Here is a 72,089-nt window from a genome sequence, read left to right as displayed (position 1 = left end):
TTTTACATGTTTTAAGCCATTTCTTCCTCGTATGGATTGAAATGGATGGTTTTTCGAGTAAATTAATTTTATATTTAATTGTCTTTTATTTTTCAACTTATTAATTTTTTACGTACAATTTAATAATATGTCTTAATTGTTTTTTACTTATTTCTTCCATACTGAATAATTAAATATCAAATATTATTTCTTTCGTATGGATTGAAATGGATGGTTTTTCGAGTAAATTAATTTTATATTTAATTATCTTTTATTTTTTAACTTATTACCTTTTTACGTACAATTTAATAATATGTCTTAATTGTTTTTTACTTATTTCTCTCATACTAAATAATTAAATATCAAATATTATTTCGTAATTTTTAATTTTTACAGTGCAAATAAAAATAATAAATTAAATTAAGAAAATGATTGCTTAATTAGTTTTTAAGAGCAACTCGGTGTTGATTTCTCATTTCTACTTATTCATATTACAACGATAGAAAATGAAACGAATATCGAAAAGAAAAAAAATCAGAACGACAACACCGAAATTAAAGAGTATTTGGGGTTTGCTTTTCAGTGCTTTACGCTTCCTCACGCGTCATAACATATTCTTCTTACGACAATGTTACCGACGTTATTAAAGTAACTCCGACCAAAATCTTAAAAGAGAGAAAAAGGGATTATATTAAAGCTTCTAAAATTTTTATTTCCGATTTCTATTTGCAAACCCTAAAACTCTTGATTCTTGATTTTGTCTCACTATTAAGGTATACATACTCCGACTTGATTATTGATTTTTCCCTTCTCTTTTCGACGATTAATGGAGTATTTTCTGTTTTCGAGAATGACGTATACATTTTACATTGAATTCTTTATATTCTTGAAATGTTCAAAATCCGTTGCTAATCAGTGAGTTGGATGATCCCTGACAGAGCTAATTCAATTCGTTGAAATAATCTATGATTAGTGAGCTGAAAAGGGAGGTTGAAGTTTGAGTGAAAAATGTATGGTGATTTTGCAAGTCTCTTTTTTGAGTAAGTGATTTTAACTTGCTCTTCTTTTTTTTTGTCAAAAATCATGGTGCAACATTCAACTAGATTGTGTAATCTTATTACTGGTGATTGATTTCTTTGAGCTAGAAAGGTGGCTTCAAGAGAGTGATGGGTGGAACCTTTGATTGGTTTGTGAAGTCTCAACGCTGAGCTATCTTGGTGAGGAAGGATGAATATCGTAAAAGGTGTGCTATCTTGGTGAGCTATTTTATTAGAAGAACTTCTGCTGGGCATTCTGGCGAGTCTTCAGGTTTCCAAGGTTAAAAGTGCTCTCCTCCTAGGCCCAAGATTCACTTTAGGTAATAATACATTTTTCGAAGGATTTTATCTTGGAATTAAATAATAAAGCTCTATATTTGTAATGATTGTTTTTTGAGTTATGTTGATGTGCGAAGTATGTTATTCCACCAGTATGTGGAAGAAACACAATTTATCATCAAGTGTCCTCAGAGTGTTTAGCAAGTAGTCAAGGTTGCTCCTGCTATCCTTTTTCTATAATTTATAATTCAGTAGAGTTTCATAATAGGAGTTTCATCATATATGTAATCTTTCATTTAGTGTTTTGATGCACAAAGAATAAAGTATGTTAGACAAACTCTTAGGGGCTATTAATATCATATTTTACTAATACAGATTGCCATAAGTAGCGGTGGGCTTGCAGGTGTCATCCCTCTTGAGATTGGGTGTGTTGGTTTGTGAAATTACGTGATTATTTAATGGGACATTTGTCCTCTAGTAAAAAACGAGGACAGACACATTGCTTTATTAAGATTATTTTTATAGACTAAATGATAAATATAAGTTGTACCGAAAAAGGAATCCCATGTAGTGAGTGACTATTATCTTTTGGAATAATACTACTTTGATTATCTCATGCATTTTAGATATTTTTGAAACTGTTATTGTATGGCATATGATATGTTTGAGAAGGCACCTTGGAGTGCGGTTAGGGCTAAGAGGATCCGATAAACTAGTTCATTAGGTGGAAGAACCTCAAGGCTTAAGTACTACATCAAGCTTTTATTCTATTAAATGTGGCACTTAACAATGTCACCCCTTTAAGAGACGATTTTCATTCTATTGACATTGATCTGAAGTACCTTTTTAATCACCCATCTATCAATATTTGGCTTTCAGCTTACTTCAACTTGTAGGTTTTCCTTTTTGCAGCCTAACTCATGGCAAAATTATCAGTTGTTAGGATTTATGCACATGAGGAGAGTAGGATTTAATAGACTAGTCCATTATAAGAGAGAGTTTCAGGACTTAAGTACCACATTAAGTAGTTTGTTTTAGTGCATGTTAGAGCTTTAAAAGTTACATGGTACTTTTATATATATATATATATATATATATATATATATATATATATATATATATATATATATATATATATATATATATATATAAGCCTTCAACATTTTTTATATGTATGGTGACCTTCATCGGTGTAATGTCGATGTTGTCGATGTTGCTGGAGATCATAGAAGATGTTGTTAGATTCTGTAAGCTGGTATGGCACATGAGTTACTTTTTACGTAAATATGTATTTCTTAAGTGCAAGGCATGGTGACATTTATTTTATTTTTTGTTTATTTCATGCATACATGACTATGTAGACTTCCCAAACATTGTCTGATGTTTAATAAGATATTTTTTATGGGTAGTGGTGGTCTATATAAAGATGGATAATGATAGAATGCCCCCTTTTTTTGACCCCAAAGTTACCCGTCTACGTGGCAGCTATTATTTTAATAATTTTTAAGGAAACGGGAGCAGAAACGCGTGAGAAAAGGTGGAGTGAATGGTGAGGTTGTGATACACGCGCTTGAGAGGAAAAAGGAAAAGTTAGAAAAACAGAACTTTCACTTGCAGTTTAAACTAAAGGCGAGAGTGCGGATTGCTGCCATAGCTTCGTGCGTCGAATTGGAAGCCCTAATTTGAAGTGTTCTTGTTCTGCAAATCAATTGGTGCTCTGGTATGTTTTACTATCCGATTACAAACCCCTATTTTTATGATGTTCTTCCCCAAATGAAACCACTATTTTTGTGATGTTTTTCCGGAAATGAAAGCCATTATCGTATTTTCTTGGTCGATGATTGAAATGATATTTTGATGAGTTGTTCCCCAAATTGATGCTCTGTAAATCGTAAATGTTGTCGTGGATAGTTAATTGAAAATGTGAACTATTTTGTGAAACCAAAAATGCGAAGTGTTTCGGCAGTTAGGGTCGGGTGGCTACAAAATGCGAAGTGCAGTTGTGTTGTTGGATGTTCGAAACTGAGTTTGTCGGTTTCGACATTTAAGATTGGGTGGGTAGAAAAAGCAAACTGGATTTGTGTTTTTGAATATGAGTGATAGTTAATGCGTTTTATAATTGCAGGTCAGTTGACATGAGTGGCATTAGTGAAGGTTGTGAAGGTAGTGAAGGTTTCAAGGTTGGAGATTGTAGTGATATAAGTCAGGTATTTTATTTTTTGATGGTTTGTAACTTAATTTATATTTGAGTACAATAAGTTTAACCTATGGTTTTTAATATGTCTATTTGCAGATTAGTTTCAGACATTCTTGTAGAACACAATATATTGGTTTGTTGAACAAGAAGTTAAGTGTGGAGCAAAAAGAATGTATTCAACAAACACCATTTTGGTGGTTTGTTTTGTTGCATGAAAGAGTTAAGATTAGTCAAAACCTTCTTTGTGAGTTAAGTAATGTGTGGGTGGAGAGTAGAGGAGGTTTCATGATTAACTCCGAATTTGTATCATTTAAGTTATTAGATGTATGTGTAGGCCTGGGGTTGAGGGTTTATGGAGATAAAATTGATTTAGAGGAGGTTGGCGTTGATAGTGTTTGTAGGAAGAAATTTTTTGAAAAAAAGGTAACAATTAGTATGGTCTATAATTATCTATTGAGTGAGTGTGAACGTCTTGATGTAGAAGATTACTGTCGGTTGTACATTCTTTTAGGCATCTCTGAGTTTCTTTTGCCTAATAGAAATGGAGCAGTCTTTGTTTCACTTTTTGGAATTGTAGATGATTTGAGTAGTCTTGTTAAATATAACTGGGGTGGTGTGGTTTATTCGTATTTGGTTGGTAGTTTGAGTTCTGCCTCAGTTGTTTTAAAGAAGCAATCAGATCAAAAACACTTCCATGTTGTCGGATGCGTATATTTATTGCAGGTAAGTTCGTTTGCTTTTCTCCAATATCGTGTTTTGTAGCATTTTGGTTTATTTTTATGAATGAGTAACTTTGTTTGAAATGAATTGTAATATTGTATGATGTAGCTATGGGCTTTTGATCACTTCCTGTTTGTGAAGAGAAAGAGAGCAGTTATTGAATCCAAATTTCCAAGGTTGTTGCGTTGGATTGATTACAAAGTTGGAGATGTGTCAATAAGAAGTAGTTTGAAAAATAATGTGGTACTTTTCTATTAATTTTTCCTGCATTGTTTGTGGTTTAAGTTGTTTTTGCAATTTATTGATGTTGTTTGTTTTAAATTAAATTTCATATTGTGCATGATCTTTGTCTTTCTAAGGAAGAAATAAGTGAGTTAGTTGTGAAAGAAGCTTTATCAAAAGGTGATGGCGAGCGTGACAAAAGTAAGAGGAAAGAGAGTGTCTCTGGTGGAACGAAAAAGAAGGAGCAGCTTATGGGTGTAATTGAGCAGCAAGAACATGATATTCGTGAACTTGGTGGAGCGATTGCTAAATTGAAATCAACTTTGGCTGAGAGGGAAAATAAAAGTAAAGATGAATTTGTTTCTCCTATGAATTTGAATGAAGTGGATGTTCCAAGTGAAGCTGCAGAAGACAGAAATGCAACGAACAGCGATATGTACGTGCGTATGAAGAATGATCCACGGTTACGATTGAAAAGCCGTTTAATCCAAACTCCGTTCGCAGTTTATAGTCGGAAGAAGAAAACGATATCGAAATAGTTGTTGGAGTATGAGCAATATGTATGTATTTTGTTTTGTTTGATGGAAATGAAATATCATTTTCATTTGTTTAATTATAAGAACATAGACATGTAACTGAAACCTATGAAACATTAAGTTGTGTACAATTCTATTTGTTGTGATTCTGTTCTGTTGTGGTGCAATTAATAAATAATGACTTTTCTAAAGTGTTTGTGGTGTTATGTAGTGCATGTACAAAAAGTTCATCTTAAAAAGGCAGTTATGGAAACACAAAAGGATACTTGATTAACGAAGCAGAAAAGTTCGTTTTTAATTGAACCTTGAATTCCAATTACTTATATAGGTTGTTTGGTGATGATTCATGGTGATGGAATTATTTGGATGGCCATTCGATTGTGTTGAAACCCTGTTTGAAGTAATAATACAGTGTAAAATCAGTTGCAGTACTGCATGTACACAAAGTTCATCATAAAAAGGCAGTTATGGAAACACAACATGACACTTGATTAACGAAGCAGAAAAGTTCATTTATAATTGAATCTTGAATTCCAATTACTTATTTAGGTTGTTTGGTGATGATTCATGGTGATAGAATTATTTGGATGACCATTCGATTGTGTCGAAACCCTGTTTAAAGTAATAATACAGTGTAAAATCAGTTGCAGTACTGCATGTACAAAAAGTTCATCATAAAAAGGCAGTATGGAAACACAACAGGACACTTGATTAACGAAGCAGAAAAGTTCATTTATAATTGAATCTTGAATTCCAATTACTTATTTAGGTTGTTTGGTGATGATTCATGGTGATGGAATTATTTGGATGACCATTCGATTGTGTCGAAATCCTGTTTGAAGTAATAATACAGTGTAAAATCAGTTGCAGTACTGCATGTACAAAAAGTTCATCGTCAAAAGGCAGTTATGGAAACACAAAAGGACACTTGATTAACGAAGCAGAAAAGTTCATTTTTAATTGAATCTTGAATTTCAATTACTTACTTAGGTTGTTTGGTGATGATTCATGGTGATGGAATTATTTGGATGGCCATTCGATTGAGTCGGAACCCTGTTTGAAGTAATAATACAGTGTAAAATCAATTGCAGTACTGCATGTACAAAAAGTTCATCGTAAAAAGGCAGTTATGGAAACACAACAGGACACTTGATTAACGAAGCAGAAAAGTTCATTTTTAATTGAATCTTGAATTCCAATTACTTATATAGATTGTTTGGTGATGATTCATGGTGATGGAATTATTTGGATGGCCATTCGATTGTGTTGAAACCCTGTTTGAAGTAATAATACAGTGTAAAATCAGTTGCAGTACTGCATGTACAAAAAGTTCATCGTAAAAAGGCAGTTATGGAAACACAACATGACACTTGATTAACGAAGCAGAAAAGTTCATTTATAATTGAATCTTGAATTCCAATTACTTATTTAGGTTGTTTGGTGATGATTCATGGTGATGGAATTATTTGGATGGCCATTCGATTGTGTCGAAACCCTGTTTAAAGTAATAATACAGTGTAAAATCAGTTGCAGTACTGCATGTACAAAAAGTTCATCGTAAAAAGGCAGTTATGGAAACACAACATGACACTTGATTAACGAAGCAGAAAAGTTCATTTATAATTGAATCTTGAATTCCAATTACTTATTTAGGTTGTTTGGTGATGATTCATGGTGATAGAATTATTTGGATGACCATTCGATTGTGTCGAAACCCTGTTTAAAGTAATAATACAGTGTAAAATCAGTTGCAGTACTGCATGTACAAAAAGTTCATCATAAAAAGGCAGTATGGAAACACAACAGGACACTTGATTAACGAAGCAGAAAAGTTCATTTTTAATTGAATCTTGAATTCCAATTACTTATTTAGGTTGTTTGGTGATGATTCATGGTGATGGAATTATTTGGATGGCCATTCGATTGAGTCAGAACCCTGTTTGAAGTAATAATACAGTGTAAAATCAATTGCAGTACTGCATGTACAAAAATTTCATCGTAAAAAGGCAGTTATGGAAACACAACAGGACACTTCATTCAAATACCAGAAAACACAAATATCAGATTTTTATGAAAAGCTTAATTTTCATTACATCACATGAAATTGTTTGAAGATCATAATTAGTCGTCACACAAACATTTGTTGACAAAGACTGTAATGAATTCATCAGCATCAGCGTGATCCACTTGAAAGAGCACATGATCCCCTTCTTTGAATTGATGTTGATTGCAAAATTCCTTCCAACCCTTCCCTATCTTCGTCGAGCGGGGTGAATCTGAAATTAGAAGTTTGCAAACAAGAGAGCGCCCAACCAATGAATCGAACGGTACCCACCACTTTCCGCGGAACCCGCCACCTCCAACAACCCAAACCACTCTCCACAACTCCGTTATCCACTTCCACTGCGACCCACAACACCAACCTTTATGGAACGATAGCCTTTTTGGGAAGACAAAGCCTTGCGATTCAAATGCCTTTCTGGTTGCTTGTGCGTCTCTGCTCGAAGAAGAAAGTTCAGGGGAAGAAAAGAGGGAAAACGCGAAGACAATATGTTTTTTTAAAAAGTTTATCCAATTCAAAGCGCGTGCACATCACACTAACTTTTCCTTGCCGTTGCCTTCATTTCCCGTTTCCTTAAAAATTATTAAAATAATAGCTGCCACGTAGGCGGGTAACTTGGGGTCAAAAAAAGGGGGCATTCTATCATTATCTTATAAAGATATTTTGTTAAGGTTTGAAAGTACAATTGGGTTAGGTGAAAATAAGGTGGTTAAGAGCTAGAAGATTTTAAAACAAAGAAAAACAAACCAAGACAACAAAGGAACTAAAAATGATGCTGCCCAACCGTTTTCATGTCACCAGGTCCCTTCAGAAAACATTTTCAGAACAATAGAGAAGCAACACTACACGCCTTTCCAAAGCAAGATTTTGGAAAAAATGGCACTCTTAAATATGCAAACATTTGGACCAAATAATTGCAAATTAATAGAGGGATAAAGCGAGAAATTAAAAGTGGGTTGGGGGTGGTTTACAAGTGAACAAGACAGAGAAGAGGGAATCATTTGTGTTAACAGTGTTTGAATCCTTTTTTCCTTTCCTTGAGTTTGTTTAATTTTTTACATTTTCCAGTGATTCTGGTGATGAGGCAATTGTAAATACACTATGGGAGCCATATGAGAAAGCCGGATAAGGTATGGTTGGAGTTATACTTATTAAATACTTAATTTTCTGAAGCTTGGCGAACTTCATATTAACTTTTAAGAAATTCATATATGTATTTAAGTCAGGTAGATATGTTTTCTGTAGGTGTTGTTTACCGACCTATTATTAAAAATAAATTAACACGCATTCTGTGTGTTTTTGCATTGATCAAGAATAATGCTAAAAGCATTGCTTTATATGTATTTCCCTCACAAGATTAGTTGTCTATTTAGTAAATTTGCTTCATACTAGGTGCAGAAAAAGAGATTGCTTAATGTTTTCATCAAGCAATTTGTAATTCATTACAAAGATTGGGAACGTGTGAATTCATTATTAGAGTCTGCTTCTGTTGAGAGTTTATCATCTTCTTATGATGTGATTGTTGGCTGCTCGGCTGGACATCTTGTTGAAGTCTTTCGGGTATTAACAGAAGAGGTCACACAATTAATCTCACTAGTTAGTGATTGTAAGTTGCCGATCATTGTCATTGTTGTCATTATTTACTTCACTTTCTGCCCTTGTAAGTTTAAGTGGTTTGCACTACAGGGAAGTTTAAATAAGTTTATGGATGCTACCAAATTAAAGTTAGGAACCATTATATATAAAATAGATGCAAGAAGGTAGTGCACATACTTATTGAAATTTCTTATAATGGTATCAACTGTTTTTCACTAACTTTTAAATTTTTGTTTGTTGTAGTCACATACCTTTACTCTTAATATAAAATGATGTTGAAATGCTATATTTGGTTACTTGTACCAAAACTGTTACTGCTTACATGTTATTTGCTGCAGTACTTCATGATTTCCTATAGTTTCAGTGAACTCCAGTTTGGGGCAATCATTGACAGATTTTTCCGGGGCTGCTGCAAAATTATTTATTACTTCTGAAGTATTTTTTATTTTGGATGCGCTGAAAATTATTGCCCATTCATTATACAATTGCAGAGTTTTTGGATACTATGGTAGAATTCGAAAACTTATGGCCTTAATGAAAGGTACAATGCTATATGACTAATGATTTTCTTTTTTGTTTATGATTTTGATTACTTCTGTGGATGATGTTTAATGAAAACTGTAATAAGTTTTAACTGATGTTAGTGTGATCTGCATATTGTTTCTTTATAGATTTATCGTATCTTCTTACTTATTAAATACTTAATTTTTTGAAGCTTGGCGAACTTCATATTAACTATTACTTAATTTTTTGAAGCTTGGCGAACTTCATATTAACTATTTCTTAAATTCATATATGCATTTAAGTCAGGTAGATATGTTTTCTGTTGGTTACCAACCTATTATTAAAAATAAATTAACACGCATTCTTTGCGTTTTTGCATTGATAAAAAATAATGCTAAATGCATTGATCAGGAAATATTTTATTAATTACAATCATACAAATTACATTCTCAAGTCCTCTATTTGTAACAATCACATTATCTTCAAAAAGGAATTAAAATATGCTGAAATGAATGTGTTAATTCTACTGATATTTTTCCTAATTACTATGGAGATATTAGGATATTTTTATCCTAATAATCCCCTATTTACAATAATGATGTTTTAATTAGTATACTACTATGAAAAGCATCCATGTGTCATTCCACATGTAGTTTGTGCTCACTGCTTTTTTCTCATTTATCAACACATGCTCCTTCTCTCTCTGCTCGTGTGCAAAGCATGGATCTGCTTCTAGTTTGTTTTTATTTATGAACACAATATGAAATCAATCCTGAATTTTTATAGGATTTAATTTCCAAATCTTGTTTCTCGCTGTTCATAAGTCTATGTTTTGAAGATTCTATCATTAATTGCCTTTTTTTTTATTCTCTAATATCTGCGTTCTTGTGGGAAAGTAATGGAAGTTCCTTTTTTGTGTTCAATTTGTTACAGGGGCTGTGGTCCAACTTAAAACCATAAGTCAAACCCTTTTTGCTGATCCTAATTGTTCCGACTCTGCTGTTGAGAAAATGAAGCTGCTCCAACAAATTTTAACATATGTTGTTTCAATAATTTATATTTTCATTGATTTAGGTTTAAATATAGACAAAAGGTCGTCGTGCTAACCTGGTCCGTCTGAGTCGTTGGGTCAGCCTCACACATCTTGGTTGTCGGATTCGTCCGAGCGGTGTGAGTTTTTGGGTTTGACCAACCTGTTTGAGTTGTCAAGCTCGCTCGACCCGTATGTGTCATCAGGTCACCCCAGTTTGTCTGGATCATCGGGCGCCCGACCCGTCTTGGTCGTCGGACCTACTCGACCCGTTTGTATCATTTGGCCAACATAGTCGGTCATGATTGTAGGATTTGTCGGGTCCGTTTGAGGTTGAGTGAGAAAATTTTCAAATTCCACATTTTTTTAAGGTATTTGAATTTCTTCTAATTTAACAAATTGAAATACTTCAGAAAAATACATTGCATTTTAAATGCTTTATAATTTTTCTATCTAAACAAAATATTTTATTACAAAGAATTTCAAATTCTCCAAATAAATGAATTATCCTCTTCGATTGTCTCATCCAAACACACCGTTACAATCCACCATACAAAGGAATTATTTTTCAGATTTTTTTTTTCTAATAGAAGTGTTTTGCATCAATTATCTTATTTTATGTTGAAGAACCTCAACAAAACAGTAATGTTAAAAGGAAACATTTACATATTATAAATATTGTTATATCCTTAAGGTTTTAATTTAATATTGCATTAACATTGTTGTTTTTATAATGAAACATCTTGGTCCTAATTTAGGAAACAAATCCCTTATGAAATATTTTTAAAAAAAATTATTGATTAGTCTACTTATAAAGAAAAGAGATTGGAATTTTTTGTTACGCATCAACTATTTTTTTCTTATAGACATAAATTTAGTCTTAGGACTACTGTTACTTTTTTTTATTGGTTATCCTTTATGTAAAGGCTATAAGATATTTATTATCAAAATTAACAAGATTTTCATATCTAGAGATGTAAAATTATATGAAAAAATTTCCCCTTTTTCAAAGTCTTAATTTGCATTCAAATAACCATGGTGTTATTCAAATTGTTGTTCCAACTTTCAATCACATTAAAATTGATTATGATGACTTACATAATCATATTGGTCTTAATAATGATATTTTGCATTTTTCTTTCTTTTTTTTCTTCTCTCTCACTCACAAACACATATTCTTATTAATAAACAATATCTTTTAATAATTAATTATTTTTTAGTTATCACTTTTTTTTTCTTATCATTTATTTTTATTATTATTTTCATTTTATTTAGTCACATTGTTTGTTTAAAAAACTATTTGATTTCTTTTTTAATGTTCATATGAATTACAAAATATCTTTTAATATAAATTTAATCACGGGAATTAAAACTTAAGATTTTGTACTTTTTTTATTTTTAAAGTATGATTAAAATAAACAATATAATTGTTTAAAAGTAAAAATATTACACGAGCCGTGATCTTGCAGGACATGACCAGAGGTCATGTTGGAACCATGGTCGTGCACAAATCCCAAGTAAAGAAAATGAAGAGGGGAACTAGATAGGCTAAGAAGGATATTTTAGTGGCACGGAATGAATTTTGTATAGGATTGTCACGTAAAAAAAGTTGTCTAGGTTTGCCATAGAAAACTCAATAAGTAAAAACTCACAACTCAACTTGATTACACAGAAGAGTGATGGTTGAAAAAATAATATACTTATGTTCAAGTATATGTGTAGATATAAGACGTAGTGGATAAGTAGGGATGGTAGTTCATAGACATGTGAAATAAATTTGTTTTTGTAAATATTGTCTGAACTTTTTTTTGTTTTATGAAGAATCACTGCATTGACTAGGTATGAGTATGGGTATAAAAAATCCCGACTTTTTCAATTGGGTATAGAATAAGTATGGGGATACACATATTCGTCCTAACCCATACCCGTCAAAATGTTCGTCTCCATCATATCTCCATTTTCGTTTAAATTATGAAAATATTCATAGTCAATTAAGTAAACATATATATATATATATATATATACACTTTCTATTTTTTATTTCTTTTAATTATTTGGTTTGCCATAAAATTGATTCACATCTCCAATATATTTTTTAGGGTTAAATATGTTTTTGGTCCTTCAACTTTAAGTGAAAATTGAAATTAGTCCCTCTTTTAAACTTTGGCCCAATTTAGTCCCCCAACTTTTGAACTACGTAGATTTAGTCCTTTCAACCAATTTTTTTTTATTTTATCATAACCTTTAGTCACTCTTACTTTTTCGTGATTTTGTAATCTCGAGGGTATGATACCTTATAACTTCATAATTACAAGTCATTTTCTCATTACTTTGGGTCTCTAATTTTCTATTTTTATTGGCATTACTATAGTGGGATTTCAAAGAAATGAGCTTCATTTTTTAAGCTTCTCATTATCCGCAGGGGTCCCACTGTCGTTAGCACCTTTTTTAGTACTCCTTGCGCTAATCCTTCATTGTTTTCGCGCATTAAGCTTCGGAATACGTTTATTTGCTAATATGATGGTCGATCATAGTTCAATAAAGATTTTAAGTGGGTCCGCTTGGACTATGTTTTGTATGAATGATCTTTTCTATTTTATCATAACCTTTATGTATCTCATTTAAATATTTTTCATGTCTCACATTTAAATATTTTTATTTTTTTCATATTTTTATTTATTGTATATTTTTCTTTCACATGAAAACGTTTAACTCTCTCCATTTAAGTGTTCAATAGCATAAATCTTTAATTTACTATGTAATATAAAAAAATTATCTTCTTTACTCTATTATTGTTAATTTTTGTTTCGCTAAAACAATTTTCGTTATTTTTTAACCATTTACTATGTTTTGATATTTGAAATATTTTATAAGATCTTTACAGTATTTTTCATTTTATCATACCCTTAATTATATATTTATTTTTCTTTGTGCGATTTCGATTTTTCAAATTGTTTCTAAGACATATGTTTAATAATTTTTTAATATTTTTATTTGTTGTTTATTTTCATAATGTAAAATACTATTTTTATATATTTTATATAATTATTTTTTTTTATAACTCATTATCATACTTTATTTTTGTTACTATATTTGTATAAATAAATTTTATTTACTATAATATAAAATTTTAATGTAATTACCATTAAATTCTTTTTATTACCATCCAACACATATTAAAGGTCAAAAGGTACAATATCTATGTAAAAATTTTATTATTATTAGTTTAATACTTTTTTTTTTGCATTATGTTGTTCAAGTGATGTATCGTAACTCTTACTAGTGTATAAAAAAAGATTCATTATAATTATATAAATAAATTGTATCTACTGTAATAAAAAATTTAATGTAATTGTCATGATTTTTTTCATCACCATCCAACATATATTGAAGTTCAAAAGATACAATATTTTTGTTAAATTTTATTATTAGTTTAATATTGTATTTTGGTATTATAACATTTATTAGTGTATAAAAAAAGATTCATTAGAATTTAAAAAATTGAAATAAATAAAATATTTAAAATATATTTTAATTTGAATATTTATTTTCCTTTTATATGGTTTTTAAAATAAATTTTATCAACTAGAATTCATTAATGTTTGCAAATTTAATAGATGTTTTGGGTTTTCATGAAATTTTATTTGGTATTCTAATTTGAAATGTATACAATTATAATATATATATTTTTAAAATATTTGATATCAAAGAAATAACCATCATCTTAATATTTAATAATATTATTTTTTCTTTATCTTAATTTTTTATTATTTTATAAAATTAATTAATTAATATTGAAATAATAAGAAAAGAGATACATGTATGAGTACGAATATATATTCGTTATGTTATCCAAGATGAAAATGAGATAAAAAATTAATTCCTATTAAATTTAAGTATGTAGTGATAATAAATTTTTTCAATAAAAATAAATATGAGATAAAAAAAATCGTTCGTGTGGCATCCTGTTGCCATTACTGATACTACATGTCAACACTCAATTTTGTCCCGATAAAAAAAAATTGACCTAAATAAGAAAGTTAAAAAATAAAAAAAATAAAAATTTAATTGAGCATAAATATATATTTCTATTTTTACTTTTTATTTTATTTCAACTTTATTTTCATTTGTTTTTGTTTTAAATTCGTTTTTCTTATGGTTTTTATTTTACTTTATTATTATTGTTATTATCTTATATTATTTTTATATCCATTTTAACTTTTTTTTATTTGTTTTATTTTGAATTTTTGTCTTATTTTATTTTATTTTATTCTTTCTCTTTATTTTATTTTTCTTTGTTTTATTTTACGTTTTTGGATTTAATATATTTTACTGTACTTTTATTTTATTTTAGCTTATTTTTACCTTTTGCCTTTTTATTTAGTCTTGTTTAAAAAAGAAAAGTGATGATAAAGAAAAATACCTTTTTTCCTTTTTATTTAGTCTTGTTTTAAAAAGAAAAGTGATGATAAAAAAAAAGGTTAATGAATAGTGCAAGTGATTTTGAAAGAGGTTAAGGTGTTTGTACCCGCCAGCATTCGCCAGTGTACCATTTCTTTATTTGGATGATGATTAGCCATGTGCAGTCTATGCAGTCTATATTGCAGTTAGTTTGTATGTTGCAGTTAGATTGTATACCAAGATGAAAAGTGCCTCTATGAGGCTGAGGTGCAAGAAGTAATAGCATGATGAGGCAACCTCCCTTTAGCTGGAGGTCTGATGTTCACATGACTCAAGGAACAAAGAGAAAGCGGGAGAGAAAAAGACAAAAAATTTCTTTGCTCTCAACACTCGGACCAGAGACAAAAACAAAACAAAAGACTGGAGCAAGAGCAAGGGAAAAGTTCAGACTTTGAATGGCTGAGTCATGGTAGCTCCGATCACAGCTGAAGGCGCAGTAGTAAAATGAGGTGTGTCGTCGGTGAGTGGTGGTCGGCGTCTTCGCCGGCGTCCCTGGTCCGCCGGAATGGGTGCGGCGTTGATGATGGTTATTGCCGGTGTTGGTTTCGTGCGGGAGAGAGAAATAAGAAACTTCGTGGTTTCTCTTTGAGAAGAAAGGGGTTAGGCTGTCACACCCTTTTTATGTTATTGGATCTGTCATAATTGCTAATTTCGTATCCCATGTTTTTGTTGGTCTTGTTTTGATTGTGTTTGCTGTCTGCACACAATTTTGACATTTTACACATTTCTTGTTCTTTTACTCTATTTTCAAATTTTACTTGTTGCACTTCACCTTTTAATAAACATACCTCATTTATTTCATGCACTTCATGCATTCTTATATTTTGTTTTTCACTTTTATCCTTCTTAAATAATTTCATCCTTTTATGTATCTATTTTATTATTTAAAAAAAAATATATTTGAAAATTATAAAAATTACAAATAGTAGAAAAAAATAAAAAAGTTCTCTTTCATTTTTATTGTGTTCGACCGCGTTCGTGTCACGTGACACTTTTTTCCAAATAATTTAAAAATACTAAAAATAATCTTCTTTCTTTTCTAGTGTTTGTCCGACCGCTCGTGTCATGTGACACATATTTTCAAGTAATTCAAAAGATACCAAAAAAAGTATAAATTTTCAAAATATGAAAAAACATCAACATTTAAACACAAAAATATCTTTTTAAGAACTACGTGATCCTTGATTCTCCATTTTGAGATACATACGAGTAAGAGTAAGGTCAGTCCTTGTCAGGTTCACCTCTAAAAAATTAAATAATTTTCTCAATTGTTTCTTTTTTCAAATATCTTTTAAAGAACTAGTATCCTTGATTTCTCATTTTAAATGAGAATACGTAGGACCAAGGTCAATCCTTGTCGGACCCAAAAAATTAAAAAATACTTTTGTTTCTTTTTAATATTTTTGGGGAAAATTAACATTTTGAAAACCACATAGACTTTGTATTTTTAATTAAAGATACCGTCATCGGCGGGCGCTGTAGGGTGCTAACACTTTCCCTACACGTAACCGACTTCTGGATCTAAAATCTGGTTTTTTGCAGACTTGTCTTATTTTTATGATTTTCCAGAATAACTATGGTGGCGACTCCCAAATATTTTTTTTAAATCCGTTTTCTGTTTTGGTTAGTCATCTCGTCACGATATCGGTTGCGACACTACAAAATAGATTATACACGTCAATATATAATCTAATGTAAAATACCCGAATTAGGACGAGTATTAATGTGTGTGGACTACCAAGCGTGTCTCACATAACATGTAGAAGCATTTTTTTTTCCTATACTCCCATCTTTGTTGTTCATTCCTTCTTTATGGTTTAGTCCAATTTAATTTAATTCGACCAAATTTCTTCATTTTTTATACTTTTTCCGCTTTCTTTGTGCAATGGTTAAATTGTTGTGATTTTGACTATTTGATATTTTGGTTTTATTTTTAAAATGTCATCAAAATTTAATTAATTTATTTCAACATTTTTATGAGCTTAATTTAGTTACAGCATACTTAAATATATGTATATATATATAAAACATTTATGTAATTAAAAAGTTTTTCTTAACATGTTTTTTTATCTATTATTTAATAAATTAATTATAACAAATCTTAATTTATTTAATCTTTTAAACACAAAAAAAAAACAATCAAAAAACTAAGATTAAAAAAAGTTCAATAATAGCATAAATATGCATTCAGAGTCTTTCTGCATCAGTGGTCAGTGCAGCTCCATCTCCTCTGTCTATTTGCACCTCCTTTGATTTTTATTCTTATTACACCTACTTTGAAGATGGTGATGAAATGATAAGGGTTGAGGAGGAATCAGAAAGCACAAATAAGGCTCCATGCAATCCTTGAGTGAGGATAACATTCTGGATCAAAAGTTCCAAAAGAAATTTATAAATTTGAAATATCTTTCAAAACACTAAATAAAAAATATATATATTTTAGATTGAATATTTTAAAAGATATTTTCATATTTAAAAATATTTTATGAAATATTCAATATAAAAGTAATATATATATATATATATATTCTAAATTAAATATTCTGGAAGATATTTTTAAATCTAAAAATATATTCTAAAACACTTAATTAAAATTATATATAAAAGAAAAATCCTCAATTTTAATGTCACGAAAAGAAGAATTAGATAGTTAATTCGATTGAAAATAATTTAATTTAATTAAATAATTAATTTAATTCCCCGTTAAACGGTGTCATAGAACTTTGTAATTTAGTTTGATTCAACTTTTTTCATATACATGAAGTTATCAGCTATTGACTAGAGCACAGTTTAAGAATTAGGGATGTAAGTACACATCTTTTATTCAGGTTTTAGACGTCAAAAAATAAATGTGAATAATTTTTTTTCTTTCTTTAATTTAAGAATGCGGAAAAAATATTCTTTTTATCAATTTATATCAATTTTAAATTTTATTCATCTAAGTAGACTATTAGAATTTTTTTAAAATTATACATTTTTACTCTTTAAATACAATTTCATTTTGCAAAAAACGAAATTATCAATATTATGTTTCTAATTTTGTAAATTATTTGTTGCTGAAATCTTATTTTTTAATGAATGAATTCTTAACAATATTTTTTTCTAATTTTATATATTTTATATTTATTTATAATTAATTACTTTATTAAAAATTTATATTTTTTATAAACTCATGTGAATATAAATTTAAAAAATGTTTAATTTAATATGTATAAATTAAAATAAAGAATTTGAAAAACGATTATAATAAATAAAATAATTTAAATATATTGTAATTATGATAATAAAAAAATTTCATAAATTTTTTTTGTAAAATTAATTTTTATAAATGTATATTTATTTGGTTAAAATAATGTATGCAATTTATTTTGTATGTAATAAGTTAGAAAAATTAAATTAAATACTAATATGATTTTAGGTGAATTTTTTTGAAAAGAAGTTTAATATAAAATAAAAAAAAATAGTAATATAAATGTAAAACATTTGGATTAGTTTTTAAAATATTATTTTAAACAAATATAAAAAAAGTACAGAACTTTTTAAAAAAACTGATTTAATTAGAAAAAATATACATACAAATTTAAAATATAGCAAAATATATAATTGCGGAATAGAATTTTATAAAAAATAAATAAATACGAAAGGTATAACATTCAAAAATTTAAATTTAAATTCAGATTCAAATTATATAATTTTTTGTTGATGGTATTAATTATTTAAATTATATTTAATGATCAGAAAAAATAAATTACTTAGTATTAAAATTTTTAGTTTTGAAAAAAAAATAATGATAAATGTATAGTAAACAAAGAATAAAGAATAAGATGAATTAAGGGAATTGATTTGAATTAGAAAAATGAATATTTATATAACCAGATTTTATTTTATTTTTCTAACTTATTAAAATAATTATCATATAAATTATTTTAACTAAATAAATATAAATTCATGAAAATTAATTTTACAAGAAACAACAATGTATATAAAAAACGGTTTGTCTTGAAGGTTGAGGCAAATCAGTCTTGATGAATTACGAGTCAAGTCTATAATGACTAAGGTTAAGATAAGTCGATTGGCTTAAAAGTTAAGACATGTTGATACAGGTTGAAGATCAAGATAGGTCATCGTAGACTGAAGGTCAAGACGTGTCATTATGATAGTAGGGTCAAGACGAGTTTGCTCATACTAAAGATCAAGTTGAGTCGATCTTGGGCGAAGGTCAAATGTAGTCAACACAAGTCGAAGGTCAAGTCCAGCTGATTCAAACCGAGGATCAAGCCCATGTGACTCGAGTCAAAGGTCAAAACGAGTCAGCATAGGATGAATGTCATGTCTCGACCAAAAATCAATACAGGTTGACTCGAACCAAAGGTCAATATAAGTCGATCAAAACTAAAGACTAGGATAAGTCAATTTGATCGAAAGTTGGAACAAGACAACTCAGACCAAAAATCGAGCTATGTTTACCCAAACTAAAATATAAATGAGAGTTATCCAAATATTTTTTAAATAAAATTTTGCTAATAAAATAAAATATAAAATATTTAAATTACTTTATCTAAATAAACTATTTAAAAGATAAAATAATATAATTTTAAGCATTTCAATTTAGAATTATTGAAATCTTCTATTTTCATTCTTTTCATTGTTTTTGCATGATTCTTTTACTTCCATTCCATGTCCTCTTTCAACATCTCGGTCAAATATCGTTGCCGTCTCATCATCTGATGATAACGTATTTTAAAGTGATAAATCAATTATTCATGTGTTGTCATGTCTGTGAAATTTATTTTCCGAATCATGTATGTATAAGAAAAAAGTAAAAAGGTAGAAATAATGATTAAAATGGTCTAAAATGCTCAATAATTATTTTTCTCACTGTTATTAGTAAGTAATTTTGTTTTTCATCAAGTTAATAGTACTTTTGTTCTCTTATCAGCATTTTTTAATTTGTTTATTATTTTAAATATTTTTAAGTTGATATTAATTTTGAAAATTAAGTTGATGTACAGTCCTTCATACTAAATTGACATGGATTGACACATTATTTATTGCTATATTCTTCGAAAGGAAATACTCAAATAATTATCTCTATTCATTAATTATATTATAAATTAATATAACGGATAAAAATATTTTTTGAAAATTTTAATTAATATATCTCTTACATAAAATAAACATTTTAAAATTTTCATTAAAAAGCAAAAAAAAAAATTATTTTGTTGACAATTGAAAGATGAGTCTCTCGGGTGAAGATTTAAAATATGAAGACTTGAACTTTTGAAATGTATGGTCTTTAATTTTTCTAAAAAAACAAATCTTTTTAAAATTCTTAAAAATATTAAAATATAGTTATTTATTATTTAATTTTTATTTTTAATTTTTAATTTTTTTGCATTTAAATATAAATAGTTACAAATATTATAATAATTAAAAAATAGTGATGTAAAATTAAAAAAATATTATAATAGTTACAAAACTATTAAAATATTTTTTGAAGATGTAATTGTATGATGAAATGGAAAAGAAATGTGGATTTTTTTTAATATTAATATTTTAATTTTATTAATTTTTAATAGATGTATACGGGATCTTGAAGTTTGTTTCTCTTCAAATTTTACATGTTTTAAGTCATTTCTTTCTCGTATGGATTGAAATTAATGAATTTTTCGAGTAAATTAATTTTATATTTAGTTGTCTTTTATTTTTCAACTTATTACTTTTTTTACGTATAATTTAATAATATGTCTTAATTGTTTTTTACCTATTTCTTCCATACTAAATAATTAAATATCAAATATTATTTCGTAATTTTTAATTTTCACAGTGGAATGAAAGTAGTAAATTGAATTAAGAAAATGATTAGAAAATGAAAAGAACATCGAAAAGAAAAAAAAAATTAGAAGGGCAACACCGAAATTAAACGAGTATTTGGGATTTGCTTTTTAGTGTTTTCCGTTTTTTCATGCATTTGTCATATCATATTCTTCTTACAACGATGACAATTTCGTTATCGACGTTATTAAAGTAGCTCCGACGAAAATTTTAAAAGAGAGAAGAGGGAATTATATTGAAGCTTCCATAATTGTTATTTTCGATCTCTATTTACAAACCCTAAAACTTTTGATTCTTGATTTTGTCTCACTATTAAGGTATACATGCTCCACATCGATTATTGATTTCCCCCCTTTCTTTTCGACGATTAATGGAGTACTTTTTGTTTTCGAGAATGACATGTACATTTTACATTGAATTCTTTATATTCTTGAAATGTTCAGAATTCGTTGTTAATCAGTGAGTGGGATGATCCCTGACAAAGCTAATTCAATTCATTGAAATAATCTATGATCAGTGAGCTGAAAAGGGAGGTTGAAGTTCGAGTGAGAAATGTATGGTGATTTTGCAAGTCTCTTTTTTGAGTAAGTGATTTTCGCTTGCTCTTTTTTTTTTCATTGGTAATCATTATGCAACACTCAACTAGATTGTGTAATCTTACTACTGGTGATTGGTTTCTTTGAGCTAGAAAGGTGGTTTCAAGAGAGTGATGGGTGGAACCTTTGATTGATTTGTGACGATTATTGATTTCCCCCTATCTTTTTGACATTTAGTGGAGTATTTTCTGTTTTTGAGAATGACGTGTGCATTTTACGTTGAATTCTTTATATTCTTGAAATGTTCATAATCCGTTGCTAATCAGTGAGTGGGATGATCCCTAACATAGCTAATTCAATCCATTGAAATAATCTCTGATCAGTGAGCTGAAAAGGGAGGTTGAAGTTTGAGTGAGAAATGTATGGTGAGGTTGCAAGTCTCTTTTTTGGGTAAGTGATTTTCACTTGCTATTTTTTGTTGTTGTCATCGGTAATCATTGTGTAACACTCAACTAGATTTTTTAATCTTATTATTGGTGATTGGTTTCTTTGAGTTAGAAAGGTTGTTTTAAGAGAGTGATGGGTGGAACATTTGATTGGTGTGTGACGATTATTGATTTTCCACCTTTCTTTTTGACGTTTAATGGAGTATTTTCTGTTTCGTAGAATGACATGTGCATTTTACGTTGAATTCTTTATATTCTTGAAATGTTTAGAATCCGTTGCTAATTAGTGAGTGGGATGATCCCTAACACAACTAATTCAATTCATTGAAATAATCTCTGATCAGTGAGCTGAAAAGGGAGGTTGAAGTTCGAGTGAGAAATGTAATGTGATTTTGCAAGTCTTTTTTTTTAGTAAATGATTTTCACTTGCTCTTTTTTTTTCATCGGTAATCATTGTGCAACACAATTAGATTGTGTAATCTTACTACTGATGATTGGTTTCTTTGAGCTAGAAAGGTGGTTTCAAGAGAGTGATGGGTGGAACCTTTGATTGGTTTGTGATGATTATTGATTCCCCCCTCTTTTGAACGTTTAATGGAGTATTGTCTGTTTTCGAGAATGACGTGTGCATTTTATGTTGAATTCTTTATATTGTTGAAATGTTCAGAATCCGTTGCTATTTAGTGGGTGAGATGATTTTATTCATAGCTAATTCAATTCATTGAAATAATTTGTGATTAGTGAGGTGAAAAGGGATGTTGAAGTTCGAATGAGAAATGCAATGTGATTTTGCAAGTTTTTTTTGAGTAAATGATTTCCACTTGCTCTTTTTTTTTGTTATCGGTAATCATTGTGCAACACTCAACTAGATTATGTAATCTTACTACTGGTGATCAAGGTTATCAAACTCGATAGTCTACTTAAACTCGTGAGAGCTTCATAGACTCGACTCGTAGACCCGACTCGTAGACTCGTAAATCTCTACTACACCCCTACTTCGTATGAAAAAATGTATATAATATCATATCAATTTAGAATTTAATCACCACACATTAATGCAAATAGTAATGAGTAGTTCAATAATTGTAAAATAACTTAGTTCAACACACATGATTGTTATATAAGTTCAAATTACAACAAACATATTAATTAATACAAAACACAAAACATAAATAACTTCAACTTTTTTGGCTCCAATAATCTTTTTACTTATAGATCTAGAAGGTCTAGCAAGTGAAGATGCATTAACATTGGCATCACAAGAATTTGAAGTTGTCCCAGTCCCAATCCCACTTCTAAACCAGTTTCAATCGACTAAAATAAAATTATTTATTTTTCTAAAAAACCAGAAATATAATAAATAAAATAAAAAAACAAAACTACATAATATATACACACACGTGTGTGTGTGTATATATATATATATATATATATATATATATATATATATATATATATAAAACATTTCCTTTTTTATATCCACATTTTATAATACCGATTTTACCCTTTCCAATATAATTATTTATTGAATTTTTTAAATTAATGATTACTTTTACTTATTTTTATAAAATTGTTTATCTTTTTTTTTTGTTTATCTAGGATTTCTCTTATCTCTTTATTCACTTCATTTTTAGTAAATATAAATTTATTTTGTATATTAACTTAATAACATTATATTATTATCACGTATTAATATACTGTCATTTATATATAAAAAATACATCGCACATGTGTATACACTAATATTATTAAAGAATATAGAAATATAAAATAAAATATGTATTTTATAAAAAAATGCATTAAAAGATATATTTATGTAATAAATAAATTAAAATATTAAAACACGACTTCAACATATAAGATAAACGAACATTTTAAAAGAAATTAAGGCAAATATATATATATATATATATATATATATATATATATATATATATATATATATATATATATATATATATATATATATACACGCGTAACAGCAGCAAACACAAAAGTCAGAAAAATAAAAAAAATGAAATGGAAAAATAAAAGCCAGATATAATGTTTAGTAAAAGGAGAAAGAGAAGAAGGGAATACGTACGCACGAGGGAACAACGAAAGAGGGAAAAGAAAAGGGAGCAGTGACGCCGCTGAACCAGAGACCCGACGGAGCTGCGGCGCGAAGCGATCGGAACTGCGACGTTGACGAGCGGAGCTACGGCGTCGAAGGTGATGAAGATCAAACTCGAGATCACGAAATAGGTCAACGTTCGATTAGGGTTTTCCATTTGGGATTTGGGCTTCGATCTCTGCTTACAATTGGATTTTCGATTTGAGTCGTTGGGGTTTTAATTTGGGCTTAAAATCTGAATGCCAACGACATGTTTTTCTGTCATTTCATCCCGTTTTTTGAACTCGGTAACTCGTTCTCAAACTCACGAGTCTGGTACGAGTCAGCGAGTTAACTCCGAGTTTGAAAAATAACGAGTTTATATGCGAGTTAACTCGTCAACAGTGTCATGACTCGCAGACTCGTACGGGTTTACGAGTCAACCCGCGAGTTCGATAATCTTGCTGGTGATTGGTTTCTTTGAGCTAGAAAAGTGGTTTCAAGATAGTGATGTGTGGAACCTTTGATTGGTTTGTGATATTTATTGATTTTCACCTTTTTTTTTTCGACGTTTAATGCAATATTTTATGTTTATGAGAATGATGTGTGTTGAATTCTTCGTATTCTTGAAATGTTCAGAATCCGTTGAGAATCCGTTGCTAATCAGTGAGATGATTCCTGACAGAGTTAATTCAATTCATTGAAATAATATCTGATCAGTGAGCTGAAAAGGGAGGTTGAAGTTCGAATGAGAAATGTATGTTGAGGTTGCAAGTCTTTTTTTGAGTAAGTGATTTTCACTTGCTTTTTTTTTTGTTGTCATCGTTAATCTTTGTGCAATACTCGACTAGATTGTGTAATCTTATTACTGCTGATTGGATTGGATTGGTTTCTTTGAGCTAGAAAGGTGGTTTCAAGAGAGTGATGGGTGGAACCTTTGATTGGTTTGTGAAGTCTCAACGCTGAGCTGATCTTGGTGAGGAAGGATGAATATCGTCAAAGGTGTTGCCGACCTTATTAGAAGAACTTCTGCTGGGCATACTGGCGAGTCTTCAGGTTTCCAAGGTCAAAAGTGCTCTCCTCCTGGGCCCAAGATTCGCTTTAGGTAACAATACATTTTTCAAAGGGTTTTGTCTTGTAATTATCATCAAGTGTCCTCAGAGTGTTTAGCAAGTAGTCAAGGTTGCACTTGCTATCCTTTTTCTATAATTTATAATCGAGTAGAGTTTCAGAATAGGAGTTTCATTATGTAATCTCTCATTTAGTGTTCTGATGCACAAAGAATAAAGTATGTTAGACAAACTCTTAGGGGCTATTAATATCATATTTTACGAATACAGATTGCCATAAGTAGCAGTGGGCTTGCAGGTGTCATCCCTCTTGAGATTGGTTGTGTTGGTTTGTGAAATTACGTGATTATTTAATTGAACATTTGTCCTCTAGTAAAAAACGAGGACAGACACGGTGCTTTATTAAGATTATTTTTATAGACTAAATGATAAATATAAGTTGTACCAAAGAAGGAATCCCATGTAGTGAGTGACTATTATCTTTTGGAATAATACTACCTTGATTATCTCGTGCATTTTAGATATTTTTGAAACTTGTTATTGTATGGCATATGATATGTTTGAGAAGGCACCTTGGAGTGCTCTTAGGGCTAAGAGGATCCGATAAACTAGTTCATTAGGTGGAAGAACCTCAAGGCTTAAGTACTACATGAAGGCTTAAGTACTACATGAAGGCTTAAGTACCACATGAAGGCTTAAGTACCACATGAAGGCTTAAGTACCACATGAAGGCTTAAGTACCACATGAAGCTTGTATTCTGTTAAATGAAGCTTTAAGAGACGATTTCTACAATGATTTTCATTCTATTGACATTAATCTGATGTACCTTTTGTTAATCACCCATCTATCAATATTTGACTTTCAACTTACTACAACTTGTATGTTTTCCTTCTTGAAGCCTAACTCATGGCAAAATTATCAATTGTTAGGATTTATGCACATGAGGAGAGTAGGATTTAATAGACTAGTCCATTGTAAGAGAGAGTTTGACGACTTAAGTACCACATTAAGTAGTTTGTTTTAGTGCATGTTAGAGCTTTAAAAGTTAGATGGTACTTATATATAAAAGCTTTCAACATTTTTGATATATATGGTGACCTTCATTGGTGTAATTTCGATGTTGCTTGAGATCATAGAAGAGAATGTTGTTAGATTCTGTAATCTGGTATGACACATGAGTTACTTTTTACTTAAATATGTATTTCTTATGTGCAAGGCATGGTGACATTTATTTTATTTTTTGTTTATTTCATGCATACATGACTATGTAGACTTGCCAAATATTGCCGTTGTTTCATAAGATATTTGTTATGGGTAGTGGTGGTCTATATAAAGATATTTTGTTAAGATGTGAAAGTACAATTGAGGGGTTAGGTAACAATAAGGTGGTTAAGAACTAGAAGATTTTAAAGCAAAGAAAAACAAGATGCTGCCCAATCCCTTCTCATGTCACCAGCATTGGCTGTTTCCTTCAGAAAACATTTTTAGAACAATAGAGAAGCAACACTACAAGCCTTTCCAGAGCAAGATTTGCAAATATTTGGACCAAATAATTGCAAATTAAAAGAGGGGATAAATCGAGAAATTAAAAGTAAGTTGGGGTGGTTTACAAGAGAATAAGACAGAGGAAGAGGGAATTATTCGTGTTAACAGTGTTTCAATCCATTTTTCCTTGCTTGAGTTTGTTTAATTTTTTACATTTTCCAGTGGTTCTGGTGATGAGGCAATTGTAAATACACTATGGGAGCGATATGAGAAAGCTGATGATAAGGTATGGTTGGATTTATACTTATTAAATACTTACTTTTCTGAAGCTTGGCGAACTTCATATTAACTATTTCTTAAGAAATTCATATATGCATTTAAGTCAGGTAGATATGTTTTCTGTAGGTGTTGTTTACCAACCTATTATTAAACATAAATTAACCTGCATTCTTTGTGTTTTTGCATTGATCAAGAATAATGCTAAATGCATTGCTTTATATGTATTTCCCTCACAAAATTAGATGTCTATTTAGTAAATTTGCTTCATATGATCTTAATGTTCTAGGTGGAGAAAAAGAGATTGCTTAATGTTTTCATGAAGCAATTTGTAATTCACTACAAAGATTGGGAACCTGTGAATTCTGGCATATTATTAGAGTCTGCTTCTGTTGAGAGTTTATCATCTTCTGATGATGTGATTGTTGGCTGCTCGGCTGGACATCCTGTTGAAGTCATTCGGGTATTAATAGAAGAGGTCACACAATTAATCTCACTAGTTAGTGATTGTAAGTTGCCAATCATTGCCATTGTTGTCATTATTTACTTCACTTTCTGCCCTTGTAAGCTTAAGTGGTTTACACTACAGGGAAGTCGAAATAAGTTTATGGATGCTACCATATTAAAGTTAGGAACCATTATATATAAAATAGATGCAAGAAGGGGTACACATGGTATCAACTGTTTTTCATTACCTTTTAAACTTTTGTTTGTTGTAGTCACAAACCTTTTCTCTTTAATACAAAATGATGTTTAACCTAAAAATCTTGAAATGCTACATGTTATTGCTGTAGCTGTAGTAATTCATGCTTTCCTTTCCTTTCAGTGAACTCCAGCTTGGGGCAATCATTGACAGATTTTTCCGGGGCTGCTGCAAAATTATTTATTACTTCTGAAGGATTTTTTATTTTGGATGCGTTGAAAATTATTGCCCATTCATTATACAATTGCAGAGTTTTTGGATACTATGGTGGAATTCGAAAACTTACGGCCTTAATGAAAGGTACAATCAATGCTATATGACTAATGATTTTCTTCTTTTGTTTATGATTTTGATTACTTCTGTGGATGATGTTTTCTGAAAACTGTAATAAATTTTAACTGATCTTAGTGTGATCTGCATATTGTTTCTTTATAAATTTATCGTATCTTCTTACATATACTACTGTGCATTATACTTGAATAATGAGAGGGAATAAGGAAATATTTTATTAATTACAGGAAAATAAAATCTGCTGAAATGAATGTGTTAATTCTAGGGATATTTTTCCTAATTACTGGGAGATATTAGGATATTTTTATCCTAATAATCCCCTATTTACAATAATGATGTTTTAATTAGTATACTACTATAAAAGCATCCAACTACTGCCATGTGTCATTCCACATGTAGTTTGTGCTCACTGCTTTTTTCCCATTTAACACATGCTCCTTTTCTCTCCGATTGTGTGCAAAGCATAGATCTGCTTCTAGTTTGTTTTTATTTATGAACTCAATATGAAATCAATTCCTGAATTTTTATAGGATTTAATTTCCAAATCTTGTTTTTCGCTGTTCATAAGTCTATGTTTTGAAGATTCTATCATTAATTGCCTTTTTTTATTCTCTAATGTCTGCGTTCTTGTGGGAAAGTAATGGAAATTCCTTTTTTGTGTTCAATTTGTTACAGGGGCTGTGGTTCAACTTAAAACCATAAGTCAAACCCTTTCTGCTGATGCTAATTGTTCCGACTCTGCTGTTGAGAAAATGAAGCTGCTCCAACAAATTTTAACATATGTTGTGTCAATAATTTATATTTTCATTGATTTAGGTTCAAATATAGACAAAAGGGATGAGTTATTCTGCAGTCTTTTGGGTTTTATTTCACATGCTGAGACTCCAATCATCTCTTCAAATAGTTCGAAGGTTTTGTCTACTGAAGCAAGGTTACATTGGCGGCAGAAAGCAATTGTTTCTGTGATGGAAGCTGGTGGCTTAAATTGGTTAGTAGGTAAGGTAGGCATCTGTTATTATTGTATATTTTGATGCTATTAGGCATTTAGTGGTTTTAGTTACTAATATTCTAATTTGGCATGAATATGTGCACTATGTAAATATAGATGCATGGAGGATACAATTAATTCGGAAAATATTATTAAAATGCTGCTGGTTAAATAAACTGTTCTTCAGGTTACTATAGTTCCACTAACATACAAATGGGCCCCTATTGTTTCTTCGTTCTTCTTTTTGTTTAATAATTTTTCATATGATGGAAAATGGTAGATGTACTTTGGGGTGTCAACATAGTTGATATGCCAAAGTACATAGTAGTGATACCTAACATGAGTTTTATAAAATAAAATAGGCGCCTATTGTTTCAAATTTTCTTTTTACTTGTGAACATATGCTAAAATTTAAATAGGTGTGTGGGCTGATGACCATCTTTTTGTTTTTTTAAATAAAAACTCATGCTAGGAATCACTATATACTTTAACATCTCAACTAGGCTAACATCCCAAAGTACATCTATGATTTGCCGTGACATGAAAAATATTATGGATGAAAAGGAAGAATAACATAAAGAAACCATGGGGGCCAAACCAAACCCATGAGCAAAAAATACAAGACCAAAGTTCCCAATAAGCTGAACTTTCCCAAACATAGGAGGTTGATATCTGTTATGAAAAATGTCTAAACTGATAACAAGAGGCATAACAATGTACCATTTAAAATTTTCCATGTTATCCAAGCCTAAATTAGTCAATTTATCAGCATAGTGATTCCTTCCCTAAAAATATGTGAAATTTTAAACTCTATCATTACAAATCTTAAAACATTTTCTCCATCTTCCTCTTATCATTGAAGGAACCATCCATGGGGATGAGAAAGCTTGACAAACAAGATCTGAATCACACTCCATCCAAAGTTTAGTAAACCCAACATTCCAAGCATGCTCTACAGCATAAATAGCTCCCATAAATTCTGCATACATGAAATTATGAATGCAAAAAAGAAGAAGAGAAGCTGCCAATATATTCCCCTCTACGTCCTCTAAAAATATAAGCACAAGCAGCTAATCTTGGACCCTCTAACCGCTCTATCAATATTAACTTTTATCCAATTTACTCTTGGAAACCTCCAAATAACTTGCATAAAGGAAGATGTTTTCCCAGGCTGAGTATTGATGCCAACAAATTTTAGAACCTTAATCATATACAGTATTATGCATCATTTTGGTTGAAAAATTACCTACCAGTCTAACCAAATTTGTGATAGAACGAACTGCTGTGATTAAAATGAAAAGGATTTTGAAATCTCGAGTGATTTCTCATGTGCCTAATAATCCAAACAACAGCAGAAACTGCAGCCATCCTGATGAGTTTAACCAGAGGGCTGTATACTTTTTTGCTTTAAAAAGTTGGTTAGAAGCATTGGAGAACCCAAACTCAGATCATCTAAAATTTGCTTCAGCCAGGATCAAATATACATAGAACACTCCCATAACAAATGATACAAATATGCCTCTTCTTTTCTACACTAGGAGCACATTGAACAAAGATGAACACCCATGCACTGCACGGCCGTATCAGTAGGCATTCTGTTATGCAGACTTTTCCATAAAACAAAAGACATTGCTTCTGGAACAGCAGCTGACCAGATGATGTTACCCCAATCTGAGTGAGAGGAAACTGAAAAAACAATTCCCTGCGGCTTTCTAATGGATATTGAGGGATTTTGGCACATCGCTATGATTTGGCTTTTTGTGTCTATTTGGTGTAAAACACATGGCTTTTTAATGGGTTTTCAGTAGCTGTTATGTTGTTGGATTAAGGAGCACCTCACATTGGTTTTCTGTTCTTTTCTTTGTTTTTTTTTTGGTTCAGGATTATTGCTTGTCATCCTTTCTCTTTATAATTCATTTTTTTGTCTTGCTGAATATATTCTTTTACATTAAACATTAATACAAATTATATTGGTGACATAAAGATGAAAGGTTAGGCTTAACATTCACGCAAGCGTTAATTTTTCTTCAGACCTATCATATCTTTAAATAGCTGTAACACGTTTCTTTTTATATCTCATGAATATTGAATTTCATGGTATATTGAAATTCCATGCTTAATAGATTTTTAGACTTATTTTATGTTTTTTGTTCAATTATCATATATTTTCCATTCATGAAACTTAATTTTTCAGAGCTCTTACGTGTCATTAGAAGATTTAGCCTGAAAGAACTATTGATGGATGATTCACTTCTCTATCTGTGCTTGAAAATTCTTTCATTGGCCTTATCTGCAAATCTTCGGGGCCAGAATCATTTTAGAAGTATTGGAGGGTTGGAAGTGCTGCTGGATGGTCTTGGATTTCCATCAAATTATGCAAAAACTTACCGTAATCTTGTTTTGGCAGATGGATTCAGGTATTGTTGGGTATATCTCAAGTCTATTATTCTTTATTTTATTTGGTGGAAAATATGATGATGTTTCTTTTTAAGCTTGCTGTATCTGTATTTTCTTTTTTGAGGAATGATTGTGTATTAGAGATAAAAAATAAAGGAAACATTGAAACACTCTGTGACTGTACAAAAAAGGTGAATGAGTTTTAGTGAAACGAGAAACTAAAATGCATTACAGTACAAACAGTTCTGAAAAGCAGAACTTATAAAAGGAGAGGTTGAGAGCGGCTTGTAGGTGGTTTCTGAGTCGTGTAACCACCAACATGTACAAGACAGAACTGAATAATTAATACTAAACCTAAAAAAGAAAAAGGAATTCAAAATTACAGAAAATGAAATAAAATACAAGGAAAACAAAAGCAAAGAAAAATAAAACATTGAAAAACCAATGTCATTTAATAATGTGTCTTGATGTTTGAGTTTGTGGATAATAATTTCATGACTAGCTTGATGTTGGTGAATCTACAAACTTCATTCACCACAATCTGTGTTTGCTGTATACAATACACGTATTTGGCCTTAACATGTTATCCCCTCTACTTTTTTTAGCTTGTATCAATTTAACATGTAAGATAGTGTATTTGGTATTTCTCATATTTCTTTCTCTCCCAGGGAATTAATACTGTATTATCTATATGGTTAGTCTATACAGTCTGTCTTGTATTCTTTGATAAAGTGGTTTGCTTGTCTTTTGCAGGGATGATAAGCCATTGCAAAAAATATTTCAACTTCATATTCTTTCTCTGGAAGTTTTGAGGGAGGCAGTGTATCCTTCCCAATTTGCTGATGTTGTGAATTTTAGAATACTCCTTTTTTTGAACTTCATACATCAATGAACAGATATATGCTTAATAATAAATAGGACAACATAAAATTTCCAACTTCATTGCCTATTGACATTTCTAAACATTTCACGTGTGTATTCTCTAGAGATGTATTTGTTGCCATTCTTTGGTATATTCCTCCCTGAATTTTTAGTATGGCAGATAGAACAATGCTGTCCTTTGTTCACTTGTTGATTTTCTTTTGACTGATTGCTACTTGAATATCATTAAAATTTAAAGAAAAAGTGATGCTTGAGACCTTGACATTCGTACAGCTTTGGCAATATGATCAGCTTGCAATTTCTTTGTGAAAATGGTAGGGTGCATAAATTTGCTAATAGTTTTTGTTCACCAGCTTTTCTGCTTCAAGATTTGGGACAGGAGAAGGATTCTACTGTAGAGCATGCTGTTGGTATGCCTGGTCTTGACATTCGAGAAAATGAGAATTATGTGAAACCTGATGCAGCAGTGCTTTCTTCTGGCCTTCCATCCCATGCTTCTTTTTCTGATATTTGGAATGATTATGTTGTTATGTTGAGCAGAGGTCTCTGTTCATTTCTGTTAGCTTCCGAGGGTTCAAAATCTCTTCATGTCCAAGTATCTTCTGGTCGACTTGCATTGCCTGTTTCCTCTGCATATTATGAATTGTCAATCAAATGGGTCATGAGGGTTTTATTTACAATATTTCCTTGCATAAAAACTTGCTCAAGTCAGAGTGATTTGCCTAGCTATTTAAGGTGAACTATACCTGTGACTTGCAGTGTTTTCCCTTTTCATAGCCTGAAAAATGTAATAAACTATAAAAAAAAGTACTGTGAAGTATATCTGTTAATGTATCTCAGAAGTAGGACCTTCATGTATTGAACTAATATTTGATATGTTGATTTTCTTTCCATGTTGCAGGATCTTTGTTTCAGCTCTACAGAACACAGTTCTGAATGCATTTAGAAACCTTCTCTCTTCTTCTCCCATGTCACTTGAAATTTTTCGCCAAGAGGGAATATGGGATCTTATGTTTTCAGAAAATTTCTTCTATTTCCCATCCGGTTCTGATGAATCTGCTGGACAGATGTTTGCATACAATGAGAAGTCTGAGATATTGTCTGCTTCAAGGAGCACCGGTAATACAGCAGAAGTTAGTGGGGTTAATAATCTACAGATGGAAATAATTTCATTTGTTGAATTTGCTGCAACATGTAGTGGAAACACACAAAACATGGTTTGTTCTTTTATTTCCCTTTTCTTATTTAAATTTGCTTGGATGAATTTATATTCATACTCACAAACGCATTGAAATTGTATATCTCTAAGTACTCAACTCTAAAGAAAGAGAGAAACATGTGATTCAATCAACCTTGGTCTGTAAAGCTTTCTCTCATCAAGAGGTTGTAGAATGGTCTATTATAGGTCGTTGGAGGACATGCGCACAGTGGTATTGATTTTAAGGTGTGACATTTGTCGGGAAAGAAATCATTGTGCTGATAAGTTGACGAGTTTAGTTCTGTCTTCTAGAGAAGTGTTTAAATGGTAGACGGTTATACCAACTTTTATAAGTTTGGACTTTTATCATAATAAGTAAATCACATTTTTCGGGAAGGAAATCTTTGTGCTGATAAGTTGGCGAGTTTAGTTCTGTGTTCTAGAGAAGTGTTTAAATGGTAGACGATTATACCAACTTTTATAAGTTTGGACTTTTATCATAATAAGTATCTTTTTCCTATTTATAGGGCTTCTTAGATTGTGCATAGCTTCATAGCTAGCCTGATTTTGTTCATGGATTTGGTTGGGTCCCCCATGAGTTCTTTCTATCTTTCCTTTTGTTTGATATTTTCATGTGATGACAAATGATAGATGTTTCTGGGGTGTCAGCCTAGTTGAGATGCCAAGGATCATAATAATGCCTAGCATGAGTTTTAATTTAAAAAAACCATGTGTTTCTGAGATAGCACATTTGTCCTTAGGAAATAAATAGACGAGACACGATACGGGAATAAATAAAATGTTCCGAATAATACGTTTATATTCTAAATTTTTTATTATAAAATGTTCCTAATAATATGTCTATAGTCTAAACATTTTCTATTATATAAGATCAAGTCCATATTTTTATAATTGTAATACTGCTTCTCAAGCTGGTGCATATAAATCAAATGTACCAAGCTTTCATGGGTATATACTTTTTAGATTCTTGTGATTGTATGATTGAATTTAATGATTTGATTATTCTACAAGTATTTATTCCTTGTTTCTGTTGCAGAGAGAATTGTCTTCTTTGCTGGATGCACTTGAGCATTGTGCTTGTAATCCTGAAATTGCATGTGTTCTTGTGAGGTGTTTGATTCGGATCTTGCAGCTTTCCCCTGAGAGAACAATTGCTTCCTTTAAGGCCTTGAGTGCAGCTTCTCGTGTTCTACAAGTTGCCTGTGTTCAAGCGCATGAGTATAGAAGTCCAGGAAGCATGATTCCCTCCAATGAGAAAAGTGCCACGGAAGCATCAGTATCGTTGCAAGATCAATGTACAAGCAATTTACCTGTGACTATACGAAGTAGCTTTAATTGCATGAAAGTGTGCATGGAGTTCTTTGCCAAGTTTCTAGCAGCAGCTAAAGATACCAAGCTGATACTACATAGTTTTACGTGCATTGATTGCCTGTTTGATTTATTTTGGGTGGAAGGTTTGCGGGATGATGTGCTTAGACATATACTCAATCTCATGAAGGTATACTTTATGTGCTATTTACTTGAATTTGCCTTTCTGGGTCATAATTCTTGTTGAGTTTTGTTTTTCCACTTTTGACATGGCTAATCTCTTTTCAGATCATGCCATTTTCTGAGGAAGATAAAAGAGCAAAGTTGCAGTTATGCTCTAAATATTTAGAAATGTTTACTCAATTAAAGGAACGGGAGAGTAGTTTTGTTGACCTATCTATTGATTTGTTGGTAGGAATGAGAGATACGCTCCAGACTAACCTATCAGTATGTGTCGGACATTGATTTATTTCTTTACCTTATTTACTTCAATGTCTTCAAATGCATTTTACTATTTAACTGAAGCGTTGCTTTTGATGCTTTACTGCTTCAGTATTATCAGACTCTATTTCGGGATGGGGAGTGCTTTTTGCATGTTGTATCATTACTGAACAGCAACCTTGATGGGGCAAATGGGGAGAAATTGGTTTTGAATGTACTCCAAACACTTACTTGTTTGCTTGCAAGTAATGATGCATCAAAGGTACTTTGTCTTCATTGTTTTCCGCTTTGTTTCTTCCCTAGTTCTGTAATACTAATATTTACTGTTACTATTTTTTAAAAATGTTTTGTTTTGGTTTGGTAAAGAACATTTTGGAATTATATTTTACTCCCAAGTTTTTTTTGTTGCTCTTTAGCTGTTTTTGGATGCAAAATTGTAAAAAACATAAGTTGTTGGAGTAAGCACGTGAATAAAATTACTTCACATCTTACTGAAGAGCTCTATGGGCTTAGGGCACACGCAATACACTGGCCTATTTTTATGTTATACTCCGGATTTTATGAAGAATATAAGGTTGACAAGGATCATACTCTTAACTACTTAGTCAAAGGATCTTTGGAACTGTGCTTTTAATAATTTTCCCAAAGCTGTAAAAAATATCAATATGTTTATTGGATCTCTTAAAAGGATAAATCCTTGCTGTTTTACTCTTAATAAATTGATCTTTCATTAAACAACTTGTCAAATTGAAGAACAAAAGGTTTGGAAGCTTCAACTCCAAAATGGCTGTCACTTTCTTCATTCTTTACACACAAAGATGATTCAGAGCGAATTTTTTCTATGGATTCAAAGGGTTTCACTTGAATTGGAGGCAATAAAGACACTACAATTTTAGAAATAAACAAGAAAATAAGGTTAACATTGGAGATGTCATACCACAAGTTAAGTATCTATATAGGCAATTGTGGTAATGGTCTTTATGAATGTGCTTGAGTGTTTCTTACATCCAACGGAATGGACTTATTTATATTTAAGGGTATTAGAAAGATATATAATGCCAAAACACATTACAAGAGAACAATTAAGTTACATGGCTTCCTAAGATGCGCTGAACTGATCTACACAAAATATGTAGGCTACCTGGAAAAGTAATCAATGAATGATCTTAAACCTAGTTCAATTTCACAAAACTGACTTATAAGGTTTGCATCCATTCATATGTATTCATGTGATCTATTTGAACAATATTTGTAAGTGACATGGGAACTTTATGCACTCCTCACGTCGAAGATTGAACATCTTGATCATAATTGTTGGATAAAACTAGTACTATAGTTCGACAACTGGAAGGGAGTGACTCAGGACTGTCTTGTTTTAAATTTATTGAGTCTTTACTGTCTGGTTTGTTCAGGAGCCTTGAGATGTTTGTATTCAAATATGTTTTATCACCTGGCATCTGAACTTAATGGAGATGTAACTGCATCATCTTATGGAGGTTACTAGACTGACTGCCAGTACTGTAGACTTGAAACTATGTTTATTTGGTTGTAATTGTCTAATTACTGTGGAAGGCAACGAAGAAGAAGACAGTATGATGTAAATAACAAATTCCCACCATTCATTTGAGAGGAGCAATAGGAGGGAAGTTTCTTTCCATGGGTTCCATTTATAATTTTTTTTAATTAGTGTAGAAAGCTTTATAATGCATTTTTTTTTTTATTTCTACCCGATCTTCGATTCATCCAAAACAAGTTGAAAGAAATTTATCCAATTTTTTATTTATCTATCCAAACAATGCTATTTTCATTCTTATTTCTTACTCTTATTTACCTCTTTGTTTCATTTTAATCCAAATAGTGCAAAGAGGTTCACTGATCCCTGTACTTACCATATCCCATGGCAAATTATGTCAGCTAGGAGAAATTGGTGGGTGCTAATTCAAGTGAAAAACAATACACATTAGGGCTTGCTCGAGCCTAAATCTTTTCATTTTTTGTATTGTGGTTATAAAATTCAAGTCTGGGCTGATTGCTTTTTGAGGTGTCATCCTTTTTGGTTTGCATCTATATTGGATTTGTACGTTGAATTTATTGTAGCTGCGTGCATTGTACCATTGCATTCCTATTTAAAAGTTTCTTGTATTATTATCCCTTGCAGGCAGCATTTAGAGCTTTGGCTGGAAAGGGCTACCAGACTCTGCAGAGTTTGCTATTGGATTTTTGCCAGTCGCATTCAAGTGAAAGCCTTTTAGATGCTTTGCTCGACATGCTTGTTGATGGAAAATTTGATGACAAAATGAGTGCTATGATAAAGGTGACGTCCCAGTACATAGGTCTTGTTTCCATAAATTATTTGATCCACCTGCACTGTTTCATTTTCTATTCGAAAAAACTATTGAAAGTGGTGTTTGCTGGATGCTATCTTATTTAGTACTGTTAAATCTTTATTTCATAAATCTTTATTTCATAAATCTTTATTTCATAAATCTTGTTTTTGTGTTCTTATTTTTCTTCTTTCCTTTTTTAATTTCAGAATGAAGATGTAATAATATTATATCTGATTGTACTGCAAAAGGTTTGCAATTCCTTTCCCTTTGCCTTTCTAATAAATTATTTTCTTCAATAGTTATTTAATTAGTTGTTAAAGTTTGTTTTAAGAAAATAATGCCATCTGTTTATTTGCTTGTTATCTTGTGATTGGGCAGAGCAGTGAGTCTTTGAAGCATCATGGACTGGAGAAGTTTCAGCAACTGCTAAAAGATTCCATTTCTAATAGAGCTTCTTGTGTCAGAGCAGGAATGCTTGATTTTCTTCTTAATTGGTTTTCTCAAGAAGATAATGACAGTGTGATCTTTCAGATTGCACAGTTAATTCAAGCCATTGGTGGGCACAGCATATCAGGGAAGGACATCCGAAAAATCTTTGCTTTACTCCGAAGTGAGAAAGTTGGGATGAGGAGGCAGTACTGCTCTGTTTTGTTAACAAGTCTCTTGGCAATGCTACATGAAAAGGGGCCAACTGCATTTTTTGATCTCGATGGAATTGATTCTGTAAGTCCTGAAGCCATTATAGATGTATCTCTAGATCTCCTAATTTTTCTTTAGTTATTTTTGAAGTACTTGGATCCTAGAATACTTTTTCTTTTATTAGAATGAATAGTCTCAAAAAGAATTTATTGTAAGGGTGCTGTGTGCTTTGTGCTTTGTGCTGCACATAGTTGTTAGATATAGCTTTTTAGATTCTCTTCTCTTCCCTCTCATACATAGTATTCGATGTATCTAAAGTTCTTATAAATATGAGATCCTAGGACAGTCACTATTTAAAATTCATTTTGCTTCCTTTGTATTATTCTAATGTTGATGTTAGATTGCATCGGTCCTGCTCTGCCAGTCTCTGTCCAACAAAGGAGTTACCTATCAGTCATTTTCAACATTGTTCGTCGTCAGAGTTTGTTCCATCAACATTTGGGTCTAGTGTGTCTTGGATAGCGAGACCCAACCCCGGTGGTTGCACATCCAAAATTTGATTGGTGTGTCAACACTCGCCGTCCAACCGTTATGTTGCCTTGTGAGCATGTGTCTCATGCGTCGTCTTCTAGTGGTTGGAATCTTCTTTGATCACCTTGGTTTGACTAGCTGGAGCATTCCGAGCTTGTTTCTACCCTTGTTCTTCGTTCTTGGCGCATTTGGTGAGTCTCCTAGGGTTGAACACAATTTCTCTCACTTGATACTCTAAGTATCTCTCTCTAAAAGCCCTAGGTTGTCTTCTACTCTTCTCTGATGCATCATTGGACTATGTCCTTTGCTCTACCTTGTTCAACATCTCTTTAGGACTATAACCTCTTTCTTTGGAACTTCTTCCATAACTTCTCAAAAATTAATCAGAGAAAACTACCTTTCTTGGTTTGCTTTAGTTGAACTTTGGTTCCTTGGCCAAGGTTTCCATGATCATTTAGAAGATGGGAGTTTAGTTCCACGACATCAAATTTAATGTGGAAGAAAACTGATTTTCATCTTTGTGCTCTACTTTGGCAATTAGCAGAGCCGAATATTTTGAGCACTCTTCGGTCATTCAAAATGTGCAATTCCTTTTGGAAATGGGCTCAAAATATTTTTGTAGATGATATTCAACACCTCTGTGATTCCACTAATCAATTGGTTTCTCTCAAATGGTCTGCTAATGACATGATGTCTTTTATTGTTGAAGTTTAATCAACAATTGAGGAATTGAAGATGTTCTTGGAAGTTCACTCTTCGAAGAGATAAAAAAGTTAGATAAGTTGTACATGGTTATGATCCTCCGTCCAAAGAGTCTAGATTTTAATCATATTAGAGAGCAAGTTTTAACTAGTCAAGAAGTTCCTTCTATGGAAAACTTGACAACATGACTCCTTCGTGTTCTAACTCTTAAGAATGGAAATATTTAAGAATTTGCTGAGTCTTCTGCAATGATTTATGGTCTTGGAAAAGGAAGTTGTGGCAGTAGAGGTGGATGTGGTGGTAGAGGACGTCCTCAATGCTCACATCGTAAGATAATGCACAAGTCTCAAGAGTAATTGCATCAGTTTTGCTCTCAAAAAGATCTATAACAATCATATTCTTGGGAAAGACCTTCCAAGAATCAAATCCAAATGTTCTTTTGAAGAAACCACATCTCCAAATGAAGTCATCAAGAGACTTAACTCTGATTATTGAATGACAAATTGTGTAATTTATAACGTAGTTGTCTTTCTTTGTCCTAGGATGATGAAGAAAGTATGCTTGTATCTTGTCCCATACCTTGTAAAATGAATGAATCCAAGAATATGTTATAATATAGCAATGGAATGAGAAGACTAAAGCCATGCAATTGAAAAGTTGTTTTGTGCTATACCTATGTACCTAAGACTCTAGATGTGATATTTCTTATTCTTTACTCTTCCTTCTCATTTATTGAATATGAACTACCAATGTTATTATAAATATGAGAACCTAAGATAGGGAAATTAGTCTGTCTAATATATTTCTTTATTAATGAAGGAACAATGTAATCCATCAAATCTAGCAAAGATCACTTCTTAGAACCCTCTTTAGCTTAATCAATGAATTATTTAAGGAGTATGAATACTGGTGAACTGCTGTTCAATGGGATGATTGAGTTATGGCGTATTATCTTCACTAGGAGCTATGACAAATGGTATCAGAACTGGGCCAACTGTTGATGCCATATCTTACTGAGCAGCTGACAGAATTATTGCTTGTCAATCTTAATTTATGTAGGATCAAATCATTTTGGCATAATATGGACTATGTATGAATAATTTGACAAATACTTAAAGACAGTTATTGGAAGGCTCTACTTTAATGAGCTTTTGGTTAATTACAAATACACTTAGCTGTATGGGCTACATTCTTTGTTAGTTAATGAATGCTGTATGATGCTTGTAAAAGTAATATTTGTTTCATTCCCTGCTTCTAGTTCCTTGTTAAACCATTTTTTCATTGCCAAACGTAATACTACTGCTTCATTATTCTGTGCCTTCTATTATCTCATTCCTTTCAAATTCTTGCAGGGTATCATTCTGAAAACTCCACTGCAGTGGCCTCTCACTAAGGGTTTTTCTTTTTCCTGTTGGCTCCGGATTGAGAATTTCCCTAGAAATGGAGCAATGGGTCTTTTCAGTTTTCTTACTGAAAATGGGAGAGGGTCCTTGGCCGTGCTTGCAAAGGAGAAGCTTACTTATGAGGTTAGAAATAGATATGAAAAATTAGTTGAAGCTGTGTATTGTTCTTTGATACTTTTTATTTGCTTTACTTAGCCTTACGGAAGTGAACTAATTATTTTTGCTGGCTTAATTTGGCTGGCCCTTGCAGTCAATAAATCTGAAGAGACAGCGAGTGGACCTGCGTGTTAATTTAGTCAGGAAGAGATGGCATTTTCTCTGCTTAACTCATAGCATAGGAAGAGCCTTTTCTGCAGGTAGCTTGGTGAGATGTTACTTGGATGGTGAGCTTGTCTCATCTGAAAAATGCAGGTTCAAACCATGCTAATTATTATTTTTTCTATTTAAATGATTTATATTCGTGATTAATTGCTATATTTATTTTGTGATACTCTGATTTGGTTTTTATGCTTTGTTTATTCAGGTATGCAAAAGTCAGTGAATCATTAACAAGTTGCATGATTGGTGCTAAAATCAAAATGCCTCACTATGAAGACAATGTGCTCACATTTGAATCCATCGGAGATTCGTGCCCTTTTTTTGGCCAAATTGGTCCTGTTTACTTATTTAATGATGCCATTTCTGCTGAACAAGTACAGAGTATCTACTCTCTTGGACCAAGTTATATGTATTCTTTCCTTGATAATGAAGCTTTGCCTGTCTCTGTTTCCGGTGATAAAGTACCAAGTGGGATTCTTGATGCCAAAGATGGTCTGGTATCAAGAATTATCTTTGGACTCAATGCTCAGGTCCATGATTTTTAATCTTCTATACCACTGTACATGCCATGGTTATTTAATATTTATTTATCTCTTTTGGAGTGTAGTTTTACTCCTTTCTTTACTTTCTTGTACTGCTGTAGAACAGTTAGAATATTTCTTTTTCTTGTATCCAGCTGACGGTTAGTCAGTTGGGTATTAGTTGCTCTCATATTGCTAACTAAATAACATTTGGTTAGTTACTTAGATTTTGGGACATGAATGCATGCACCTATTGTGTTTTGGTTTAATTCTTTTTAATGAAACAACATTTTTTTTTCACATCTCTTCTCTCAAACTTCAGTATGGTATCACAGAGCTAGTTCAATCCTCTTTCCCTTTTGTTCACAATCCCAAATTCCCAGCCCCAATCCTCTGCTTTGTTCATGGATGGTGAACCAGTAACTTCTATTCCTCCTTCAAAATCCTCCTCAGAAGCACTACAATTGTCACCTACGCCCCTGTTAATATAATACTCTTTCTTTTCTTCTTCTCTCTTGTCTTTCTATCTCTCTCAATCTTTGATAGGATTTCATAGAGATAGTTCGATCCTCTTTCTCTTTTCTTCTCCTTCCCAACCGTAATCTCTTGCCTCATGGATGCATATTTATCATAAAAATCCTCATTGAAAGTACTACAATTGTCACCTTTTCCCCTGTTAAAATAGTTGTTTATTGTTTGCAGTATAAAGTAAATAAAGGTGTATTTTCAATGTTTCTAGCTTAAGGGTAAAGAATCATAGGCTATAGCCTCTTTTTATTATACTTGTTCTCACCTTTTTCGTGCGTGTATGTGTGTATAGTACATCATCTGAGGCATTGCTTACTGATTTTTGTCATTCTTTAAGTTTAACTTTGTACTAGAGAGGGTAAGGTCTTGCTTCGTCTAGTTTTGTTGGTGGTTCAACGTTGCTTGTCACTGTTCGCTACCTTCGGTCGCTGTCCATTGCCTTTTACTCTGATGAACATATGGTCAGGTGTACCTCGAGAAGTTTGACCAACCCAAAATGTGGTTTGATACTCAACCTCGCTCCCTCGAGACCTAAGCTCTTTGTTTGTCAGAATCTAGTTGGACCACCTCTAGCAACTTCATCAACTTCTAATGAGCAAATTTCTGTATCTGGTTCTCAATTTCAACCTAGTTGAAGTTGTTGGGCTTTTCCTTCCTAAATCACATTTCCCATGTTCTTGAAGTGATTTTTTGCAAGCATTCTCCCTTTTTCTTGTTCTCCTACCGTAACAATTGCAAGACTCTTGGTCTTCCTCATTGGAGTTAATGGTTCCTTTGTTGAGGATATGATAACTATTAGAGAGAGAGCTAGTGCTATTCTTTCTTAAAATAAATCTAGTTGTGTTGTACTATGGCAATCAATCGAGCCTAATGGTTTAGATATTCACAGATCGTTCAAGGTATGTTGATGTAGGAAGAAGAAAGTGAAATATAGTTTTGCCAAAGAGTAGACCTCCCTTATGTAGATAAACCATGATAGAGTCTAACATGTACCAAAAGCTTGGGTTGTGGTAGAAGAAGTGTAAAGAGATCAACAAGAAAACTTGGTAAGTTATTTCTAGTCTAGATTCTATGAAATTTACATTCAAATTTTTATCATGTATGTGACCAAATTTTTGTTGGTGATTAAATCCCTTCAATTCTTAGTTACCATGCTTTCTTGTGTTTCTACCTTCGTGTAGGATGAAATTCAACTGAAGTTATTAAAACCTAAACAATGGTGTAGAACCATGTGGAAGAGTAGGAGGTCGTAGCAACCGTAGAGGTTGTGGTGGCAAAAATGAACGTCCTCAATGTACATATTGTATGAGAATGGGTTATGGGTTATACCCTAATAAGTTGCTACAAATTTTTTTCTTGGTAAGGGAGGTCGTGTGTCTAAATATGAAGAGTTAGATTTTTGTGTTTTCTAAGTGCCAAAAATATTTGAGTTTTAAATGTGAAAAATCCAACAATCAAGCCAAATGAGCCACTACTCAAATTTTGTGTTTTTTGTTGATGATATCGTTATCAATGGCGGCAACTAGTCTATTTCGACAGTTTTACCTCTTAATTGCACTATATTTTTAATCTTAAAAATCTCTTCACTCTTAACTATTTTCTGGATCGAGGTTAGTAATCAGTTTGATGGCTTTATTATTTTGACTCGATTTATAATAGGGATATTTTTGTTAAAACTAAGATGGAAGTTTTTTGTTCTTCCTTTTGTTTGCATACACAAATTATCAAACACTACTTCTTAAGCATGTTTTGATGCTTCTTGGAAGCCTTGTCTCTACCACTTCCTTAACAACTGCCACTGCCATTGTTTGCCATCGACATGTGCATCATCAACAAAGTTGACACACATGGTCTCCTGTCATCATTGGTATTGATGCGTGTAGCCCACACATTGCCTTGAAAGTGCACTTGTTGCCACTGAAAGATGGTCGTACGTAACTTCTAAGTCCATTTCATGGGTTGATGACGACTCGGTTGACTCCGGAGTGAGTATATTTGAATTTTTTTGTACCTTTGTCAAACCTGTTAACTACGTTATGAATCAAAGTGATAATGGTTGAATCATAACTAGGTCTTTGTTTTTATGTTTTTCTATCCATTGTTTGGTATGAAAGCCTAGAAAGAGGAACTTGATCGTGTTGGAGCAATTATTGTGTCAATGACTAAGAGTGCTTGTAGGCAAGGGAGAAAGGAGGGGTCTTGAAAGTATACTATAGGAAAAAAAAACAGAAGCAGTTAATTGGATAACAGTTAGATGTTATCTGATATGAGATGAACAACTTTTTAAAAGTCTATATATTGTCATGTGAACTAGAGTTAGGGGAGTCTTTTTGAATTGATGTTTGTGACAGTGAGAACCCTGTGATGAAATTGCCTTATCTCTAGTCGATGTGGGACTTTCAACATACCTCCTCACGCCGAGATATATTCATCTCGTGCGTGGGACTAGAAATTAGTGGGTGGTCCGTTAGCGGCTTGATAGCGAGTGGAACAGAATGTCCAAGAAAGTTCGCTAGGATAGACTCTAACTTGGCTCTGATACCATGTTAGAAGTAGGCTTTAAGCCTAAATCAACTCCACTAAACCGACTTGTATGGTGAGGTTTGCAACCCCACATATATTTTTAAATTGCCTTATCTCTAGTCGATGTGGGACTTCCAACAAAAGGAAAACAATTTTTCTTTGGAAGCTTTGGCTTTTGCTGTGTTTAAAGTGAATAATAGAGTGTAAGACTGTCTTTTTTTTTTTTTTATCTTGTTCTATCATCATTGTTTCTAGGTTCCTAACAAGTACATTCATTAGTGTTGGAGATGTTATATTGAGTAGAGATATGATTTAGTCATAACATATAAGTGGTGTAAACCTCATTTTACATGTTAGTTTTATGAGGTTGAGTTAGTCTTAAAGTCCACTTTCTAAGATTGTATGAATTTGTGTTGTACGACCGGTAGATAGGAGATATATTCACTTTGGGGCTTCCTTGGGGCAAATTCTAGGATGTTGTAGCCAAGTTGGGATTATTGTTATTCATTACTAACTTGAAGGAGATTGTTGTAAATAGCAAATTATTAGGATTAAAATATTCTTAATATCTCCATAGTAATTAGGAAAAAATATCTTTAGAATCTTTCTGTTAATTTTCTAATTTTAAAGATATGATTATTACAAATAGATTATGAAAATGTAATTGGTGTGATTGTTGAGAATAAAATAGTTTTCTATTTTCCTATATAGTTCAAGTATTATCTTAGAGGAGCTCTTAAATTGGTTTTCATCTGCAATGTGGTCCTTCCTTACAACACACCTTTTACTATTCATGCGTACTGATGTAGATTGGGAAATAGAATCGGATGATAGCAGATCTACTTCAGGTGCTTAAATATTTTCTGGACTTATTTTGGTTTTTTGATGGTTTAAAGAGAGTTGTTGTTGGTAGATCTAGCTCTGAAGCAACATGTAGATATTTGGCTCACCTCGCTCTTGAAGGTGCTTGGATTGAAGTATATTATCAGAACAAGTTTTTCACCCCACTACTGATGTGCTTAAGCCCTGCTGCTCTTGCACACGCTCCTGTTCTTCATTCCAAAACCAAACATATGAAACTTTTTTTTTGTTAGAGAAAAGGTTGTTAACAAGCTTATTCATTTTTTTCATGTCCCTGTTATTGATCAATATAGAAGGTCTTTCTCCTTCTAGGTTATGAGCTTTTCGTTTCGAGCTTAAAGTGGTGCATTCAAGGTCCGCTCCTCACCCCTTGTAAGCTTGCAGGGGCTATTGGAGTATAATTGTACTCCTTCTTTCTTTATTTTTTTGTACTTCTGTGGGACAGTTGGAATATTTCTTTTTCTTGCAAAATTAGTTAGGTGTTAGTTGCTTAGTTTTTCATGTGTTAGGTTCTCAGATCTATCTAGTAGTTAGTTACTTGGATTTTGACATATAAATACATGTACCTATCATATTGTAAGTTGGTTGAACTTCTTTAAGCACTAAACTGATTTTCTTTTGTTAATCTCTCTTTTCTCTCTCTTAAACTTTAATAATGCTCATAAAAGAGATAAGTTTGAGCCATATTTCATCAATAACAATACTCAAACATGTTTATCAATTTTTTCAGGCAAGTGTTGGAAGAATGCTGTTTAACGTTTCACCAATAACGAGTCATCATCAATTGGATAAGAATTCTTTTGAAGCAGCTGTAATAGGCGGTACACAGCTATGTTCAAGACGATTACTACAGCAGATAATATACTGTGTTGGTGGTGTATCTGTGCTTTTCCCACTTATTGCTCAGTGTTCTAAATTTGAAAACGAAGATAGAGAATCTGCAAATGGTGTACCACTAACACAGACCATGAGGGAGTGGGTGACAACTGAAGTTATTGAGCTTATTGCATCTCTTTTAGACGAGAATTTAGCAAATCAACAACAAATGTATATTGTGTCTGGATTTTCTGTGCTGGGATTCCTGTTACAATCAGTTCCTCCGCGACAACTAAATTTGGAAACTCTTTCTGCGTTGAGGCATCTTTTTAATGTTGTTTCCAATTCTGGTACGTAATTTGTTCCCATGTGTTCTGCATCTAATTTTCGTTTGATGATATATTTATTTTGGCTCAATTTGTTTTTTCCTTTTCCTTTTCGATGTTTCTCAGGTCTGGCGGAGATGCTTGTGAAAGAGGCCGTATGTAACATATTTCTTAATCCTCATATTTGGGTTTGCACTGTTTACAAGGTGCAACGTGAACTGTACATGTTTCTGATCCAGCAATTTGACAATGATCCTCGTTTACTGAGGAGTCTATGCCGGCTTCCGCGTGTCCTTGATATAATTCATCAATTCTATTGTGAAAATGTAAAGTATGAATCATTCGCTGGAAGTAACCCTCTTCAACTTTCTGTTTCTGAACAAGTTACCAAGGAAAGACGAGGAATCCCTAGCAAAGAAGAAATGCATAAGATCCGTCTTCTTTTGTTAAGTCTTGGTGAAATGAGTCTCAGGTACGGTTTCATCTTTACCCTTTCAACTGACATTCACTGTAATCTGTTTAATTTTTTTTCCAAATTCTTGGGATATGCAGACAGAACATTGCTGCTGGAGACATAAAAGCTCTCATAGCATTTTTTGAGAAAAGTCAGGATATGGCCTGTATTGAAGATGTCTTGCACATGATTATTCGTGCTGTTTCCCAGTTATCATTATTGTCTTCTTTCCTTGAACAAGTTAATATAATTGGTGGTTGTCAGGTTTTTGTCAATCTTCTCCAGCGGTATGTCACCCTTGTCATTCTCTGCATGAATTTTTCTTGATGTTAAATAGCAGTTATAGTGGCACTATAGCATTGTAGATTTAGAGGAATTTGCTATTCATACTGTGAATCCGGAGGCAGCTGCTACTGTGGTCCCATGCATAGTAAAATACTGAATTGTTTTGGTTTTGTTTCTTTAATTGAACTGTCTTAGTTTTGTTTTTCAAATGAACAGAACTATAAGCACTCTCAATCCCACACCCAGTTGCACAATACTCTCTCCTCCCAACAAAGCACTCTCAATCCCACACCCAGTTGCACAATACTCTCTCCTCCCAACAAAAAATTGACTCTCTCAGTACCTCCTTCTTTACTCCAAACAAAGGGTGCCCTTTTTTTTCTCTGCAAAGTTGATGCTCTAGGCTCAAAATTAGCAAAATCAGAAAATTCCAAGAAGCTGCTCTATGTTTGTGAGTGTGTGCTGGCGGTAACAAAATTGGTTTTGGTTTTCTCTCTTGATGTGGTAGTGCACAGCTCAGCTCGATTTAGGCCATTCCTTCTGTAGCCCAATAGCATATTAGATGAAGAGGGGGTGTGCTGCCAACTTAGCTAATTATAGTAGCTTTGCAAGAGTTGCTGAAACTGCCTTTGTCGAAGTAACTGCCTTCAACTTCCAAATTAAACTGCATCTAGAGCTCCAAAAATTATGTTTTACCACTCAAATTAAAGCTCTTTGAGTCTAGAATCCAATGCAAAAATAATCAATTAAAATTGGACACCTGAAGAGAATGTTATGAGCAAAACAGTTAGCGTATATCATTGCTGAAAATCCTTAGTTTTTTGGGCTCCTTAGTTTTGAGAGAATTATATCCAAGTTGAGAACAACTATTTATCAGTTTGAGGGCTAGTGTTGTCATATTTTAGGAAGCTTAAGATTTTTTTCCTATTGGTTTTAGTAATGTATATTGGCTGCATCTTGGTTTATTACCAGCGTATCGATTCCAAAATGTCAAGGATTTGTTTCCTAGAATAGACCGTGCTTGTTTCCTAACTTACTCAACCCCACAAAACCGGCTTGTAAGGTGAGGTTTGCACCCCACTTATATATTGTGAATTGACTTTATCTCTAGTCGATGTGAGACTTCCAACACACCCCCTCATGTTGTTAGAAGTGGACTTTAAGCCTAACTCAACCCCACAAATCGGCTTGTAAGGTGAGGTTTGCACCCCACTTATATATTGTGAATTGACCTTATCTCTGATCGATGTAGGACTTCCAACATTATCCAATCAATGTATGTATACACACACACATATCATATGTATGATCAGAGAGAAATTAGTCTTGAAGGAACTGAATAAGAGAGAAATTATTTTCTTCTAAACTTGAGACAGGTTACTATGCTTATTATCCCTTTTCCATTATTTTTTTTTGTTCAGTTCATCCTCTTGTAAAAATTTGTGTATCTTGCTCGAAAACTTGCATTTCGGATATTTGCAAATAACAATATCCTTGCTAAGAAAACAAATGTTTATTTTTTCTATGTAGAAATTATGAAAGTTATGTCTAAAATTTTAGTTTGTACATTAACATGTAGATTGAAGGTTACATATATTGTTCTATGAAATCAGTTAATGTATATCTGGTTCTTATCAGTGGTCATGATTTTTGGTTTGTCTTAGGGGATCTGAATCTATTAGATTGTTGAGCTTACAGTTCATAGGAAGGCTTTTGGTTGGCCTTCCAGCGGAGAAGAAGGGGTCAAGATTCTTTAACCTCCCAGTGGGAAGGCCACGATCTATTTCAGATAGCCAAAAGAAAATCCGAATGCAACCGATCTTCTCAGCTATATCTGATAGACTGTTCTGCTTTCCACAGACTGACATTCTATGTGCCACTTTATTTGATGTTCTTCTTGGTGGTGCTAGCCCTAAACAGGTATAGGAGATGTAGATCGCTCATTTTTCCGTTAGTTCTGACATTTGCAAAACAGTATTTCAAGGATTAAATTGTGTGCTTGATAATGAGTTCAAGTGAACTAAGTTGCAAAGAAAGTTACTTTTAGCAAAAGAAAATAAGAAGAAAAAAATGAAATTAACTTGCCAATAAGCTAAAATTAGTTCATGCACGATTTCCTGTTAGATTCTAGAAAATCTGGTTTTCAAATTATGAATAAGGTAATTTAATGTTTTTCTTCGTATTTTATCTTTTAAAAGTGCTCATGGAGAAGTTTCTTTCTAGCCAGCCCTTAGTCATTATGATTCTTATTTATGGTCACTCATGGCCAATTCTAATGGAAGTTCTTCTTTACAGGTTTTACAGAGACACCCCTTGGAGAGGGTGAGAAGCAAGGGTAGTCATTTTTTACTTCCTCAAATGTTGCCTCTGATTTTCAGATATCTGTTGGGCTGTAAAAATGCACCCGCAAGAATGAAAGTAATGAATGATTTACTTGACCTTCTTGATTCAAATGCTTCAAATATTGAAGCTTTTATGGTATGGTTTCTGAAAGGTCTTCTTGATTGTTAACATCTGAAAAACTGTTTTCTAATTGATAATATTGTTAATAGGAATATGGGTGGAATGCTTGGTTAACATCGTCTCTGAGGCTTGATGTGTTAAAAGATTATAATGCCAAATTACCTGATAAAGGTGACAACGAAATGGATGAGCTGCACTTGGTGCGGAATTTGTATTCCCTTGTTCTCAGTCACTATTTGCATTCTGTAAAAGGTGGCTGGCAACAGATGGAAGAGACAGTCAATTTCCTTCTTATGCACTCTGAGGAAGTACGTTGAGAATTTGACTACACCTTTATGTTATTCATTTAAGTGATGCAAGAATGTGTAATGATAGTTACAGTATCTTATTTTTAATCGTTGTAGGGTGGCCATTCATATAGATATTTTCTTCGTGATATATACGAGGATTTGATTCAGAATCAAGTAGATCTATCAGCTGCTGTTGACGGTATTTTTATTTCACAGCCCTGTCGAGACAATACACTATACCTTCTGAGATTGATTGATGAGATGCTGATCTCTGAAATTGATAAAGACCTCCCGGTAAAGGGTTTGCCTGCAATTTCCTTTTTTTTTTGAATTATTCAGTTTGTTTCTATAAATTTGATTTTATATTATACGTGGAGGGTGAAATTTCCTTACAAAAGCATTATGAATAAAAAAAATCAAATCGGTGTGACATAATCCCAAATTTGGCATATTTCATGAAACTACGATTAACTTCTTACTAGCATATAAATATGCAAACAGAAGAACAGTCGTATGAAAGCTAGGTAATCAACAGCACAATGGGAGTCACAAGTGCACCCATCACAACATCGAACTCTTCCATTTTCTTCCTAATCATTATGCTGCTGCAATGAGAAAATGTTTGACAGTGAATAAGGTTTGATGGACAAGTCCTGAATATAATGATGGATTCTTCTCCCTGTAAGAAATACAGTAAAATAATGTTTTCTCCAAACCTCATTATCGTATTATATATACATCTAAAGATACTATTCTATAAAAGCTTTCAGCTTGCAGAATGAAATTGTCATGTGTTTATTAGTATAGAGGTATTATATCGTACTTTGATTTCAAAGTACAACTGATGTTTTCAACCCATTGAATATGTTTTAGAAGAGTTCTATTTTTTTCTTACAGTTTCTAGGAAGTGACTTCGATTTTCATGTTGATTTGGAAATGGAACAACACAAAGAGTACAATACTGCCTTAAAAGAAGTATTGATAGAAGAAGCTGACGTTCAAACATCTAGGTATGAAAATGCAGATCCTTGTTTCCCATTGGCACTATTTACCCAATAAAAACGAATATTTAATTCATGGCATGATGTAAACTACTTTTACAATTGGATTCTGTACGCTTTCAGTAAATCACAGAATTCTAATCAGCCAATACCAAAAGATGATACAATGGAGGAAAAGTGGTGGAATCTTTATGACAAATTGTGGGTTGTTATTGGCAAGATGAATGGTAAAGGATCCAGCAATATGTTAGCGAAATCATCAGCATTGGTTGGACCGTCTCTTGGTCAAAGGGCACGTGGTTTGGTTGAGTCCTTAAACATTCCTGCTGCTGAAGTGGCAGCTGTTGTTGTAGCGGGAGGGATTAGTACTGCTTTGACTGCAAAGCCTAACAAAAATGTTGATAAAGCTATGGTTTTACGAGGGGAGAGGTGTCCTAGAATTATTTATCGCCTTGTTATTCTGTATTTGTGTAAGTCTTCTATGGAAAGGGCATCACGGTGTGTCCATCAGTTTATCTCACTTTTACCTTGCCTTTTAAATGCTGATGATGAGCAAAGCAAAAGCAGGCTGCAACTTATTATCTGGTAATATTTCTATTGAATACTTGCATCATGTTTATACTCTTTGCACCCCTAACACACAATTAAAGTATGTGTTTTTTCATGGGGGGAAGTTTTTTCCAATTGGGAATTTTGACCTCAAAAAGAAATATTTCCTGCTCTGATTGTAATGCCGCAGGGTGTTTCTGGCCACAAATTTCTACAAAAAACAGACTCAAAGTGATTTCTCTGGTTTCAAGATTAAATTGTTAAAAATTAACTTCCGGTTTGGATGTTTGTAGGACACTGCTTTTTGTTAGGACACAGTATGGAACATTGGATGATGGTGTTCGTTTCCATCTTTTATCACATTTGATACGGGAGACGGTCAATATTGGAAAATCAATGCTTGCTACTAGCCTTGCTAGCCGAGATGAGGCCTCAGATCCTGGCTACAATTCAAAAGAGGCATCATCCATTCAAAATTTAATACAAATGGATAGAGTTCTGACAGCAGTATGTCTGAAAATATATTGTCATATACTTTCGTCTATTTTGATACTTTTTTTCTCTCCTCTTTTAGGGGAGTGGGTGTTCTCCAATATTATTTATAGAATTTGATACAAGTTGTTGGTTATGTGTTTGTATCTCCAATTATTTGAAAAGTGTGTTAATGCCTAAGACATTTCTAAGCTATAGGTTCAAAATTAACCCACCCGGTCATGTGATATTTTCATCAATTGTTTTGTAAGAAATATATCGTATATTAGTTATCAGCATGCGACTTATTTGATGACCATCAGTTATAAACTAATTAAGGTCATTCCAGGAACTGAAATGCTTTGAAAACTTTGGTCAAACAATGCATACAATGTGTTCATTCTTGTTAATCTTCTGATCAATTTAAATTTTTTTTTATCTATTAGTTTCTTTCCATTCTATACAGTTGATCCATGGAGTCATCTTGAATACGAGTGATATATTATGTACTCTGGCTATGGTTAATGAATATTTTGTTGCATGAAGTGTTGTGTTTTTATCTGTTGTCTTTAACTTTGCAGGTAAATGATGAGGCTAAATATATCAAGACATCTAAAATGGACCGCTCCCAACAGATACAGGAACTTCGTTCTAAAGTAGATGAAAACTCCTCGGGAGAATTTAGCAGCAAGAAAGCTTTTGAAGATGATATACAAAGCAGCTTGAACTCTGTTATTGCTTCAGATGATAGCAGAATAGCTGAATTCCAGCTGACTTCTGAGGAAAAGCAGCAAAATGTCGCTGTAGGCATAAGATTCTTTGTTATACATTTATGCATTTGTTAACCCTGCTTTTTCCTTATAAAAGATGTTATATTTAATCTGTATGCTTGTTAAGAAATAGGGTTGCTTTTATACAGGAAAAATGGATTCACATGTTTCGTTCTTTAATTGATGAGAGGGGTCCATGGTCTGCTAAGCCTTTTCCAAATACTGTTGTTACACATTGGAAACTTGATAAGATAGAAGACACATGGCGACGCAGGCCAAAGCTAAGGCAAAATTACCATTTTGATGAAAGTCTGTGTAGTCCTCTTTCTGCCACTGGTAGTGGGGTTGCTACTCCTGTTAGTGAAAGTAATCATGGTTTTGTGGGTAATATACCTGACCAAATGAAGCAGCTCTTACTGAAAGGGATAAGAAAAATAACTGATGAGGGAACTTCAGACACAAATGAAACCAATACTGATATAAGTGGACAGAAGACACAAACTCCCGGTGATCATTCAGACTGCCAATCCTCAGAATTACCTAAAGATGTCAGTGACAGAAAGGATACTGTGCAAGAACGAAAAGATACTTCCTCTTCTCCTGAAACAGAAGCTAGTGAGGTATGTGGTAGGATGGAATATGGTCTCTTGGTATTGAAAGGTAGTCTGAAACTCTGTTGCTGATATCATGCCTAATTTCAATTTTCAGGTGCTTGTTTCAATTCCTTGTGTTCTTGTGACCCCAAAGAGAAAATTAGCTGGTCATTTGGCAGTGATGAAAAATGTTTTACATTTCTCTGCTCAATTTTTGGTAGAGGGTACTGGTGGGTCATCTGTTTTTAAAAACTTTGATGCCTCACTTAATTCTGATCTCACCAAGTCTGATGTAAAACAAAGATCATATAAGTGGCCTGTTTCTGGTATGGATCCTCAAAAGGGAGCAGCAGTTGGTCATGCAGAACTAACAAATGGAAATGGATCTATTAAACTTATGAGATGTGTTAAACGGCATCGAAGATGGAGTGTTGCCAAGGTTGGTTTGCTGGTTTCATTTTCTTTGCATGTTTTATTGCACTACACTCATTGAATATTGATTATCTATTTTTTTCCTTTTCTTTTGGATGATTCTTTTTTCTGATTATGATCTTATTAGATAAAAGCTGTTCATTGGACACGGTATTTGCTCAGATACACTGCCATAGAGATTTTCTTTAGCGATTCAGTTGCCCCAGTGTTTTTAAACTTTGCATCCATGAAGGATGCAAAAGATATAGGAAACTTGATAGTTACTACAAGAAACGAATATTCATTTCCTAAGGGAAGTGGAAGGGATAAGAGTGGATCTATTAGTTTTGTTGATCGGCGAGTGGCACAAGAAATGGCAGAAACTGCCAGAGAAAACTGGAGGAGGAGGGATATAACAAACTTTGAGTATTTAATGATTCTAAATACACTTGCTGGAAGATCTTACAATGATTTGACCCAATATCCCGTTTTTCCTTGGGTCTTGGCTGACCACTCATCAGAGGTTCTTGATTTTAACAAGTCATCTACATTTCGAGATCTCTCAAAGCCTATTGGAGCACTTGATACAAAGCGATTTGAGGTTAGCGTTCAAAATATAAGTCAGTTTGATCTATTATCTTTATTATTACCATTCTTATGGTATGCTTCTTATATTTAGGTATTTGAAGATAGATACCGTAGTTTTTGTGATCCTGATATACCCAGGTAATTGGTCTGTTTTGGTCTAAGATTTGTAGTGATCCTTTATTTTGTCGCTCATATAAGATAGATAACCTTTTCTAATGTGTTAGTGTTTTTCTATTCATGCAGTTTCTACTATGGGTCTCATTACTCAAGTATGGGCATTGTTCTTTATTACCTTCTTAGATTAGAGCCCTTTACATCTCTTCACCGTAATTTGCAGGTATGACAACTAACAACGTATTTTAAAAATTTATTGCTTACTACTTTTAGTCTAGTCATAAATGTCCTGCAATCATGTACAACAGGTTTTGAAATGGTAATAGAAACTTTTTTTTTTTTCAAATAAAACTCATTAGATATTTGTCAATCATGTACTATGACATCTCAACTATACTAACCTCCCAAAAGACATTTATCATTTGTCATCACATGAAAATTTCTTAAAGAAAAAAAAAAGAGGAAACAAAAAACATGAGAGGACCAAACCAAACTCATGTAAAACAGATGAAATGACTTCCTACAAAGCCTATACAATTCTGAATATGGGAAGAAAAACAAATCAAAAAACAGAATGCCAAGAAACCCTATACAAATCTGAACATAGGAAGAAGAATCTTATTTTGAAAAAACTCTAAGGTTCTCTGTTTCCAGAACTAAAGCTGTCAACTTATCTGCACTGTGACTACCTTCGCATAAAATATAAGAAACTTTAATATCCATGGATTTACACAACTGGAGACATTTTTACGCCATCTTCCCCTAAGTCTCCTAGGAACAATAGAAAGGGATGTAATAGCTAAACAGACCAAAGTAGAATTGCATTCCCAGCATATTATAAAAACTGTTTTCCTTACACCTTTTTATATAAATAATATTATGAAAGATAATAATTGTTGATATTATAACGTTTAGGTAAGGATAAAAGTAATACGATATATTAAGATGTGATTTAAAAGACAAAGTACTTACACATTTATTATGAGAATTAAGTTTAGTACTGGATTCATTGTTTTAATCTATTTAGACGACAAATAAGTTTCCACTAGAAAAATTAAGTGTTGGAGGTCCTAACACATAGGTAAGTTTATGACCCAAAGGAAGATTAACTTCTTTCCACTTTCAGTCAGTTAATGGCTTTTTTCTGCTATTAGACCATCCATAAATATCTAGTCCCTAGCTTGAGATGTCTAATCCTTAGCGTGAGTGAGTGTGTAGATTTCACATTGATTAAAAATAAGGCCAACTCACAATGCACATAAGAGGGGGTAATTCTCACCTTATAAGCTAGTTTTGTGAGGATGAATTAGGCTTAAAATCACTTCCTAATATGCTATCAGAGCATATACTAGCGAGGTTTGAAGGCTCTAGTTCTTGTCTGGTTTGTAAACTGCATTGCTCTCTCTATGATCTGAAGCAATGACAAGTAGTTGACGATATAGTCGTTATAAGGAATGATGTTGCTAGAATGTCTCAATTAAAGCAACACCTTCCAAATCATTTTTTGACCAATGATATTTGAAGTCTGAAATATCTTTTGTTACTGAAGTAGCCCAATCAAAGGAAGGAGTTATAATTTCTCAAGGATATATTCTTTTGACGTTCTATGGATCTAGTGGATTGTTCTATGGATCCAACTCAGAAATTAATTGTAGAATAGGGATAAACTTTCTCTGATCCAGAAAGATATAGAAGACTGGTTGGAAAACTTATTTATCTTACCCTTACTAGACTAAATTTGTCTTTTGCAGTTGGTGTTGTGGGTCAGTTCATTCAAAATCCTTGTATTGATCGTTGGAATGTTGTCATTTGTATTCCAAAGTTTCCTAAAAGGGCTCCTGGACAAGGTCTTCTTTGTGAAGATAAAGTGAATATTCCAAATCTTTGGATATTGTGATGCTAATGGGGTAGCTTATTCTATGTACACGTTCTACCATAGTATATTTTGTTTTTTTCTGGAGTAAATATTATTTCTTGGAAGAGTAGGAGACATAATGTAGTCGTTTGATCAACTAGTCAACCTGAGCATAGGGTAATGACATCTCACTTGTGAGCTTATATCAGTAAAACAATTCCTCCAACAACTGTATTTTTGTAATTTAGCAAGTGAAGATAAATTATGAGATCTAAGATGCTCTCCACATTACTTCCAATCCAGTGTTCCATAGAAATGGTCCTCATTACCTCTAATTCAGTGTTCCATGAGAAGACTAAATACATAGAAATGGCATTATATTCGGTGAAATTTGTTGTCCAAACAAAACTGCTATATTTTGCTAGATGAAATTATCAACTTATAGATGTGTTAACAAAATCTTTGAGAGAACTTTGAGAGGGAGTGGTATAATGAGTCATCTTAAATAGATTTTCTCTAAAGGTTGGTGTATGTTGTGTTGTACCTAGTTTCTACATATAACCTCTCTTATTCTCTTTTCTTCCTGTTAAGATATCATTAATATCTTATTTTCTGTTTTTACTGTTATTAGTCTTCATATGTATTTTGGGCTTAACCCATATTTTCTTTATTATAAATACAGTCCCTATGTGTATTTTCTACATAAGGGAGATTAATCTCAAATCCTATTTTCTCTATATTCAACACTTCCATTATTCATTGTATCTCTTCTCTTCCCTCTTATTCATTCTACCTGAAATCTCACATTATAAATATGAGATCCTAAGAGAGGGAAACACTTTCTCAAATTCATTTTATATTCTTTTGTATTTTTCTTAAGTATGGCATTGGACACGTGTTATGTACAACTGTCATCTCTCTTGTATTTCTATAAATACCTCTGTCTACAGAGTGTTAAGTCAAAATATCAAAATCCTTTCGTTCAGTTTCTCTCATTTACCATGTTACGTCCAGTCTCAATGCCACATTCTCTTTAAAACAGCTTGGTCAACTAGAGTATTTTCCTGGTTTGGAAATCAGACATTTACTTGACAACTAAGTTGTGATGACTCAAACTAAGTATCTTCGAGATTTGTTTCATAAAACTCATCAGACCGAAGCTCACATTATATCTACTCCAATGGTCTCTAACTGTAAGTTTTCTAAACATGGTGCAGACCTATTTGGAGATACTACTTTGTATCGATTTGTGGTGGGGGCGTTGCAGTATGCTATGTAACTAACGAGGCCTGAGATTAGCTTTGATGTCAACAAAGTCTTTAAGTTTTGGCACAACCTCTTGACTCGCTTTGGAATGTGGTTAAACACATTTTACGCTACTTGAAGGCCATATTGTTCTATGGTTCACATTTTCAGCTAGCATCCTTTAGTTCTCCTGTACCTCTGCGAGCCTTTTGTGATGCTGATTGGGCATGTGATATTGATGATCGAAGATCTACATTTGGTGCAGCTATTTTTCTAGGACCAAATTTAATTTCCTAGTGGTCTCGGAAACAACAAATTATTGCTGCTCAAGTACTTAAGCTGAATACAAAAGTTTAGCCCAGACTTTTGCTGAACTCTTATGGATTTCTAAATTACTCGCTAAGCTTCAAGTTCCCTTCAGCTCTTCTGTACTATACTGTGACAACCAGACTGCAGTTTCCATTGCACATAACCCTGTTTTTCACGACATAACCAAACACATGAAAATAAATGTGTTCTTTGTTCACGAAAAGATTTTTTTGAAATAGCTGCAGGTCTCTAATGTTCCTGCTCTTGATCAGTGGGCAGATGCCTTGACGAAACCTCTATCTTCCACGTTCCAAACTCAATGTGAAGAATTTTTCTTCTTAAAAATCTTCTTCTTGAGTTTGAGGGGGGCTGTGAGTGTTATTGTATTATCTGATATTCTGATATAGAGAAAGGACCCTGTTTAATATTAAACATTTTACCTCCAAGGTCATAATAGGTGTTAGATATTGTTTGATATTATTAAGATATTGTTAATCACAATATCAAACAATATTTTCTATTTACTCTATTTATTTTCAGTTACTTTTTTTAATTGTACCTCTCTCTATTATAAATAGATTACTCTATGTGTAATTTATACACAAGGGTGATTAATATCAACTCCTAATTTTTTTATTCTCAACAATAGGTAACAAAATCCTTTTTCAAAGAAGAGGTATTGTTTAAGTCATCTCAGACTTCTTTGGCAGAGGAATAAAATATAATTTTGGCTTATCTTGGGAACCATGGAATTTCACATCCAACTCGATAAATGAATCTTAATTATTCCAAATCTCAAAATTAGCGTCATTTGACCCATTCCTCCACTAATGTTGTTGTTTGATCTTGATTGTCCTTATAGAATCGTTCAATTGTACTAGCTCCACATCAAATAACTTTCCCCATCAAATCAGTTGAGACCCACCACTTTTAAAAGATCATTAGGATTATCACCTCAACCATTGAAGAAAAAAAACAAACTTGGGATGGATTCAAACGGTCTCTGAGACCTTGTTTGTGGCAGTGGGGGTGTTTGTCATTGGAGCATTATCCGTGAGCTGCACTTATGATGGTGGTGGGGGGTGACATTTTTTATTGGTGACGTGATTGTCGTTGTTGTGATCGTTTGTGTGGGAGACACCTTTTTGTTCCACCACTATCTTCGAGTATGGCCGTGGCAGCTGAAACAGAATCTTTTGTTTTCATGATGCTTAAGTATGACAGCCAATACCTACATTCCTTTCCTTCTGCGTGTATTGTCAATTGCTTTGTATTTGCTTGCTTTTCTTTTTTTCATTTTGCTATATTTGCTGCATATTAATTTTTCTTATGCGTGATCATTTTTGGCAGGGTGGTAAATTTGATCACGCTGACCGTCTTTTTCAAAGCATTGAGAGCACCTACAGAAATTGCCTTACAAATACTAGTGATGTGAAGGAGTTAATACCTGAGTTCTTTTACATGCCTGAGTTTCTTGTCAATTCAAACTCTTATCATTTCGGAGTTAAACAGGATGGTGAACCTATTCTGGATGTTGGGCTGCCTCCCTGGGCTAAGGTACATAAATTTTGTAAAGTACTTTATTTTAATAAATTAACACTTACTAGCAATTTTTCATGTTTGGGAAAATTTATTTGAAAAGCAGAAGCATAAAAATGGGAAAAAAAACTGCTTTTTTGAACCAACTTCATGCAGTTTTATGCTTTTTTCTTCAGCTTTTACAGTCACTTTTCTGTTAAGCACAGCTAATGAACCCAATTAATTATTAAGATATATCTCTTATATAACCATCTTACCTGAGATTGAAACATGTTTATTATACATAGTATGATGAGAATTATACAATGTCTATTTGTGATGACTCCCCTCTCTCAACTACCTCCATCGTGTTTCCTTATCAAGGTTTATTGGATTTTATATTTTGAATTCAAAAACCTGAAAGGTGATCAGTATTATTTGTTTTGGTTTTCATTATCAATATTAGCGAAAATCCAGTTATTTAAACCCTGAACACTACTCCTACAAATGCAATTTTAAACTGCTTCAGCATATACTGTGAGCTTGCACCAAAGAAATTTAAGATGAATAATCCTCTTCTAATTTGCTATAAAAATTATATACAAGTTTTCTAATTTATCAGCAAAATTTATATTCAAGTGATAGAAGACAGATTTGGAATTCATAGTTCCAAAGATTATAGAAATTCTAACCACCCAAAAAACGAAAAAAAAAATAGATATGACATCTTTTTAAAGGATCCCTCAAATTTGGCTGCCTTGAATGACAATATGCATTACATTATCCCAACTATGGGATAATGTAACCAATCTTGAACGTTTGTCATTTTTTTACGTGACAGAGCCAAAAAATATGAAAAATTAGGAAAAGGAAATTGTTCTGAATTGTTTTCTTTATTTCAATGCTTTTAGAATGAAATTAAAAATTTGAAATTTGTATTCAAATTTTGTGTAGTGATAATGATTGTGAGTACTTTTCATGTTGTTTAAAAAAGTTTATTGTTTTTCATGACATTCTTCATCAAATCTCGTGCTTAAACACCTAAATAAAATGGGTTGACTGACAGTAGGAATAGACATCTTATTTAAACGACTCGCATAATTTTAATCCATGGTGATGTTCCTTGGCGTTTTTGGGGTGATGTTGTTCTCGATGTATGTTATCTCATTAATCATATGCCATGTTTGGTCTTAGATAACAATATTCCTTATTCTATTTTTTGTTCTTCATGAACCTCTATGCCTTACCTAAAATTGTTTGGGTCCACATGCTCTGTTCATATTTTAGTCTCGGTCTTGATAAATTATCTCCTAAGTCACACAAATGTGTTTTTTTTAGGATTCACTAGATCACAAAAAGGATATAAATGCTTCTCCTTTCCTTTACTTTAAGTCTCATTGTCCTCCTGCTTCTCCTTCTAATACCATCAATATCCCTATTATCAGTGATCCTCTTGTTGTGTCTAGTGCACCTAGGGATCCTCCACCACCACCAACCTTTTAGGTGTAGAGTCAACGATAGCTTTCCCATCCCCGAAATACTCACTTCTAGTGTCAACTCCTCCATTGCCTCTGTCTCCAACAACTAAGTTTGAACTTCCAATTGCTTTTTATAAAGTTATATGTTCTACGCGTAAACCTTCTCCTTACTACACTGCTTTGAGTTACCATAGATTATCTCAATCTTTTTATACCTCTTTTTCGTCTATTTCTTCTGTGTCAATTCCAAAATTTGTAGAGCATACCTTAGCCCATTCTGATTGGCGTTAGGCCATGGTTGATGAAATAAGTGTTCTTCAGAATAGTGGAATTGGGAAACTCATTCCATCACCGTCTACGAAACCTATTGTTGGTTGTAGGTATTTTTTTTTCTATCAAAGTTTGTTTTGATGGTATTATTAATCATCTCATTGCTTGCCTTGTGGTCAAACACAAATTTTTGGTTTGGATTATGGTGATAAATTTTCTTCAAAGATTTATAGCCATTTCTGCTCTTCAACAATGGTCTCTTTACTAATTAGATGTCAAAATGCTTTTCTTAATGGAGATTTGTAGGAAGAAAATTATATGGAGTAACCTCTAGATTTTGTTGCTTAAGAGAGTCTTCGAGATTGGTATGTTGTATCTGCAAATATTTATATGGCCTGAAACAATCTCCTAGGGTCTGGTGTGGAAAATTCAGCGGTGTTCAACAATTTGGTATGACTTGCAGTGAGATAGATCATTAAGTCTTTTATCATCACTCAAGTGCTAAGTGTATTTATTTAATAGTATATGTTGATGACATTGTTTGTATAAGCATTGACCACCATGGCATCTTACAAATGAAGCAACACCTTTGTCATTGCTTTCAAACCAAAGATTGTGGCAAACTCAAATATTTCTTAGGGACTGTGGTATAGCACAATCCAACAATGATATTGTTATATCTCAAAAGAAGTATGCATCGGATATTTTACAGAAAACTGTGTTGATGAACTGAATTTAATGACACACCCATGGATCACACTACCAAACACCTAAAGGGGGAGCCTTTCTCAGAAGTGCAGAAGATTAGTTTTTAAATTAAACAATCATATTGTTCCCCGTCCTGACATTTTCTTTCTACCCAATGTGATGAGATTAATTCCGCATGTGCAAATCTTTGGAACACAATCATTCGTATATTAAAGTACGTTAAGGATCTACTGGAAAATTTTTGTTATATGGTCACAATAGCCATATTAAAGTTATCTGTTTTTTCAAATGCTGATTGGGCAGGATCTCCTTATAATATAAGATTTACTTTTAGATATTGTCTCCATTGGTGATAAACTCGATTTCTTTGAAGAGCAAGAAACAAAATGTTGTGGCAAGATATAGTGCAAAAGCATAATATATAACTATGGCCTCTGTCCTCTGTGAGCTTCATTATTCGAAAAGATTATATTTAAAGACATTAAGATAGGGTTTGTTAACTCAAATGTTTAATTAACAAATATTTTTATTAAGTTTGTACGGAGCAAAAATTGATTATATTTGTAACAAACTTGGTACATGCAATTTATATGCACCTGTTTGAGGGGGAGTATTTGGTACTATTAAGGTATCATTACAAATTGTTAGTTATAATATCATTAGTATTTGGGCTTAGCCCATATTTTTTCTATGATTCTTTATTATAGGTAAATTACCCTATGTGTATATTCTACACAAGGGAATTTATCATATACATAGATTTAACTATTTCAAACAACCAATGCTAATTAGATCACACTTCAAACACTCTGTGGATCGGTAGGTAGCCTTTTCACTATTTATGTTTATGATATAGTTATCAGAGGAAATGATTAAAGATCAAATCAAGCATTTGAATGGAATTTTGGCCAAGGAATTTGAAGTGAAGGACTTGGTTCAGTTTAAATATTTTCTAAGGAGCGATATGTTGATCGAACAACAAATGGTATTTATTTATCACAAAGGAAATACACAATGAACTTACTTCAAGAAACCATCAAGCCTAGGTGCAAGGGAGCCACTACTCCTATAGAACCGGAAAAGAGAGGTGAAGAAGAAAGTCCACCAACTAATAAAGATAGATATCAAAGCCTAGTTGGGAAGCTAATCCTCCATAGTCACATTGGGCTTGAGATTGGGTTTGCTATGAGCATGGATACTCACTATACATCTAACCCAACTGAGGCCCACATGAAAACAACGAACAAAATCCTCCAAACCTCTAATGTACACCAGGTTAAGGGCTCTACTTTAAGAAGAACTCAATTAGAAGCATTGATGTCTATACCGACTCAAAATGGGCAGAATGCCCCTCTGATAAAAAATCAACTATACAATATTGCTCTTTTGTGTGGTGAAACACGGTGCTTGGAGAAGCAAGAAACAGTCTATGGTGGCAAGGAGTGGTGCAAAATTGTTCCACCCACTATCAAACTGCACATTAATGTCTAGTTCCAAGCATGAGATGTATATACTTCAGCATAAGGGGAGTGTGTTGGAAGTCCAACATCGACCAAAGATAAAGTCAATTTAGAGTATATAAGTTGGTGCAAAACTCACCCTACAAGTCGGTTTTGTGGGGTTGAGTTAGACTTAAAGTCCACTTTTTAACTATAACAATAATTAAAATATCCAATTTGGTCTTAGAAACATGTTACTTCTTTTGACTTTCATTTCTCAAAGTTCTCTCTTTACAAAGTATTTCCCATAGTCATCAAACTTGCTAACAGGTTTACTGCACTAGAGTTGTCAATTTGCTAACTAATCATTTCCTGGGGACAGATTTGGATATATGGTATTTAGTTAAGTGCTAGATTTGGATATACAATATTGTACATCTACGCAATAATGTGTTTGATGTTTTAATCTTTTTTTCTTTTGTTCTCTTCTCACACTAGATGAAGCTATCATTAACCCTCTTTAATGCATGTGTCTGTTACTATTAAATATTTTTAATTTTGAAATATTTACAACAAACAGAACAATACAAGCCAAATATTTATAAATTATTTGCACAGGGTTCACCTGAAGAATTTGTTAGGAGAAATCGGGAGGCCCTTGAAAGTGAGTATGTTAGCTCAAATCTTCACCACTGGATAGATTTGGTATTTGGTTACAAGCAACGCGGCAAACCTGCAGTAGAGGTATATCATGATAAACAAATTTTATGGCAATCAGCGTAAATTAGAATTGGAAAAACTAAATTATTCTGTTCAGTTGAGTTGTTAAAATTTTAACATTGGATTATAGGCAGCGAACATCTTCTACTATTTGACTTATGAAGGTGCTGTTGATCTGGAAACAATGGAAGATGATTTGCAAAGAGCAGCTATTGAAGACCAGATAGCCAACTTTGGTCAGACTCCAATCCAGATATTTCGTAAGAAACACCCAAGAAGAGGGCCACCTATTCCAATTGCGCATCCTCTGTACTTTGCTCCTGATTCTATCAGTTTGACTTCCATTGTATGTAATGCAAGTCAATGCTCATCTGCTTTACTGTATGTTAGTCTAATGGACTCAAATATTGTCATCGTAAACGAGGGTCTCAACTTGTCTGTTAAGATGTGGTTGACAACTCAACTGCAGTCCGGTGGAAATTTTACATTTTCTGGTTCCCAGGTTAGGCTTGGTGTCATCAGACACTGAAAAAAGTAGGACTTTCTTTATTAGAATTATGTTTGGTTTCAAGAGTGATGAAATAATCTCTAATTTTCAGCAGGATCCATTCTTTGGAGTTGGAGGATCTGACATTCTTTCTCCTCGCAAAATTGGAATTCCTGTGCCTGAAAACGTTGAACTTGGAGCTCAATGTTTTGCAACAATGCAGACACCCTCTGAGAATTTCTTAATATCATGTGGCAATTGGGAAAACAGTTTTCAGGTCATATCCTTAAGTGATGGCAGATTGGTACAGAGTATCCGACAGCACAAGGATGTGGTGAGCTGCGTTGCAGGTATGTATAGTGGTTCAGATAGGATTCCTAATATGGTTACGTAATCAGCATTGATGTCCTGCAATATACTGTCTTGTTTGCTGAAGAGTGGCATGCATTCCTTAAACCAGTTACGTTTGTTATCTTTTATACTCACGAAGTGATATATAGATTTTCTTTGCGTAGAGCCTGACTTGCATAGTCATTATGAAAATATCCAATACTGTCATTATGAAGTGATATATTGATTACTTGTGAACTATGGAAATCGTTATTGCTAGAAATCAGAGATCAGACTCTCTACAATTCAGGGATTTGATTTATTCTTGTGTGTTTTGACTGATTTTTATTGTATTCTAACATGCAATTATAAATAAGAAGGAATTTTGACAGATTTTATTGTACTCTAACATGTCATTATATATAACATGCAACGCACACAACATTAAGATAAATTCTTTCAATATGGTATCACTAATTTAGGATTTTTCTTTTTTTTGGATCCTTTCTATCGAGAAATTATCAAATGAACAGTACAACTCACGACTACTATATGTCCCATTTCCCTATTGCTGACCTCTTTTCAACGCTATGTCTCCGCAACCTGAGTTAGCATCATCTGGAAAATACTGCAGTTTTAAGTTTCAAAACTTGTAAACCCACTTTTAATCATCTCCACGTGCATTCTCATGTGCTGTCTCTCAATGGTAAGTATTTCTCACGGGCACACCAGATGAACATGTGTGCCCTTTTTTGGTGAGACCTATCGTCCAGGATAGATAAGTTGCCAACCCTTTCCGTAACCCTCTCTAGACCTTTTGGCTTGATTTTTCGTAGACTGCGAAGGTTCCTCTTTTGATTATAATGTTGCTGTGATTTTTTCGATGTCCTCCTTGTGAAATGTTGACCAAAAAAACCAACTAGAAGCACTTGACAGTATGTTGCTACCTGTGATCCAGTGAACCCTTCTACAACTTCCACATCACCCACATTCCTCCATATTCTCAGGCAAAAAACACGGAGACACTTCACCTGCAGAGGACAATGCTGCCTTTGCATCACTGAGTAATACTTATGGAAACTTTGCACGGGTAATTCTGAAAATCGTCCAAAAAACATTGTTATAACACTGGATAGACAATTCATAAGTGTCGGAAGTTCCATGGGAAACTCTCTTGTTCACCTAATATTGGTCAAACTTCTACTATTAAGTCACTTGTTGATCCTACACTACTAGTTGATCTACCTGCTCGCGAATTTACTTGCAACACTGCTTTGGTGGCACACAGTAGGAATTCTTTCAGTACCTTGTTAGAATGAGAGAGAGAGGCATAGGCTGAATCCCTAGTGACCACATGTTTATGCTTTTATAAATAAGAAAATACAAAGAGATGGGGCCTAAGTCCATTACATCTAACACTTCCCTCAAGTTGGTACGTATAAATCATATGTACCTAACTTGTTACAAACATAATCAATTATAGGTTCTTGTAATGATTTAGTAAAAAATCTACTAGTTGACCATTAGAATTAACAAAATCTTCATTTCTCTTGTTATAATCTTTTCTCGAAAAAAATGACAAGACGAGATTTGAGCTAATATTGATAGCAACTTGATTGTTACATATAAGTGTCATTTGTGTAACCTCTCCATATTACAATTCTTTAAGTAATTGTTGAAGCCAAATAAGCTCACAAATAGTTGAGGCCATAAGTATATATTCGGCTTCTGCACTAGATCAAATTATCACCAACGAAGACTATTCGAAAGTGCAGTGGTGGAGCTTGGTTCATTGTGGCCCCCACCCACACACACCAATTTTTTTCAACACTTGAATTAACATATAAATAATTTAAAAAAAAAATAATATATTCTATATTCTTGGTACCCCTAAAATTTTTGTATTTCTATTTTGGCACCTAAATTTTTTTTTTAAGATATGCCACTATGGAAGTGGGTCTCCTTTTCGAAGGAGAGCTTGCCCAATTATCATCTGAATATCATACAACTTTATTGTGATTATTGTGTCCATATAACAAACCTTGTCTAGGAGAACCTTTGATGTACTTCAATATAATGACAACATCCCAATGATTTGCAAATGGAGAATTAAGAAATTGATTCACCACGCTGACATCAAAGGAAATGTTAGGACGAGTAATTGTAAGAGAGAGAGAGAGAGAGAGAGAGAGAGAGGAATAGGCTAAATCCCTAATGTGTGTAGAAGGCCTAAGCCCGTTACATCTAAGATACATACCTAGTAAGTTCTTTTCTACTTTTGCTCCTTGAAAACTTTTTATTTTGTATTTTCACTCCTTAAATATTTTGGCTGAAAATATAAACAAATGGTTCACCTCTTGTATATCTTAATCAAGGATTGAGATTTTATCTTCAACATGGACATAATTCTGAATGAAAGAATCTCTTTATTCTAAATTAAAACGGATTTAAATTCAATAGCAAATATATTAGTTAGATTTCAAATAGAAATTTAAAATATTTCTTGGTTAGACACGTTCACACATAAACATAAATGTATACACACACACACACACACACATAGACATATATTTTTACCTCACTTTATTTTATCTCTATCCTTTTTATTTGATCACTAACCCAGTCATAATTTTCTCCCCTTTTTTCTTCTTTTCATCGGATGCACTCTCAAGTGGTTATACAAATAAGCATCATATATTTGGTTTATCATAAGCTTTGATATGAGTATCATATATTTGGTTTATCATGAGCTTTGATATGAGTATCATATATTTGGTTTATAATAAATTTTGATATACTTTTTAATCAATGCTTCAGAAATAACCAAATAAGCATCTTACCTCCCTCACATATCATCCTCTACACTTTTCTTTTTAGTTGTGCTAGTGCAATAGTATTATCTTGCTTTCCAAAAAAATATTTTTTCTACTTCATACTATAATAGTGTATTTTCAGAATTTCATTTGGTCCTTGAAAAAAAAATTTATCAAACCTTTAATCAGATGGTAGCATGGGAAGTTAACATAGGCCATGTAACAACAAAGACATAAGATAAAATATAAAAAAGTTGAGAAATCTTAATTTTGGGTCTAAAGAAAAAATTAAAAACTGTCGAGATCAAAAGCATATTTAAGGGTATTTAGAATTAAGTTGATAGTACAAGTATACAGAAAAGGGATTATTAATCTGTCTTTTTTAATCACACTATTAACATGTCTAAAATATATATTTTAGTCAATTTCAATTTTAGAATAGTCCATCTCTTCATTTTATTCTAATGTGTTTGCTTTGCTGTTGGTTGACCTATTGAATTGCAAGTTATGTGTATCTGTAGTCGGTACATGTACTTATTATTTGTTTCATAGATATAAATGTTTGATTTGACAACTTTCAGTGAGCTTTCTGCTGACATGTAGTATTGCACTATGATGTTCAGCCTTCTATTTTCTGCTTCTGTCTGACTAGAGGATGGTATTTGTGCTGCAGTTACATCTGATGGAAATATCCTCGCGACTGGAAGTTATGATACAACAGTAATGGTTTGGGAAGTCTTTCGTGGTAAAACCATTGAAAAGAGAATTCGAAACAGTCAATCTGAACTGGCCCGGAAGAATCATGTCATCATTGAAACTCCATGTCACATCCTTTGTGGGCATGATGATATAATAACTTGCTTATATGTTAGTCATGAACTTGATATTATAATTAGTGGATCAAAAGATGGAACATGTGTATTCCACACCCTGCGAGAAGGTCGATATGTTAGATCCTTACGTCATCCATCAGGCAGTCCAATAACAAAGCTTGTCGTGTCTCAGCGGGGCCAGATTGTAATTTATGCTGATGATGATCTTAGTTTGCACCTGTATTCGATCAATGGAAAATATCTGGCTGCCTGTGAATCCAATGGACGCCTTAATGCAGTTCAATTGAGCCGATGTGGTGAGTTTTTGGTAGGTGCAGGTGACCAGGGGCAAATTGTTGTTCGCTCTATGTACACCCTTGAAGTTGTTAAGAAATATCAAGGAGTTGGAAAGGTTATGACATCTCTGGCAGTAACCCCAGAAGAATGCTTCTTGGCTGGCACAAAAGATGGAAGCCTCCTAGTGTACTCGATTGAAAATCCTCAGATTCGTAAAACTAGCCACAACAAGAATACAAAATCAAAACTGACTTAACACAAAATATTACAATAGCTTGTAGAAGGTGCATGTTGAATTTTGACTGTTAGAGCTGCCCGCATGATGACTATTTCAGGTACAGCACTGCCAATATTATGACTATTTGGTTCCTTTTTTTTTTCTTTCTCCAATACTTAGTATTTGTTCTTAATTGCAGATTGCTTGATTATATCTATCAATCAAATAAAATTCTGATGGACTACTTCCCAATCATTTTAGTTATACATGATTGACAATATGTCTATTTCCCGTTGTTCCTTACTGCAATTACTGTCATGTCATTCATTGGCAGTCATTTCATCTGTGATATGATTGCTGCTCTATTAATTTACATTTCTGCTGCTTCTAATCTCTGCAATATTGTTAATCGCGTTTGACTTTTAAATAATCAATCTCAATTTCACATTAACCTTGTAAAAAAAACATTTATCAATTGAATTATTGTAATTGATTGTTTATTGTTTATTAGTTTTAATTAGTTAAGGAAGACTTTGTCTCAACTTCTAATTAAACTTTAAAAATCCGAAGTAAGACCCATACTACTTGTAATGCACATTTTGTATTATGGGTGATGATGATGTTAGACAAACTGATACTGATATATAACAGAGTCTGTTATATCAGTTATGTTTTCCAGTCTTATATATATTGAAAGCCTTGTATCGTTGGCTTCTTTTCTCTTCATGAATATAATTCTCTTATCCTTTTCTGTGTTTTCTAACATGGTATTTAGAGCTTCTTTGATCTGACCATGGCTTCCACCTCTATTTCTTCTTCCACTGTGCACTCTGAAAATTTTTCTGCTGTCTCTCCTTTTCTTTCTCACACCTTCAATACCCGTATATCTCTAATGTTGGATGATGACAACTTTCTTATATAGCAACAAGATTTAGCCACTGTTCAGGGACTCAAAACTCACTGTTCTTGGAAGGTTAAGGCGTTCCTCTGAATACCACTCTTGATGATGCGCTCAACAATATTATCGATCAAAATATAACAAGATCAGCTTCTTGTTATTTGACTTCTCGCTTCCATAATATAATTATTTACTCCTTCTCTGTTTTCTAACAGGTGACAGTTTGTTCTTGAATGTATCTCTTTACTGAACTTATCGTACTCTGGAGTCTTAATAATTTAAACTTATCTCTTGAAATCAGCTTGCTGCTCAAAACATGGGTCATTCTTTGCATGTGTGTCTGTGAATAATCCATAGTATTTGATGATTGTTCTTAGCAAGTAACATCCAAAATGTACTGTGATGTTTCTTATATGGAAATATATTTTACAGGTCGTACAGGTGCAACCACTGACTAGTTTCTATTATGCTAAATTGCTAATATCACTAGATGGTGAGCTTGTCATTTTCTTCCTTTTGGCTGTTTTGAGTATCATTCCCATGAGGTGCTTGTGGATTCCATGAGATGAGTCAGTACCGGCTTTGGCTTTATCTGAAAATAGAAAGCATATCGACTTCTTCACACTGGAACAGAAGAACTGAGTGAATTATCATCTACTTTCTAAACCCCGTCAATTTTTTAATGATTTAGATTACATAGAGAAGTAAAGTAAGGACTTGGGGGTTTGTCCATACATGTACATTATATTCGTTAATTCTTCAATAGGATTACTAGGATCTTGTGCACTAAAACTGAAGCTGTACTATTATTTTTGGGTTTTTCTGTTGACACTCGGATTGTACAGGCCAAAGATGACCCTCCACAATGTCGTGTATATGCTGATATTGTTCATATAATGATTATGAAATGAAATTTAAGGATATCATATCGTGACTGAAAATATCGGCAAACAAAATTTATATCTTGTCAAACAGAAATTCTTGTTTCTTCAGTTAAAATGGACCTATTAATTCTGCTTTTCTCTTTCTACTTCTTTCTTACTTCTTTCTTACCCATATCACCCAGATTGGTCTTTTTTTTCTCCTTTTTTTTTCTCTGTTATTGTTCATCCCATGATTACTGCTTATTAAATAAATAAAGTGATTCCTTAGACACTAGTCCACACTTTCTAATTATATATGGTAATTTATTAAAAGCATAAAAATCATTTTACGATGTTGTAATTTAATTTTGGTAGGCTTTACTGTCACATCACTATTAAAACTTCTTTGTAACTTCTATTACAGTGTAAGGAAGAGTCTTCAAAGATTCATATTCATTGATGTTTTATCAATTTTTATTAGATTGTTGGCATAAATATATATTTTCAAAAATAGAAATTATTAAACATATGAAATTAGTTTATGAAAATAATTATTAAACATATGAAATTAGTTTATGATTACTTTAATGAATTTCACTGCTAAAATTTTAATTTTGTTTGCAAAATAGTGAAAATTAATTACTTAACCAAATTGATAATTTAAACTTTAAATTTGAATTAATTTATCTTAATGAATTATTTTAAAAAATTAGTCAAAAATATAATAAATTTAGAGTTAAATATATGTTTAGTTTCTAAACATTAGTGTCCAATTGGAATTAGTCTATGACTTAAATTTTGATACATTAAAGTTTCTGAATTTTAGAAATAAATTTTTGATACAATAAAATTTTCAAACTTTAGAAATGAATTTCAAATTAATATGAGAATGAGATTAATGCTGGGAGGGAGATCAAGCCTAAGAACGTGAGTGAGTGAGAATGGGTTGCAGTTGAGAGTTTAAATGAGATTGAGACTCAAAATGTAGGTGTTATAGTTCATGTGGAAGAGGATGATAAGCTTTTGGAAGATTCTTATTGGTTAGGACCCTAATGAAGAATCAAATTACGGTGTAGATGAAGATATTATAGTACTAGAAGAACTAATCCATGTGCATGTTGAATATGATGTAGAGAATGAATTGAATGAAGATTTATGTCAAAAACATGCGGAAGTTAATGTGATATAGGATGAAGATGTGAGTGGGGTAAAAGAAGTACTTCCAAGAGAAAAAGAAAAATAAGTACAAGAGCAAAAAAACACCTATGGAAGATTTTGAACCAGATTTGAGGAGAATTTGCGATCTCTGGCTAATGATGATAATCCCATTGATTACATAAATCTAAATGATAGGGGATTGCTAGATAATGAGTGAAACTCAAAAGATTTGGAGAATGGACAATGACAAAGAGTTATAAGAAGTTAGGGTAAATTTGGTATTAGAATGCCAAAAAGCATGGCAGATTACAATTACAAATTAGGAACATCTTTTACAAACATGAACAATTTTAAGGGAGCTATAAGAACGTATATTGTTGACTGTGGTAGAAAGGTAGAAATTTAAAATTTTTTAAGAATGATATCAGGAGAGTAGTGGGCACAAGAAAATGTAAGTGGTTTGTGTATTCTGGGCAACTAAGGAAAAGTTGAGGACACACATAATGTAATATAGAAATTCAAATTTGATTTACTCAATACTAAATGGTTAAGTGGTAAGTTGGAGTCTTATATAAAAGAAAATCCAAATGGTTAA

The 72,089-nt window shown here is 32.6% G+C and overlaps 2 protein-coding genes across 14 annotated transcripts; both read left to right on the top strand.

Moving 5' to 3' along the window:
- The first annotated feature begins 665 nt into the window (after positions 1-665).
- On the top strand, positions 666-5,055 carry LOC114164771. Its single transcript, XM_028049533.1, has 8 exons — positions 666-752; positions 918-1,019; positions 1,125-1,336; positions 2,781-3,015; positions 3,421-3,502; positions 3,589-4,215; positions 4,321-4,455; positions 4,572-5,055. The coding sequence occupies exons 5-8, from the start codon at positions 3,431-3,433 to the stop codon at positions 4,971-4,973; spliced, it is 1,236 nt and encodes a 411-aa protein (XP_027905334.1). The 5' UTR covers positions 666-752; positions 918-1,019; positions 1,125-1,336; positions 2,781-3,015; positions 3,421-3,430; the 3' UTR covers positions 4,974-5,055.
- Positions 5,056-23,439: 18,384 nt separating this feature from the next.
- On the top strand, positions 23,440-70,429 carry LOC114164076 (BEACH domain-containing protein B). 13 transcript variants are annotated; one of them, XM_028048567.1, is made up of 43 exons: positions 23,445-23,684; positions 24,172-24,318; positions 24,436-24,637; positions 26,311-26,374; positions 26,654-26,873; positions 27,191-27,367; positions 28,034-28,354; positions 30,541-30,763; positions 31,497-31,565; positions 31,899-32,360; positions 32,527-32,842; positions 33,881-34,342; positions 34,441-34,599; positions 34,706-34,855; positions 36,752-36,907; positions 37,127-37,168; positions 37,299-37,643; positions 40,145-40,318; positions 40,446-40,606; positions 40,719-41,043; positions 45,677-46,112; positions 46,215-46,560; positions 46,641-46,829; positions 48,492-48,747; positions 49,123-49,305; positions 49,380-49,598; positions 49,695-49,874; positions 50,478-50,590; positions 50,705-51,166; positions 51,424-51,637; positions 52,183-52,404; positions 52,521-52,991; positions 53,080-53,403; positions 53,524-53,976; positions 54,055-54,101; positions 54,207-54,300; positions 58,837-59,043; positions 63,518-63,643; positions 63,750-64,121; positions 64,219-64,456; positions 67,923-68,693; positions 69,498-69,688; positions 69,906-70,429. In XM_028048567.1, exons 3-41 carry the CDS (start codon positions 24,519-24,521, stop codon positions 68,612-68,614), a joined length of 9,789 nt encoding a protein of 3,262 aa, XP_027904368.1. In that variant the 5' UTR covers positions 23,445-23,684; positions 24,172-24,318; positions 24,436-24,518; the 3' UTR covers positions 68,615-68,693; positions 69,498-69,688; positions 69,906-70,429. The 13 variants fall into 13 exon arrangements, with proteins under 13 accessions (XP_027904375.1, XP_027904376.1, XP_027904373.1 ...); XM_028048563.1 differs by lacking the exon at positions 69,498-69,688 and having other exon boundaries at positions 23,445-23,651; positions 69,906-70,414; XM_028048566.1 differs by lacking the exon at positions 69,498-69,688 and having other exon boundaries at positions 24,172-24,289; positions 69,906-70,414.
- The last annotated feature ends 1,660 nt before the right edge of the window (positions 70,430-72,089 follow it).

This window comes from Vigna unguiculata, chromosome 9 (genome assembly GCF_004118075.2).
Source record: "Vigna unguiculata cultivar IT97K-499-35 chromosome 9, ASM411807v1, whole genome shotgun sequence".
NCBI classification, from domain to species: domain Eukaryota; kingdom Viridiplantae; phylum Streptophyta; class Magnoliopsida; order Fabales; family Fabaceae; genus Vigna; species Vigna unguiculata.
Note: the sequence above shows the minus strand (reverse complement) of the source record. Positions and strands in the feature narration are given on the sequence as shown.

Coding starts and splice junctions, on each gene's coding strand:
- LOC114164771 (XM_028049533.1), top strand. CDS start 3,431: ATGAGTGGCATTAGTGAAGGTTGTGAAGGTAGTGAAGGTTTCAAGGTT. Junction 3,503..3,588: donor ATTGTAGTGATATAAGTCAG/GTATTTTATTTT, acceptor GTCTATTTGCAG/ATTAGTTTCAGACATTCTTG. Junction 4,216..4,320: donor GATGCGTATATTTATTGCAG/GTAAGTTCGTTT, acceptor TGTATGATGTAG/CTATGGGCTTTTGATCACTT.
- LOC114164076 (XM_028048567.1), top strand. CDS start 24,519: ATGAATATCGTCAAAGGTGTTGCCGACCTTATTAGAAGAACTTCTGCT. Junction 31,566..31,898: donor GAAGTTTTGAGGGAGGCAGT/GTATCCTTCCCA, acceptor ACATTCGTACAG/CTTTGGCAATATGATCAGCT. Junction 51,167..51,423: donor AGGCTGCAACTTATTATCTG/GTAATATTTCTA, acceptor GGATGTTTGTAG/GACACTGCTTTTTGTTAGGA.